At 39.7% G+C, this 71658-nt stretch overlaps 7 protein-coding genes across 7 annotated transcripts; 2 read left to right on the top strand and 5 right to left on the bottom strand.

Moving 5' to 3' along the window:
• Positions 1 to 7093: 7093 nt before the first annotated feature.
• LOC108046001 lies at positions 7094 to 8360 on the bottom strand. Its single transcript, XM_017125533.2, has one exon. The coding sequence runs from the start codon at positions 8291 to 8293 to the stop codon at positions 7238 to 7240; it is 1056 nt and encodes a 351-aa protein (XP_016981022.2). The 5' UTR covers positions 8294 to 8360; the 3' UTR covers positions 7094 to 7237.
• Positions 8361 to 20920: 12560 nt separating this feature from the next.
• Positions 20921 to 22850, bottom strand: LOC108045998 (neprilysin-1-like). Its single transcript, XM_017125530.2, has 2 exons — positions 21858 to 22850; positions 20921 to 21796 (listed from the first exon to the last, which is right to left on the bottom strand). Exons 1-2 carry the CDS (start codon positions 22848 to 22850, stop codon positions 20921 to 20923), a joined length of 1869 nt encoding a protein of 622 aa, XP_016981019.2.
• Positions 22851 to 34381: 11531 nt separating this feature from the next.
• Positions 34382 to 36543, top strand: LOC108044061 (heterogeneous nuclear ribonucleoprotein 87F). The gene is given in 4 exon segments (XM_044458538.1): positions 34382 to 34588; positions 34648 to 35360; positions 35363 to 35478; positions 35694 to 36543. Coding segments are annotated over 4 exon segments (1440 nt in total). The 5' UTR covers positions 34382 to 34530; the 3' UTR covers positions 36247 to 36543.
• Positions 36544 to 38020: 1477 nt separating this feature from the next.
• Positions 38021 to 39415, bottom strand: LOC108044060 (serine protease grass-like). The gene is made up of 4 exons (XM_017122914.2): positions 39226 to 39415; positions 39123 to 39168; positions 38778 to 38917; positions 38021 to 38421 (listed from the first exon to the last, which is right to left on the bottom strand). Exons 1-4 carry the CDS (start codon positions 39395 to 39397, stop codon positions 38021 to 38023), a joined length of 759 nt encoding a protein of 252 aa, XP_016978403.2. The 5' UTR covers positions 39398 to 39415.
• Positions 39416 to 54887: 15472 nt separating this feature from the next.
• Positions 54888 to 55967, top strand: LOC108045605 (adenylate kinase 8). Its single transcript, XM_017124974.2, has one exon. The coding sequence runs from the start codon at positions 54932 to 54934 to the stop codon at positions 55802 to 55804; it is 873 nt and encodes a 290-aa protein (XP_016980463.2). The 5' UTR covers positions 54888 to 54931; the 3' UTR covers positions 55805 to 55967.
• Positions 55968 to 56912: 945 nt separating this feature from the next.
• On the bottom strand, positions 56913 to 57523 carry LOC108045602 (MD-2-related lipid-recognition protein-like). Its single transcript, XM_017124970.2, has one exon. It carries the CDS (start codon positions 57500 to 57502, stop codon positions 57026 to 57028), a length of 477 nt encoding a protein of 158 aa, XP_016980459.2. The 5' UTR covers positions 57503 to 57523; the 3' UTR covers positions 56913 to 57025.
• Positions 57524 to 58230: 707 nt separating this feature from the next.
• LOC108045606 (MD-2-related lipid-recognition protein-like) lies at positions 58231 to 58815 on the bottom strand. Its single transcript, XM_044458598.1, has one exon. It carries the CDS (start codon positions 58792 to 58794, stop codon positions 58321 to 58323), a length of 474 nt encoding a protein of 157 aa, XP_044314533.1. The 5' UTR covers positions 58795 to 58815; the 3' UTR covers positions 58231 to 58320.
• Positions 58816 to 71658: the final 12843 nt, after the last annotated feature.

Here is a 71658-nt window from a genome sequence, read left to right as displayed (position 1 = left end):
TTGCCGGGGGTAAATTCATAAATCAGCCACGAACTATTGACACAACCCGTTGGCCATAAATCAGTGGGGATCCGCGGACATCAGGTTCACACACACGGCCAGCCAGCCAGCCATATAGCCATATTCTAAACAAATTGCCCCCAAATCGGCCGAGACTATATCGATATAGGAACGTATCCGTGAATTTTCCGGAATGCCAACTGCGCGGACAAATGATGGCAACAAAAGCGCGGAATAAAACAATTGCCACAGTTTTAACATTTTGCCATTTGCCATAAATAAACATGAACCGGTTTTGGGTATTTGGTTATGGGTTCTGGTTGTGATCCTGGTCCCAGGACCTCTTCCTCTTCCGCCGGCGAGTGCAAAATGCTCAACATTTTATTGAAATTCAATTAAAGTCGTATTTCAATAATTGGTCACGCATGGTGCGCATTTCCGTGCCAGTCCGCTCCTAAATGCCGCTCCACAATTTATGACTTTTCAATTCGATTTTTTTCTATATTCGGGGGGCAATTGAAATGCTGCCACTTGGCCAGTATCCTTTGTCCTTTGGTCCTGGTCCTGGTCCTGAGTTTCCCCGAATGGAAATCGGAAATTGTTGCAAAATTCTGTTGTTGAGGAGGAGTCCCTGCATTAGGCTGCAAGTTCTTATCAGTTTCTGGGCTCACCCTTGTCACCCTAAAACCCCATCCCTTCCTTATATTTTTTCCTACCAATTCACCCTCACGTTAAGTGTGCAGCATTTTTGCGTGATTTGTGCGAATTTCTCTGTCTCGTTGAGGCTGATAAAATTTGGCAAAAACGGAGGATGGGGAAAATGGGAAATGCGATACGGGGTGGTTAGTTTGTGCTACTGCCTTTGTTGATGTTGTTTAGTGCCATAAATTCTTTTTTACTTGTCATATCTGACTTCGGTCTCTCTCCATTTAGGCACAGATCATTAAGTTTTGCACTGCGTCTATCTGATTTAAAGACTTGGGAGAACATGTGTAGCGATATATTCCCCATCCCCTGGATTTATCAAAATGTCAATTGCCCCGCAGACTGTCACGGCTGTTTAGTTTTAGCTCCACTCGACAGGCGGGCATCCTCTAATTAACGAGGCGTTGATGCTGCGTTTCGGGGGAATTATTTAGCAAAAAATCAATTGGATTCGAGGCATCCCATCTCCACGCAGGCTGTTGCTCAATTTGGTAAACTCAGTGCAGACCAAATGAAATCTATCAAAACATCAACACTGTCAACGAAGAGCAGACAAAGCGTTTGATTTGCATATGCTGCCGAGTTTATATGGGGAGATGTCGAAGTATCAACACTTTGTATAGTTGTCAAACATTTAATTGAATGCTTTTTTGTATATAAGCATAGCATTTTCAGTAATTAAAATGATTTAAACGCGGTGCAGATTTTTCTTTATTATTTTAATATTTTAATTAAAACTTGAAGAGCGAAATAAGCATTCTTTCTTGTTATTAAATGATGTTTATAAATATTTTAATGCACATTTTAATAAGAGAAAACCCAGTCTCCATCCCCTCGCACTCAATTATCACATGATTTTACTACGCATGAACATCATTAGAGGTGCATTTGCAATGTAGAATGCTGTGCAAATAATCAACCTTAGGCATGATCAAAGTGCTGTTGACAACGACATCTTCTGGGTGTGTCCCATTCGCAAATCCCTATCCCTGCTCTTTCCTTTTGGCATCTCGAAAGAAAACTTTGGCCATATTCTGTGCATCTTTATGATCGCCTTAGATCTCCGCTGGCTGCCAACATATTTTTACACGCCAAACATTTTATTTTGACAGGCATGCGATTTGCACGCTTAATTGAGACAGGTGCATTCCGTAGAAGGGGGTGAAAATGGTGGAGTTTTGGGGGTAAACACGAGTACAGTGGGGGGGAAAAGCACGGGAAGTGCGGCCAAGCTGCGACATGTGTTTGCTTATGGTGTCGCACAAATGCGGAGATTTATCATCGTGCCACATGGCACGTGTGTTTTCCATTTCGTCGCCTCCGCTCCGCTGCAATTTTCACGGGAAAAGCCAGCGACGCCCGCCAAATGCAAAATTAACAACCTAATTAATAGTTGGCCCGGCCAGGACAGGTCTTCTTCCGTGCCAACCCATCTAATTCTTTCCGTAGTTCCCTGCTCCCTGCTCCCAACCACCCACTCGGATCGCATTCTGTTTCAGGCAGCTGCTCCTAAAATGCTGGGCATTTTTCGCTCAGTGCATCGGTGCCAAGAGGCGGTCACGCCCACCCAACTTGTTGGCAATTGCAACTGGCCCGATTGCTTTTAATGGCTTTTATTCGGGGTATGATGAGGCAGAGAGAAGCATGGTTTAAAGATAGTATCATTGTCATCACCTAGACTTAATCTTACAAACAAAAATTCAGTGTTTCAACAAATATTACTAAAAATAAATCAAGTATTGATAATATAAATAAACCGTATTAAATAACATATAAGTAAATATCTCTAAATAAAAACTCTTTCCAATGACTGCAAAAAGGTATCCTTTATTTCTAAAATTTCTTTTATGTATTTAGGTTTGTTAACAACATCTTTGCTTTGTTAACTATTAAAAGTTTAAAGCTCTTAATGCAGTTTATGAAACAGCTTAGGTGTCTTTTAGTCGGATAACACGTCTTAAAATTTTCATCATGTCTCTTCCTGTTTTTTAATTGGACCCATCTCGGATCCCGCCAATATTTCGAGCAGCGGAACCGCAAACTAGGAGTAACTAACGGACAGCGGGCGGCGCTGTCAAAGTCAGCTGCTTCTATATCCTATATCCCATATCCCATATCCTATATCCCAACTTCCACATCCCACATTCCCTATTCCCGCTCTTTGTGGAAACGTCTAAAACGTTGAAAAATTCCAAATTGACTGCCGGACCCCTGGATGTCCGAGACTCGGCTATTGAAGGCGTTTGCGGTTGGACTTCTCGTTTCGAGCCGGACGTTTATTGAACATTTTTACTTGCGGTCGGGACCCCGGGTAAAATGGTATATGGCGGGGAAAAACCAGAAGGCACTTTTATTAATTTTTGTGTGAGCTCGTCTCGATTTCACGGACAGCCTTAAATGCAAATCGCTGCAAATGGGATTTGTTGAAAAGGAGGTTTACGGGCTGAAAGCTGAGAGCCGAGAGCCAAACGAAATTGGCCAAAAAAATGCGTTAAATGCAAATTGGATAAGATGTCGTGTCAGAGGAGAACACCAGTGCATGTGGCTGCCAAAAGCGGATATCCTTCGCCTATCACATGAATGGGGCTGAAACCGAGCCGAGAAATCCGAGGACTGGAAACTTTAAAGTGGATTATATCTCGAGGATGAGGATGTCCCCCCTAAAGAACGCCCAAGTGCTATCTCCTGCGCTTCGCAAACATAAATCCGTGAGTTTTTGCGAGGAAAATTTATGGCGCTCGCGACACTCGCGAAAGTTTTGGCGATGGCGGCGGCGGCGGCGTTGGCGGCATTGTTGTATTTATGACCGCGACATGACCTGCTCACACAAACGGCCGAGTCCTGAGAACACGAGTCCTGAATCCTGAGATTTGAAAGTGTTGCAGGCGGCAGCTCTGCCGTACGTGCGAGTTCTGCTCGGAAATTGGATTTGCCGGAGGATACGGAGCATCTTGAGCGAGCTAAGCTGCGCCTCTTAAATCTCCACGCCTGTCAATTTATATTTTTTGATCGAAATTTATGTCCGCTCTCCCCTAATGAGCGAAATGCAGCACAGAAATTACAAGCGCCCCAGGAATATATTCAGGAAACAAGGAGAACAGGAGCCTGGCACTTTGCCCCAATTCCAATTGAAGTTAATTACGTGGAACATTCACAGTTCAATCCGGCGATTTACATTTGACCAACCCCCCGGAGAGGAAAAAAAATGGAAGCCAAATCCATTCAACCGGATGCAGGATGTCTGAATTCTGCTATGACTGCAAAATCTATATAGTAAGTGTGTTTGCCGAATGTCTCCAGGCTGAATGGTCAGTCCAGAACGTAGCGGCCATAATTATTGTTATGTTAATGGTGACCATCATCGGCTGGGGAACGTAAGAGCAGCTTTCGGGGTTGATTGGGTCTCTCGGCCATAAAGCCATCACCATGAGTTTGGATATCGACAAATGTTGTTTGTCCATCGGTTTCCACATTCTGTTTTGTGTTTGCCCTGCGACTTTGCATAAAAATGGATGAGTGATGTCGCTGGATGGGGGAAATACTTATGAAGCCTTTGTCAGAAGTCGAAGTTTGCTATTTCTTCGGTTTCATGTTTTGAAAATATCCCAGCTCACTTTGATATAAAATATTTGTAGGTATTTGTTTGACCAAGTAATTAAAGCATGCTAAGTTTGTGCTTTTTAAATTAAAACGAGGACGGAAGCTAACTTCGGCAAGCCGAAGTTTTAATACCCTTGCAGACTTTGCCGAAATTGCTAAAACTGAAAAAGTAGCGAAAGGAATAAGGTATACATAAATAAACTAGATTTGCATCGTTTAATGTCAATTGCTTTTATACTGCAAAAATGTCATATAAAAATAGAAAAAAAGGGATACTTTCGCAGCCTTTAACTACTTTTCCTACGGAAGCTATAAGAAATAGACGTCCGATCGGCAAGCGCTTTTACCCTGATCAAGGTATGCATAAAAAAATAAGATTTGGAAAAATTTATGTCAGTAGCTTACACACTACGCGAAAAATTTAGAAAATCGTCAAATTTGGACCGATTTCACCCTGTTGTTCCTATGGGAGCTGTAGGATATAGACGTCCGATCGTCACGTGCTTTTACCCTAATCAAGGTATGCATAAAAAAATACGATTTGGAAAGATTCATGTCAATTGCTTATATACTGTGCGAAATATCCTAAAAATCATTAAATTTTAACCGATTTCACCCTATTGTTCCTATGGGAGCTATAGGATATAGACGTCCGATCGCCAAGCGCTTTTACCCTGATTAAGGTATGCATAAAAAAATAAGATTTGGAAAGATTTATGTTAATAGCTTTTACACTGCGCGAAATATCTTCCATTCTTGAAAGTTATATCCGATTGTTCCTATGGAAGCTATAGGATATAGACGTCCGATCAGCACGCGCTTTTACCTTGATAAAGGAATGCATAAAAAAATACGATTTGAAAAAATTTATAGCAATAGCTTTTACACAGAGCGAAATATTCTGAAAAACATAAAATTTGGACCGATTTTACCCTATTGTTCCTATGGGAGCTATAGGATATAGACGTCCGATCGCCACGCGCTTTTTCCCTGATCAAGGTATGCATAAAAAAATACGATTTGGAAAGATTCATGTCAATAGCTTTTACACTGCGCGAAATATCATCAATTCTTGCTAGATATATCCGATTGTTCCTATGGGAGCTATAGGATATAGACGTCCGATCGGGGCGATTTTCAAACTTGATCTGCGTACACATGTTTTAGGACGATTGTGAAAGTTTCAGATCGCTAGCTTTTAAACTGAGCTCGCAAACGGTATTGAAACAGACGGACAGACGGACAGACGGACAGACGGACAGACGGACATGGCTATATCGACTCCCCTATTGATCCTGATCAAGAATATATATACTTTATGGGGTCGGAAACGTCTCCTTCACTGCGTTACAAACTTCTGACCAAAATTATAATACCCTCTGCAAGGGTATAATTATCACTACATTTTGTTAATATTTTAAAAGTTAGTAAATATATTTTTCACTCTGTAAACATAAATTGCACCCCCTTTATCCCATCGATAATTACCCAAGGCAATCTTTTTAATGAAACCGATACCTTACAAATTTCTCAAGTTTATCATCTGATAATGAGAGCCGTGGCAAATGTCCTTAACTTATTTTCCAGTTAAGTGCCACAAAGTGTGCCACTGTATTCTGGTTCAGCCATTAAGTTCACTCCCACTTTTCCTGAAGATAAGGGGCGTGGCATTCGCACTCCTTTTTTTAACGATTCGCCATAGCTTTTAGAAGGCGGCAAAGGGGCGATCTGCATCTGATCCAGGCGTCAGCGGTCCTGATAGGTGTGACATGTCCCGTGATTGATGAAATGTTTGCCCATAAACCCAACCGAAAAGAGGAAGAGCCCGAGGAACTTGGACCGCCAACTAATTTCCACATTTTTCACATTTACGAAGACAAATTGAGGTGCGAACTTGGGTCGAGGCAATAAAAGTGCCGAATATCAAAACAACCAAATCTGTTGCCATAAAAAAGAGGTAAGGGTGTGGGCAAAGGGGGCGTATTTTCCAGGGGAGAAAGGGTTGTTGGACTGACGGTGGCAGGCATGCGAAATTCCCGAATGCCAATTGTTTCTCGATTCTCAAGGAGACGGGCATCCGCCAAAATCCCTGAGAGCTGAACTGAAGGCGCATTATGAGCCCGGGAATAAAAAAGGGAAAGGGATATAAATCGGAATCGGACCACTATAAAAGTCAATATCTGGAACAATAAATTTCTACTCCTTCGATACAGTTACTCTCTGCTTTTGAGTTAGAGTTCGTGGCGAATCGTTCGCCATTTGAGTTTTCCTATTTCGGTTTAGTTTTCCATTTCATTTCGTTTTATATGCCCGGCTCGCCAAAAGTTGTCAACGGCCATAAACGTCGGCCCACCAACCACCCACTTTCCTTTGACTTTTCAATAAAACCCAACACCAGCCGCAGACTTTTCCCCCCCAAGGTTTCCATTAGCATAATGCCTGATTCGCCGATCTGATGCGGACTTTGATTTCCCTGGCTCTCACTTTCGATTTGCCACAATTCTATTTTATTTATTTGCCGGCCAGCGAAATTACATTTTAAAAAGTTTGCTTCTCGTTTGTTTTATTTGTTTCTGTTTTGGGAGTACAACAAATTTTTATTGCTAATGTATGCGCATTGGAAATTGATTCGGCCCCCAGTCCAGATTTTCACAAGAGAGGTGGGTATATTTTTCCGAGAGTTATCTCTGCGCGACCTTGAATGCTGCTGCGTTAATTGTTAATCGAGTGCCAATGCCATGTCAGCGGCGACCTTGGCCAGAAGTAGGGGATCCATTATTCTCGACAAATCTGGTTCAAGAGCAGAAGTTGAGGGATCCGAAAAGGGGAAAAAAAGAGCTGCAAATTTCGAGGCTCAGCACCAAAATAGATTGGCCACACAACATCTGGTTCGTATAAATCGAAATGGAAATGGAAAATGCTTCTTTTCCCTTCATCTCAACTTGTGAAAAAGTTCACGAACAGCACAGTGATCTTCGGGATCGATGGCTCCGATGGTCACTTGGTACAGTAGAGACTGCAGTATGAAGGGCATCCGCTGGCAGCGCTCCAGGTTGCTCCAGGCGGTCCTCCTCTCAGTTTTCACCGTGCGACCTGTGGCCCATGGATTAGTTTTGCGAAAATTCCGGTTGAAAGTGTCTCGAAAGTTGTCATAAGGACATTCCTTCAGCTCATCTCCTGTGAAAGCTTTCCACTGAAAGCGCAGCTTTTCCGCTGGCTTTAAAGATTCCCAGGACGTACCAAATGGACCAATTTGGTTTTCGTATATAGCTCTAGCACGATCTTCATTGTCTCTGACCTCCTCTTCTTTTGGTGAATTTCCTTCAAGACTTGTCTCGCTGGATTCCTCTTTTCCCGCATTTAACCTACAAATTCTTTTGGGAAAGAGATTCCTTACAAGATACATAAGCTCAGCATTGGATTTCTCTGTGATCCTATCCTCTGAATTTTCTTTAAGGCAGCAGTCTTCTATGGATTGACTTGTTTGACAACCTTTTTCCTGATTCTCTGGAAAACTCTGCGACTCTTTCTGGCATATAAATTCACAGGGACTTGGTTCTTTCTTACATGCATTTATTACCTCAGAGCACGGTTTATACTGCTCCCCACAATTTTCATTTGGATCATGATCTTCTTCACATAATTCAATACATTCCTCGTTGTCATCGTCCTCATCCTTACAATCCCTCAAAATTTCTTCCACTTTGCTGCAGCTCAAGTCTGAAAAGCGAATAAGACGCGGCTCACATCGCTCCTCACCATCGTAGGTGATTAAAGGACCTGGATAATGGTGCCTTATTGTATAACTAGGACGTGTCACTAAGCGGGATTTATTAGTATGTCTCCTATCTTCAACATTCATCTGCACGTTCTTAATGGCGAAATCTTCATCTCTATCAGAAGTGGAAGATCCAAAGCCTATACTACTGAAAATGTTTTTCAGCAAACAAGACAAGTCGCTACTCAAAAATTTACAAAGTACATCCATTGTATATACAATTTTTGAAATGTATAAAATAAATATAAAACTAATATTTCAATTTGGTTTAGCTAGATATAAATTTGGTTATGTTTGTGTGGTTAAAAAAATCCTATTGTCTATTGAGTAAATTTTTTGTCTCATAACCCAGAGCTTACTAAATATATACTAGTATACGCTTTCCAAAATAATTTGGTAAGAGTTTTCTCAATTCTTCCCGTGATTGCGTTGTCAAAGGAATCCCAATTTCGCCCGGCTTAATTTAGTGTTCATGAAAATATATGGCCCCGCATTATAAATGCGAAAAACACTCGTTCACATAAAAATCAGACGGGGGGCGAGACCGAATATGACAGCGATTTTTGCTATATTAAAAATGCTGCTGTAGCTGCAAAAAAAAAGATGGAAAAAATATCAGAATAGAAATGAAATAAAAAGAAGAACGGAAAGGAAAACATTTGGATTTCCACATTTATTCGCTTCTCTCCTCGTTTATTTATGTTTTCTGCTTATTATCTGGGGCGGGGTGGAATCGCAATTGGAACGTTCATATTCATTCTTCCGATTAAGCAGTTTTCATGGTCATCGCCAAACGTTCGCGCACACTCGCCTCATCGCGAATCATGGCCAAAATAAAATAAAATAAGTGGCCTAAATAAAAGCCAGCGAAGGCGATGGGAAAATCAACCTCTCGGAGAGTATTGCCCACCGATCCGAGCCCCGAATAGCTGCAATTATTGAAATTAATTTCATTTATTATATCATGAAAATATTTCCCAGCCAGCGAGCAAAATATTTTCGCCACACGCTGTCCTTTGCAATTAAGGATTGGACATTGACTTGTCTGCCCCGTAATTTCAGTGCTTTTGTGTGCGTAATTTGAAGTTAATAACGTTGAAATAAAATCCCCATTCGATTTGTATCGCACCCATTTAGCAGACCAACATTTAGCAATTGTCCGAGCTAAAAACATAACCAACCACTGACAGAAAGGATTTTGCCTTATAACTTTTTATACAAATTTAAACAATAGCCTTTCTCTATAAAAAATTTAAGTTTAAATTAAAAGATTTTAAAAGAGGACAATAACACAATTAAAATATTAATAATTTCGACGAAAAAAGCCACAGAACATGAAAACTAAAAAAATATGTATGTATATATTAATAATAATATAATAAATATTAAGTTGTGCATTTTAATTAATATATTAGAATTTTTTTTTAATTTTAATAAATTTATATAATTTAAGGACCACTTTTCTCTGTGTTTTATTTTTCACTGTACAATTATGAGGAATCAGGAGCATTGTGGCGTACCACCTATAAAGTGCGCACTTAATTGCTATGAATACGAGTATTTGTTCGATATGTCATCATATTTTTCGTGAAATTTACGAGAAGCATATGGGATATATAGGGGAAAGAATACGATTTAATAATTTTACGTATGTGAATATCCTATAACGAAGTTCTGCAATCTCTTGAGAGGTTACCCACTCCCAAAGAAAATTCTGCATTATCAACTGGGATTTCCCTCGGCGAAGATGAGCTATTCCTTCGCATTTTCTCGTTTCCTGCGATTTACGATGGCTAGGTGAGCTGGAGTGCCGTGTTGCGAGCTAATGGCGATGCGTCGGCCACAGCTCCCAGAACAATAAAATTCCCATTTAGAAGTCGCGTGAAGCTTTCGCACTCCCTTGCCCCGATTTCCCCAAGAAAAACCGCCGGAAAAGTGTGGCAGCAGCAGTTTTCCTCGGGTGTGTGTGTGTGTGTGTATGCTGCGTGTTTACGTGGAAACAATTTTTATGGCATGTCAAAAACCTATTTTAATGCTTTTAATGAAAGCGAATTTTATTGCATTACTTTTCGATTTTACTGCCCCGCACCGCCGAAAATCGTCAGGGGGCGTAAAAATGCACTCAACTCAAAATGTTGACAAGATCGTAAAAAGTTTCGTGCGGTGGGGAAAACAAGAAAAACAGGTGACAAAGCAAAAACAGAAGCCACCGCAAAAATGGAAAACTTACTCATAACAAAGGCCACTTAAACTGCCAATTGCGGTTGCTTCTCGCCGAGTTTTCCATTCCGAAGAAAAAACATTTTTGCATAAATTCGAATTTCGTTGGCGACGGCTCCCAAAAGTATGCTTTGAATTTTTCGAGCTGGCTGCTACCTTTGCCAAATTCATTTGACCAGAAACTTAAGTTATATTTTGGCGAGCAGCCAGTAGTAAAAGGACAGGGAAGGGGGGGCCCAAAAAGGAGACATGTTTAGTGGCACGGCAGCAGCGACAAAAGCTTTCAGCCATAAAGGATGCAGGATGCAGGATGAAGGATTCGGGGGCAGGGGCCAAAGGGAACTCCACACACGTCGCCTGTCGGAGCACTCAATGTCAGCAGCTGGGGCAAATGCAGTTCCAGTCCAGCGAAACAATGACATGAGTTTTGGACGCACTTTTGCTCCCCGAACTCCTTGTTCCCCACTCCGAAAATGAAAAAAAAAGCCCTGCTTCAATCCATATTGCATGCATTAAATATCTCATACATATGTGGTGGGGCAACCAAATGGATTCGGGGTCGCCAATATTGACAGGGTCAGTCATGCATTGTTGGCCGGCCAAAAAAGCGGTCGGGATGTCAATTGCAGGACAGCTCACAACTTTTGGCCCGGCCCATTGATTCGAGGAGAGAGAAAATGCGACGATTGAGCCCTAAAACAAAAGAGATTCCTGCTTAAATTCGGCACACTCGAAAATGAAATTATACTTATTTCAATAGACACTGAGAGGATGGTCTGAAATTTTAAAAAAATGAGGTCCTTATCTGCAAAAGTAATATCCAGTAGTAATTTTATTAAGGTTGTCCTCAACTTGTGTTAAGATTAACAACAAAAAAAATTAACTTCTAGGTTTAATGGATAAAATATCACAAAATTAAAGCACACAATTTAAAAGTTTTTTTAGGGTATACAAAATCCTCAATTTAAAAGTAAGGCGAATCGATTGATTAAAGCGTTAATCTTTAATTCTTTTTGAGGCCCAGTTTTTTTTTTTTTTTGAGTGCACTGCAACTGATTTGCGAACTTCTCGGGGTGACTGAAAATGGGAACCCAATCGCAGCAAGATACTCGTATCTATGGCCTTCTCAGCTGTGTGACGAATCCTCCTCTCATTCCGAAGCAAGTGTCATTAGCCGGGAATTGTTCGTAAAAAGCAATGGCAAATGGCAGCCGCAAGTGACAAAGTTAGAGCACCGAATTCGTTTCATTGGCCTATAAAAAATAGCGAAAACAAAATGCAAATGAGTTTCGAGGCCCGCGAAAAAAAGGTGGAACACTTTTGCAAGTAATTCTCGCCGCCGGAGACCCTTGACATTAGAGGTCTCCCCTTCCCCCTTTCCTTTCACTTCTCCGTCGCATATAATTACAGTTATTTGTGTAGCTAATTAATTGCTAATCAATCATAGGACGAAAGCGAGACAGACCCACAGACCCACAATAAAAAAGGACGCGCCGTTGTTTGCCTGTCAGCCAGACCCCAGACCCAAAGGACATCTCAATCCCGGGACTTCTAAGTATTCCCCCCCTATCATCATCGTCGACCCAACTTTTGTCCAGAGACAAAAGCCCGGCGAAAACAAAAGCTTAGCAAAAGATTGATCACAGCAAACTGGCGAGCTGCACCTGTTTGGTTACTCACGGTTATTAGCCAGGACACGCAGGATCTGCGAATCGAAGTGGGCATTGGGAGGTGGCGGCATGCAAATGGCCAACGGCAAAAATGCTTTGTACAAAATGTTAATTTCGTAATATAATATATAAATATACTTTCAATGGACCCACTTACTTAAACCTATGCCAAAATATGATTCTAACATTTGACATCAACCTTAATTTTACTTTTGTCAATGATGGACTAAATAAGATTTAGATGATAAATATATAAATATTTTTGTACAATAAAATCATTATATCATTTAATGTAGATGGCTTTGGTCTGTTATTATATTTCTGGATTTGTAACACACATGAAATGATTTACCAAAATAATTTTGCAACTAAAAATTTTGTAAAAAATCAAATCATTTTTCCTTCAATCAAATGAGTTTTAACATTTGATTTTCTGTTAGTACATTATCATGAGAATCTAAGAATAGGAAGTTGCTTTTTTTAGTGTATTCCGAAAAGTGTCAATCTTAGCTCGCTTTTTTGCACCTTGCCAGGATTGCCGAGTGCCCAAGCGAATCCTTCGACCCACTCCCTTCCCGATGTCCTGCTCTTGTCACTGTCACTCAGAGCTGACGTCAGCCCTCGAAAACCCCCGCCGTTATCCCTTTGGCCTGGCTTTTCCTTTTGCCTTTTTTTGCGCTCATTTTATTTTACATAATTTGAACATTTAAGACGTGCCTGGGCATAGACAAGCGGCTTTAGTCTTAGTTTATGCAGGCCAGTCGAGTCGTGGGTCCTGCTCCTGTCCATCTCGAGTAGAGCTGGTTTCACCCAATCGTGGGCGCAGTTTGCTTCTCATTTTATTATTAAAAGGCATTCGCATCCTTTACGCCCCAATGAGTTTTATGAGGACCTCTCGCACTTACCCCGCCGGCTACTCCTTGGCCTGTCAATCCGGGATGTCTTCATCTTTTATATAGAAAATCAGGATGAGGGCTGAGCGCGTTTAGTGTTCGCAATTCACATTTGTATTTGTCAAAACTTGCACGTTTGCCGTTTGCCGTTTGCTGTTTCCTGTTTGCTCTTTCGGCCTGCAAAAATTTTACAGTTAACCCAAATTGTCGGCAATTTGGCCAAGATGCTGTTCAAACGGCTCCTCTAACCAGGATTCGCCATTTGATGATCCTTTCAATTCAATTGTTTGGCGGTGGAAGGGGTTTGCGTAAGTGATAGTAAAGAGCATCCATAACGCGTTTGATGGCTTCATATGGATTTGGATGATAACATGGGGTGAAGGGGGAGGCACTGAAAAAAATATCATTGAATATTACTCTCTTGATATGAACGATATTCAGATTTTATTGGGGTAAACCCACTTTATAGGTTTATTTGAATACAATTATTTAATTCTAATGACAATTAAATAGAAAAATTCCCCGTCTTTCACTACTTTTATTTACAACAACTATTTAGAGAGTTTGAAAACTTATACAAATCAGTCAATATATATGAAAATGGCAATATCTAGTTGCCAAACAGGTTCAAAGGTGATGTCACAACTTGCAATCGAAGTTTGGCAGGGATGGTTGGTTATTTGAGTGGGGGATGCGTTTTGACCCTCTGCCAGGACACTATTGTCCTGGCTGATTGGTAATTCGATACAGTTGTTCGATGGCTGTTCGCTTTGTTTGTGCGAATCTTCGGAATCATTTGAAGCGCATCGCCAATTGAGGAAAACTTCTCCGCTTTCCCACTCGAGCATCCCCCGTGCGATTTCCCTCGTCGATTTTCCATTCACCCCGCTTTTTTTTTCCTGGCTCGTGTCTCTTGTCTCCGGTTGGCACTAATTTTCCTGCTTGTCGCGCCGTGCGAAACGTATAAATAATTTTATTTTATTTTTGTTTTCATTCCATATCAATACTATTTATGGACTAATGGATTTATGGCCGCCACGCACTCCTGCCCTTCTGATCCCGCTTCGATTGTGTATCAATCGTTGTCATCGTCCGCGGCACGTGTGTTGTCCTCGTTTCCAGATCCTTTTCTGCAGGGATGCACATCCTTGATGTCCATGCAATTATGAATATTTCGTGTGGGAACCGCCTCCAGGATTTTCACTCTTAGTCCTCAAGAGAGTTTTCTTGGCGGCTTCTTATTATTCTTTCATTTTGGCAAATTGTTTTCGTTTTATTAAATTTCTTTTCACTTGATAGTCCCTTTTCGCTTTTTCGCTTTTTCGGTTATTATTATTATTCCTACGATTGGCCAAGAGAGAAAGGTTTTGCGTTTCCCTTTGGGCCAACAGCAACTCCTTTCGGCTTTTAATAAATGTCCAGCCAGCAGCTGAAGCCGCTCGTATTTCGTCTGCCAGCAGCTCAAGAAATATGCACAAATTAATTTTCTTTTATTCTAGCAAAGGCAAAATTTAAATCAACCAAGTCGGGGGGGGGCGGTAGAGTCCAAGGAATACGTCATGTCCACTGGAGGGAAAACAAGAAAAGGGTTCTCCCTCCTTGGGCCATGGCTGTTGTTTTTTGGGTCCAGGACACAACTGCTGGCCAAAGTCGGGGAATATCCCCACAAAGGCAGCTGCCCCCGAACTACCTCCCCTCCACTCCAGTCTGTTATGAATGCAAATTAAAAGTATACAAATCTAATAAGTTCCATTTAAGTTGCTTTAATTTCACTCGTTTGCCTTCTCTGCATTTGCATTCGAAAATTGTTGCTAATTGTTGAGCTTTTAGACAGCGAATTTTTAATGCAAAGTCCATTCCCTTTCTGAGACTTTTATTAAAATCTCGGAAATAAAGCATTTTGCATTTCGCATTTGAGTTTGCTGAATGCAGTTTTTTTCTAGCAAATTGGAAATTAATCAGGGGTGCTTTCAACTCATTAGTTTATTTTGAGAACTGTCGATTGGGAGAGACTTTATATTCAAAGCGAATTTTTAGAATGCTTCTCTGTAATCAAAAGATTCGAATTGAAACTCATGGTTGGTTTTAATTAATTATAAAAACTCTATAAATTTGTCTGCTCCTTATAGTCGAATTTATATAGTTACATTTATTATTATATGCTTTTTACAAATTTCACACTTATGATTTGATTAGCCCTGTAAAAATTGTTCATAATTATTATGAACTGGTAAAAAACCATCAAAGAACCCAAGTTCTTTAATTTCCACTAAAGTAATCGGGAGACTGCAGTCTAATTTTTATTTTGCACTTTTCGGGCGGCAAATGAGATGCGCCCCCAAAGTATCCTTTGATTGACTAATAAAACGATACGTGAGCTGATTCCAGAAGGTTGCCAAAAATTGGCCACTCGGCTGAGGTAATTCTCGCCTCTCGTTTTTCTGCACCAAAGGTAATTTCCCGCCAGAGAAAAAGAAAGGAGGCTGGACGTATGTGACGCACATATTTAAGCAACTCCTGGACACCCTGGGGCATCCTGGGCAGAATCAAGAACACCGAGAATCCACCATCCAGATGTCACCCGAGAATTGTGCGGACTGATGATGATGATGATTCTGATGGCTGTTGATGATGCCAAGGCGAAATAAACTTTGTAAAATGTTGCGACTGGCATAAACAAAGTGGTTGTGCCCTTGGGTGGTGCGGTGTGTGGGTGGTAGGGTGTGTGGGTGGGTGATTGGGTGGTATCCCACCCCCGTACCTTTCGCCCCCACTTCCGACCATATGCTGCCAGTTCGCCCAGGGGCTGTCGTAGGTGTAACTGCGTGCGCCATAAACTTCGGTAATAGACTCTGGGCATCCCAAAAAGGGACACGATACCAATACTATGGCTGGGTACGGTGGCCACACCTTAAAGGAGCTGGCCATCACCTCAGGCCCTCGATTCTGCTGAAATGTGCACAAATTTTCATTGTCGACCGACAACCCAAAAAACCAAATCTCCGTAGATGTCCGCACATTGTCCTGATCCCTCTCCTTTTGTTGTGCACGCAGAAAAAAAAGAACAAAAGACGTTACATTGTATCTTAGCTAAGGACTTTTTAGCTTCAATTTTGTATCCTTTCAAAGCTATTATTTGATCACAGACATATCTCTATGTAACATAGCTAAAGCAACGTATTTAATCATATTGTATTTAGAGTAACCATACAAGCAATAAATGACTGAAAATTTGATACACAAAAGTTCAAATTCAAAGTGTTGAGTATATAATAAATATAAATTATTTACACATTTAGTTTTTCATAATATTTAAAATTATTTACTGAGCCAAGCATTTTAAAGCTAATATAGCGAACATATATTTGTTATTTTTTCAGTGTGCAAGTGTGTGTATGTTCTTTATAGTTTTGTTCATTTCATAAATATGCGTTTTGTCCTTTTTTTTTGGGGGACGGAGGCAGCCTGCGGCTTTCATAAGTTGAAGGAGCTGGGCTCACCTTTTAGCCGTCCCTTGTCCTTGTTTTGCCCATAAGCAGATTCATAATTTGATCCTGGGGTAAATACATTTTATTATGCTTTTATGTGTGAGCCATCTTGGAGTGGAGTGTCCAACCTTGGGACAGGTTGGCCATGTCCTTTAAGTGCAAACTTATGAATTGGTCAGGGGACATGTGTGGCAGTATGTGTGCGGGGTGGTTCAGTTCAGTTCGGTTCGGTTCGGTACGGTTCGGTGTTTGCCTTTAATATTTTTGCCTATAAACATATTTTTATTTATTTAGGTCGGGCAGAAAAACGTACTAAAATACGGCCTTACCTACCACAGCTGCACTTGATGGCCCATACATATCTGCTATATATAGTTTATATGGCCTACCTCCCCCCGTAACATATCCTCTTGTACTTGGAAGGTATTGCCTGGCAGCAGTCAAGCAAATCACTTAACACTTTCACTTCAACGCTAAATTAATTAAAATTTATACTACCGCAGTGGCGGAGAGCGCAAAAACAAATAAATTAAATAGGCGTTAAAATAGTTCATATTTCATCTGGCCTAGCGCGCTTTTTTTCCCCCGGTTTCTATGGAAAAGTCCAATCCAATCTTGTCGACGTGGCAGGAGAGCAGGCGAGAACAATTGGCCAAGTGCTGACAGGCGGATACGAATGGCCCGAAACAGTCACACAATGTAGTCACAAAGTCAAACTTTGGTCACGCCCCGATTGCGGCAGTGTCTTCTAGGGAAACTGCATCTGGGCACTTGATTAATTTCCTGCAGACAGCGACAATGGACCAAATGAGGTAGACGAAAGAGCGGGTCCACCAATTAGCCAGAACAGGCCGTCTAATTGGCCAGTGAAATAGAGAGCCAAGAGCCCTCAGGCCCCAAGAAATAGAAATCCAATGCGAGGAGATGGCATCACGTAGCCGCATCGCCGTATGATTTTGCACTTTCGGTTTTTATTTCACTCCGGGGAGCTTGTTAGCCAGCAAAACGTGAGCTAAGACGCTACGGAATGATGTGTGTTTGCATTTTAGATGGCCGCTCGTGTTGCGTAAGTCGATAAAAATTTCATATTTATTGACCATTAACACCTAGGGCCCAGCTGAGTTATCTCATCCACTGGGGCTCCACTGGGGATCCGCATCCACATCCACATCCTCATCCTCATCTCTACGTCGAACGTTGAATGTCGACGAATGCGAACAATTCGCGTCGACATCTTGTCTGCATAATTGCAACACATACTCGCCGGTGTGCTCTGGGAATAGCTATAGCTGCCAGACGACGATGGTCTATATGGTCGGTAGTCTGGGACTTTGAAAGACTGACACTGACGCCAGCATGTCGGCCCGCCCCCTGCCACTCCCACCACCACCGCCTCCCCGCTTTCCCGCCTTCCCGCATTTCCCACCCTTTCAAGCACCTCGCGCGTCAAACTCCTCCCAAGAAAGTGGCACCTTTGGGCCGCCACATACTTAGGTGGCGTCAACCTACTTCGCCAGACAGTAAAGGTTCCTTATAAGAACCGAAGGTATTCTTAAGAGAAAGGGTCCGTAAAATATCATCATAAGATTTAAGAATGGACTTTTCATTAACTAGGGACCCCCATTCGTATTGAGGCCTGGAAAACTAACTATTTCTTAATACAATCTTAATGATTTAATCATATTATTAACATATATCTTACTAAGGCTTTAAAACCTAACCGAAATATTTTTAGAGATTTAATGATTTCTTAAATTTGTTTGCATTGTCAAACTTTTATAATGCTCGGCTGTACTTATACAAATTTGTATTCTAATTGGTTTAACTAATAATTAAAGATTGCAGTCTAAGAAAACATAGTCTTTTAACTTCTAAGAATTAAGGAACTTTTTTATAACCAATTTATTGTGTATTCCCATATTTTCCTATATTTCCTTATAGCCCAAAGACTACTATAGCTATCCCATTCCTTGGTCGAAAATAGTTGCCAACACGGCCCACAAATTATTGTCATTGTCACTATGCGGGTCTTGTCGGCATTGTCGCACCTTTCGGATTGTGGCGCTTTCGACATTCGAGTGGCGCTGCGATAATGCCGATGTGATGTTGACAGTTGCAGCAACAATTGCAGCGAGTGCAGCGGCAACTGCAACAATGCACCTTGCCGCGGAAAGGTGCAACCACTTAATGCCGCATTATTTGGTACATTTCAACGGGCCGAAAAATCGGGGCGATTTTCTAGGTGCGAACTTCCCCAAGCGAGCGACAATTTTCCCCGGCATTTTCCCCATTTGCCGCTAGGGGCGGGGCCCACAGTCTTGTTGGCGTCACAGCGTCGGCGAATAAATGAAAAATCATTTCATTTCAATTCATTTTCACTTAAAAATACGCCGTACACTTTTCACGTACACAAATCGAGCGGGATTGGGCATCGTATAGTATATCGCATCGACTTGGAAGAGACGGGGCCAGGCAATAAATTAAATTTTCTCTCGGCTAGCGAAAAAGCAAAACGCTGAAAACCGTGGAAATGCAGCCCTAATCGAAGGCGATGTGAGTTTTCCCCGATTTTCCCCCCCGCCTTTCACCGTTTCCCGAGTGGCTGGCACAAATGAAGCGCGCCGTGTGCCACACTTTTTCCACCGAAAGTCGAAATGCGTTTCCAGTTTATTTTCAAAATGTTCAATTTCAATAATTTTTTAATGGCCCCAATGCACGCACGCACGTCCAGGGCAACTCTATAAAGCACTGCTCCCTATAAACCCCACCCACATAACCGATCCGTTCCGTTCCGTTCCGTTCCGATCCGAACTAAACCGTTTGGCCAATTAGTCGAGATGTTTGCACAAATGCCAGAAGATTGCAGACGAGTGCCGGCGGCATATAAAATTTCAAGCTCATCGCGACCGATGGGCGCCATTGTGCAGATCATGATCCTAATGGAGTTAATCTGTCCAAGACACCGGAAAAAATGTGAAAAGAATGCTAAGCAAAGAGTGCATATTAAATAGAGATCACCTATCAAATCAGACTTAAATCATAACCTATAGATACCATGGATTTTGATATAGCTTTTATTACTTTACCCCTACTTTTGTTTTAATTATTTACCAGTATCAACGACTCAATTGTGTTGACTTACATTATATAATTGAAAAGCCTTTTCTCAAATGTTATTTTAACTGGATTTAATAATTGTATATCATTCCTTGAATTAAAAGTAATAAAACGATTTCTAAATATATTCCCGTAACTTAGCCCAAAAATGGGGTGATCAATTTGGCAGCAATTTACTGTACAGTGCAGATTTGTAGCTGCGATCGGAATGCGCCTCGATTATTTGTTTGTACACGGTCTTCAAAGGAGAGCCCCAGTTTAATATCGGTGTTTGATGCTGTTTTCCGCTTTTGCTTTGACATCTCAAAGGAACACAAACTGCAGAATCGGGCAGAGAAAACACCTTTGTGCCGCGTCACCTATAAAAATGTCCGATCTTTACGATCTTTTGGCCCCACCACGGCAAATGACAGACCGAGTTTATATGGTCGGGCGACTTCCACGAATTCCGCGCCGGAAATTATGACCGCGCGAACGGAGGTCGGCCTTTTGAGGCGACAACAATGTTGCCAAACATTAAAATATGAAAATTCACTTAAGAACGTAAACAACACAGAATTTCGTTCCGTCTCTGTTTTTCTCCATTCTCCGCGCTCCCCATTTCGTCATAAAATCAGCCAGGGACTGGAAATTGAAAACTGAAAAACAGAAATACAAAAATACAGAAAAACAGAAAAACATCGGAGAGAAAAAATCCGAGTGTCCAAGGCGGCAAACGCTTTACGATCGATCGTTAAATAAATTGGCAAATAAATGTAAATGAGGCATGGGCAAAACTAAACAACTCCCCTTTCCCACGAATGCATCCATCAATGGCGGGTCCGGCTTTTTTTTTTGGCGGAACAATCCGCCGGACAGTCGGGCAGGTCAGCCAACCAAATGGCTCCTCGAACGATGCTGGGGAAATGTAAATTATAACTGAATTTGCATATCGTGTACGTGTGGGCACTCGCATAAATCACAGCTCTCAATGGTTTTCTTTGAAGAATTTGGCTAGTCAGAAAGAGCTGATAGATAAATGGATCCCAGATGGGGCCAAGGATCGATTTGATAGTGACTGTAGATTGGCTAAATATTCTTGCAAGGTAACTTGTAAAATCATAATAATTAGATATCAGTTCTAATTCTAGTTTCGATAACAATGATAGCAATAGAAAATTATACTTTGCTAAAGTTATACTAATTTACTATTTACTTGGTATTAAAATATTTCAAACAGCTTTAATCATTTAATTTGTGACTGTAGATAAGCGGCATAGAAACAAACAAATTAATCTTTAGAGCACGACAACAAAAAATTGTTGAGTCTTATTCTGGTAATCAGGGAAAATAGCTCAAAATTTATTTGTGGCACTAACAACAAAATTTCAAAGTTCGGAACCTAATTCCATTAGTTTTAAAAATCATTAGCTTTATAAATGAAAATTGAATACAATTTTTTTACAGTAATTACCACAATTGGCAATGTTCGGACGTAGGACGCATGCCACTTCCTACGGGGCAGTTAAAGGCCTGGAAAAAGTCCTCGCTGTTTGATAAGGCACCAAGAACCCGGAATTTCTCAAAGCTGTGCGGATCGTTGGAATTCGTGTAATTCTCTTCTTTGTTATCGGAGCAAAGGTACTGAGCAAAACCCAGAAAGAAGAGCTGATCAGGCAACAGGTCGAGTCCTGGCATCTGCTCGCTGGGGATATCCTGTCCAGGATCCACCTGGCTGCGAAAGGCTTCAAATGCAATTCTCAATCCACCATTGTCGGCCATATTCTCGTCCTGTGTCTGAACGCCATCGATATGGTATTTACTATATTGACTCACAAAGCACTCGGCATGATCTTTATAATACTTCGTAATTTCAAAACTGTGGGTTAGCTCGTGGCCCACGATGGAACCCAAGCTCCCGTACTTTAGGGAGCGGGGCATTGAGCGGTGATATACGGGTGGATGCAAAGTGCCGGCAAAGATTTCAATAGAATTGAAAGCAAAAGAGTATGTGCCTCCCACATTCATCCCGAGCAGAAAATCCTGTGGCTTGGAATCCTTTGGCAAATGTTCGGCATGTCTGATGCTGAAGCTTTCGATATTGACAGTAAGTCGTTTCAGATTGATGTTAGTCTCCGCGTAGCTGCCTTCGTCGATTTTCAGGCTACCGATCTCCCGGATTAGACGATCTGTTCGATCGTCATCTTTGACGCTTCCAACGTATGACAGAAGACCGGATTCCTTGCCCAGAAGCTCCGGTTGAGTTCTAAGCAACTTTCGTAGGCTCTTACGCAGAGCCCCCACAATTTCAGTTACTTCAAATTTCTTTTCCTCAGTAAAGTGCTCCTGTAAAATAATGTTTGTAAGTCTTTGTAGGAGGAAACCTTTTTTTATTTTAGGTACTCACCGCCATATAGAGTTTGTCAAAGAGGAACGGCATGGATTCCATCAGTGTCAGCGCGCAATAATCCCTTTGGTACTTGGTCGCAGGAAGTTTGGCGTCAAATGCGAAGAGAAGCTTCATGGCCAGATAGTTGGCCACGGCCTCTTTATGCCGGGAGCAAACCATGGAAATCATATCCTTGAACTCAATAAGAGTTTTCGACCTCCTCACTAACGCCTCATGCCAGAATGCGAAAACCCCCTCGATCACTTCTGCAATTTTGGCCTCAGGGAGGTTATAGGATTGTAGATAGCCTCGCATTCGCTCCGCGTTGAATTGGTAGGAGCGGGAAGTGTTATTATCGATATTGTGCTTGTCAACGAATTCTTCAAAACCAAAAACCGGCACATTTAAAATCCGGTCAAAGGGATGCCTTGATCTTAACGTTTCAATAACTAGACCTTTTGCCCCATAATTGATTAGCTCGACGCTCATGTTGTACCAATCAAAGTTGGAGGCATTCCAAGCGGCACCATCGACGGCGGGAAAGCCTCCGATCGACCGAATCAGTCTTAAGTAAGCGGGATCGGCTGCGGGAAAGGGATAGAGCTCAGCGCCCAGACAGGCATTGTAGAATCGTTGGGCCACCATCAGCTCGCTGGACACATTTAAAGCCTCTGCCAGATCCGTCCTGCCCACCAATTGACTCGTAATGTCAGCCAGTGTGTAGTAAATGTCTAACATGGAGACTCTCCTGAATTCGGAGTGCCGGTCCGGTCGTGCAAATTTATAGTTTCCGCAGGCGTACTCGTAAAAGTCGTCACAAGGTTCCACACTGAAGTTCATGTAAGACTTCATGAAATCCGAATGGGATTGGCGAAAATCCATAGAAGACTTATCAATTTGGGTCACGGTCCTGGCGTCTCCGTTCCAAGAAAATTCTATTAGAAGAAAGTAGATTACAGCTCCACATAATCCAGCGGAGAAAAGGCCAATCGAACACAAGATCTTGTTCATTATGACGCACACGCTTATCACCGATTATGCTGCGGTAAATTGGTTTTATTTAATTAAAATCCACAGAACGCGGAACCAATTGAAGCTGGACTGCTTGACTCGAAGTTTGGTTGTAAACTGTAATCTGACAAAAAACTAAATTATTATTTCATGAGCAGAATAAATAAGCTCTCACACTCTCACTTTCGTGTGAAGCAAAAACACAATCTAAATTCAAGAACAAAACTTATTTAAGAATGTTTTTGTCTTGAACTGTGTCTATTGAAATTAGTCTAATTCTTCCAAATATAAGATATTTTCTTGGTTTTAAGTTATTTTTTGTGATGAAAAATCAGGACCCTGTTTTTTAATGAGACCTATTGCCATAGGTGTGTGCGGCTCCCCTCTGAAAAAGTGGGTTTATTTTTCTTCTTATTACATGTGTATTGTCATACAGTTTGAAAAAAATGTTGTTTAAATTAAATAATTGTAGCTATTTTTAAAATAACTGTAACGACTTAAAAATATTAATCAAATTTATATAGTTATATAAAGAGTATTTATTCTCCATAGCGTTGTATAATTCCCAGCCCCAATCTGAGAAGAGATAATGGCTTTTTCCCTGCGTAAGCGATGTGCCAGCTGACATCCGCTCATCGAACTTTATCGGCGGCCGTAAATGGGAGGAGCCACTAAACGCATATAGTTGAATATTAATGAACATGATTTTTACTGGGCACTTGGCCACTTTTATCGCCCGCAAGGAGGACACGGCTAAATCCACGGAACTCGTCAAATGACTGGAATCACTGCAGCAATTAAAGTGGATTTATGAATCCTCCAATGACAGATACGAAGAAGGAAGCGATATCTCAAAGCGGAGCCCGCCAATATTGTATTAAAATTTTGCCATCATAAAGATTATTATTTTATGACGGGAATCCTCTCTGCACCCTCGATACATATATGCTCTATATCTCGAAATATGGCCACGCGTCAAAGGCAGATTCAAATAAATTTTTAATGCACTCGTTCCGTTTTTGGTCCTGGCGTCGCACTTTTATTATTGATATTTACAACTCACATATCGACTGCCATGATGCATTATTCATTCAAGAGGCGCTGACGTCAAGACAAGGATTGTAGTATAGCACCCTCATCAACCCACCGGCTGGGCTGCCTTGCAGTGTTTGGTAATTAATGAAGCCATAAAAACTAAACCCAATTAATTAAAAATGCACACACACACACTTGAGTTTTTCCATTCGAGGGGGGAGGAAAATCGAACATCGGCCATCGAATCGGGCCATGGAAATCGAGCGGTGCCAACTGTAAAATGTCTTTTACGACGCGATCTGCACTTGATGGCCATTACCCATTACCCCCGCCTCTCCATCGTCTGATGTTGAGTATTTCCCAAGTAAAATGGCGTCGGCCATTGTTAAAGTTTTTATTACAAACTCGTAAATGTCAAATGTAATTTAAGCAAACATGTGTGCGAGTCCTCGAATTAATAGTAACTTGATTGAGCCCTGACCACATTGCCCATTGACTCTATTTTTCTTGGCCAAATGCAACATGTCCCAAGGCGTTTCCAGCGGGCAAAACAACTCACTCGAGCTAATCAAAATATTTGCAAAGAGACAAAACTAGTCTGAAAGGTGCCAGCGTCGCTTCCATCGCACATGAAACAGTTGCCAGCTGTCAAAGTCGGAGAAAATGCGGAAAATTTTAACTCAAGTGCAGCAGGGAAAAACAAGCAGAAGGGGGAGAAAAGTCAGGTTGTGCTCAGAAATAAAACATTTTCTACTTGAAAACACCTAACAACGAATGTATTCTTTTTCTTATAGAGTTTTTATAGTTAAATTATCTTATGAGTACATACATTCTTATGCAATTTTTAATTTTAAAATGTATATTTTTTAAAAATTATTTAGTAGAGTTTATTTAAATATTTTGATTTGTCTATACCAAATCTTTTTTGATAGCTAATCAAAAATAATTCTTTAAGATACAATGCAACTGAAAACTCTCACAATACAGGATTCTCACGCTCCCTCCCCACTCGAAAACATCGGGTCGTAAGCCTGCATATTTAAACATTAATTAAATTAAACTACTAACAACAAAATCGTGTAAACAGTGCGCCCTGGGGACACAAACACACTCAAACACTCTCCAAAATACCCGGCAGATTCGGACACCTTATAAACTGATGGACTCGAACACGAGGATGCGGACAAGGACACGTGGCGCCCACTGAGGGATCGGTCCAAATTAAGCATCTCTGCGACTCCGGGTCTCTTTTTCTCCGGCGAACAGCCGCGTGTTGATGAGCAAAGCAAACCGTAAATCGTCACATCCCCCAACCCTTAGGGAAATGTGATGAAAAAGAAGGGAGAGTGATCGAATTTTAAATACCTCTTTTTAAATACACACATGAAACACGAATGTTTTCAATGTCATTTGTGCCTAATCTCATTTCACGTGTGTTTTAGCATCTTAGCAATAATGAGTCATGTGATCAAAAAAATTGTAACCTATTTATCAGTTACGTATACGCCAGTAAGGAACATATGAATATATTTTTAACATTTTCGTATAGTTATAAACAATTTAATATTTTTTGATGTTAAGTAATGATAAATAAATTGACAAAAATATACAAAGAATTGGTTTGACTATAAACAAAATTGTTTATACTAACACAATATATACAGAATAAATACAATTATACTATTTTCTGATCTGTATAAAAACGATATTCTAACATATCAGTTAAATAATCACATTATTCTGTAATAACAGCTGGTCTAAAATACCCTTTGTAATGTTACCTTAAGCATTAGCAAGAAACACGGCATGGATTTCAAGAAACGTGTGACACTTGGCATGTGACCTGACCCACCCATTTTCCATTTCCCAGCATGACTTCTCTCCAGAGAACAGTTGATTACTCAGCTCGATGACAACTATCAGGAGTTAGAGGCCGCACCTGCCGCAGACTGGGAATATGAATTGGATAAACCCAAAAAACGGGAGAGATGAACCCGCATTTATCAGTGGGTTATTGCAATTCCAAACCAAAGAAACCCCAGAAAATGTGAAAATAATTTGAATAATTTCCCGAATATTTTCGCACGTGCGTTTGGCTGGCTGGGCCACCCCTTTTGTGGATGATAATGAGGCGCCCCTGGAAAGTAACCACTTTCTGGCCTCGAATGGCCAACTGTCGTCGCTATGACGGATATGCATTGACATAGCAAATTAATATTAATTTCTGACACACGCGCCAGTGACACTTTTCCAAGTTTCTGGGCATTGCTGCAGAAAAAATAACACGAAATTATTCTCAAAACATTTATTTTGTCTGCGATTCCAGGGGCAATGATGAGGCTGTCTGGGTCTGGATGTTGGAGATCGGGGATGGGAAATGAGGACGGTCCTAACTGGCATCCTGTGACAGGACAGGATATCAAGTGAAATGATGCGCGCGTCCGACGGAGCGGCTTGAGTAATTAGTTTGGATTTTGTGGCATTATAAAATCTCCTTTTTCGGGGCGGCTGGCGCACAAATATTTATTCAAGTGTTAAAGTGTCTGCCGCGCAAAAAGTGTTTTCTTTTTGAGCACTCACTCTGCGCGCTTCCCTTGCTCTTTTTTTTATTTGTTCGTTCGTTTTATATTTAAAAATTTCATTGGCCCCGGCGACAAAGGCCGTCAATCTTTGCTTTCTGTCTGTGATGTCCCCTCGAATACCCCTCGCAAGTCCCATGAAAAATTAGACACCTTATGCATCTTTGCATCGAAAAGTTTTCCCAGCGAGGGAAAACATCATTTTCATACACAATCAATCCTTGTAATTGGCCGTTACGCGCTTTCCTCTGGCTCGCGCTTTTTTCTAGTTTTTCCCATGAAAAACGTAGCGCTAAATGAAACTGCAGGACGGAAAAAGAAATAAGAGAAATGAAAAGCTCCGCCATTTTTTCCGCGGCCAAAAATCAAAGCGTAGATGAGAAAAGCAAAACTCACGCACAGCAAAAGGGAAATGCCAGAGAAAAGTTTAATTTCACTAATCACAGCAGAGTAATTACGTGGAAAATGAATTTTTTTCCTTTCGCCGCCAAGGAAGTTCCGGAGTTTCGAAATGGAAAGGTACCGGAACTTCGGGGCAAACAAATAACTGGCAATTTGTACGATTTAATTTTTGTGTGCATTTTGGAAAAAATGTCAATTTTACTTTGCTTATTAATCAAACGGAAAAGCTGCCAGAAGTCAAAAGGTTTTTTTACGGAAAAAAATTAAAAGGTCAGAGAACTTTGAACTATTGATTTTCTGGGAGTTTTGGGGGATAAAAAAATATTCTCTGTGTGTAAAAGACATTATGTTCTAAAACACTATATATTTGTTTTTGGTCAAAATATGATTTTTAACACCATTGTTGAAAATCGTTGAGAAAATTCCCTTGCAGTACCAACAATATAAGAACTTGGAAAATATATTTTTATCTAATGATCCTCATAGATCATTATTGTCTTGTCTTTCTTTTATTTATTTATTAGAACCAAATTTTCCTCTATAGGGGGTTTCAGATTTTATTTTTAAAAAGTATAATTACCAGTTGTTCTTTTAGAAAACTCTTTTATAAAACCTTAAGCTAGAAGTTAAAGGCTTGCAACCATTTATAAATGCTGCTTGTTAATCAACGAAGCTGTCAGAAGCACAAAGGTTTCTCAAGAGGAAAAGACAAGATGGATAGATGGGGGGTCAGACAAGTTTGAGCTGCGGATTGTTAGACACTTTCGAGTGATCCAAAACGGAGGTGGAGCGGGGTGGGAAGACACTTGTTAGTGCCACGTCTGCGGCACACATGGCTCTCCGATGAGTTTCCCACATTTTCGTCACCCGCTCGGGACGGGGTGCACATAAATCGCTCGGAAAACTAAACACGCAATTCGAGAGTCTAATAAAGTTGCGCAAACAAATGATGCGGTGGCCCCTGGAACACCGAAGTGGAGCACCCCATCCCCGATTTCAGCCCCCTAATGCACAAAACAGGGACAAAGATACGGATGCTGCTGCATAGATACAGATACATTCCGCCACTTCCCCTTCAATAAGTAGACTTCTTTTTTAATTGCAACGAGAGGCAAAGTGTTAAAGAGTTTATGTGCAACATTTAAAGGGGGGGTGGGACTCAAGTGGGCGGAGGGGTAGGGGCCTTCGCTTCCCAGACACACTCACACAATTATAAATGCAATAAAATACTTTTCGAGCGAAACTCATAAATTTCCAAAAGCAAACGAACCTCGCTGGCGACACACAGAAGGCTTTGAATCTCCGTATCTGAGTTTTGAGGAGAATGCCATTACCTCTTGGTACCCCTCAGCCCTTCCCCGGATCTGTGAGAAATTCCGGGGGACAGGAGCACCCCTTTCGGAGCTTAGAGTCAGGAGTTAATCAAACCAGATGTTAATGGGTTTATGGAGACGTTTGCTATATGCTGTAGTATATCTTAAACTAGATGACATCATCATCATTTAAACACCAAAAGAAAAAAAGGAAAGCTTACATGTGGATTTTAGCAAATTAAAATTGTAGATAAAAATATCAACATTAAAAATTGATTTAAAAATATTAAAAAATATATATTTATAAGTTTCTATTAAAACACTTGAAACTTGAGTTATATAAAATATATTGAATATTAATTGAAACCATATCATTACTAATCATAAACAATAAATAATATCGTTGTTCAGGGAATTAAGTATGAAGATAGTTGTAAGCATTCTCTTGAAGTATTCAAGTTTCCGTGTAAGTTTATACCATTAATTTTTTATTAAAATAAATTTTGTGGTGTACCAAATAAGCTAATATGGCTTGTCTCACTTTATTTTCTTATTTATTCGTTTGAAGAGCTGTTGAATGATTTGCGAGGGACAAAAACACACAAAATGGCAGTTTCATTTTGGTTGTGTTCTGTATCTGTATCTGCATCTGTGGCAGCCGTGATCTGTGATGATAATTATCCATTGAATCGCAACTAATCTCTCGGGGAAGCCGCTCAGTCTGAGTGTAAGTAGTGCAATCAATTACTGGCCACAATTGCCGGCGATGCACATGCCACAAATACGAATATACGAGTGCCCACCGAGTGGTTCCAAAAATAAAACCCAGCAGCTGAGAGCGGAACCACTCCTCAGTCCAGTTCGATGGGGCCTTTCGCCTTTCCCTTCCTTTTTTTTTCTCTGCGCACATGGGAAATAAATTGCCAAACAAATATCAACATGACAAATTGATAAATTCATGTTATTATTCCACTGATGGTGCTCGAATGTGTCTCGGAAAAAGCGGCAAAGAATAATGCGGCCGAGGCGTATTTAGTTTTTAGTTCTAGTCACACATTAACCAAATGAAAATTCGGTGTTGACGCATTTGTTTTTCTCACTCTCCGCAGGAAAAGGCGACAAATGAGCCAGGCGGTCGGCAGCTGACAAGAAAAACAGGGACAACAAGTACACCATTGAAAATAAATGTGGAAATGGAAATGGAGACATTGAGCACGTTGCGGCATTTGTCAACGATTTCCATATGGCGAAGTCCACACCGACCAACGATCCATCGTAGTCCATATCTTCTATTGGAATTTTAATGATGCGCGAAATGTTAATTTTTCATCTTGATCGCTCGGCGTTTGCTCCGAGTTCCATCAGCCTCCATTCCCATTTCCCAGCCACTTAATGAGCCGCTGGCTGAGTCATCCTCGCTGGCTTTCAATTAGCGTTGATCACCTCAATTGAGGCACGTCGCCGCCCAAGGCACTAAACAAAAATTTGGGTACCTTAAATATGTTTAATATAGACTGTTAATAAAAATACAGAGCTTGGATCGGTTAATTTGACTCATCAATTTCATAATTTGAGAATCAATTGATTTATATTTTCTGATACCTAAAAATGGGATGATTTTGCCAGAAATTCAGACTGAATCTAGACAAAACCCCGGTTTTTAATCTCAAAAAAGAACTTATAACCATTAATCATTAAAAATCATACCACGTACAAATGACTCGATTGGACCTCAATGATGACGTAAATGTTCAGACGACTCCTTATCACCGAAATATGTATGAACGCTTTCTTTCCGTTGTCTTTCCCATGGAAAGGTTAAATAGGTTACATACTTGATAATTGCCGACTTCCTATTTTTGCAAAGCAGACAACGAAATATTAATACAATTTTTTTATTACTCATTTCATTCATATATATATAAATAATATATTTTTTATTTTAAGTAAGCAACACAGTGCAAATAGTGTTCATAAATTTATCACAAATTCTTTGTAATATTTTTAATGAAGGTTTCCCTCAGTGTTCGATTGTCCCCTTTATATCGGCCAATTAAGGAATATGGCTGCTCTACCTCCTCCAACATCAGCAGCAGCAGTTGGCCCGAGATGTGGGCACATTCCTGTGCAGGGTGCATTGCGACCCGACTTGGCCATATAATTCCTGCTAATTGAACCGAATGGCTAGAGCAGATATTAAGTTACACCCGAGAGGCGGTGAGGTGAAGAAGAACCTTATGACCGCCCACCCCCTGCCACAAAACCAGCAGATCTCGAGGGTCGCGTGTTTAATAATAATTTCTTTGGAATATGTTTATGGTAAGCCGTGGTCTAATTAAAATCAATTGCCTTAATTGAAAGTACAACAAAGCCAAGGAACTCTGTTCGGCTCCCGCGCTCTTGTACTTTCCGAACAATCGACAAATCGACTCATGAAGGTAGCAATTTGATCGCCGGCATTATTTATGGCCCCGCCAAAAGTTCTTTGGAGCGTGTAGGAGAACTCGAGTCCAAATGCCCATAAATCAGCATCACTAGGAGTATCAAATTGGCATAAATCTATGGCACTGGCCGATACAAAGAACTATATATGGCTTGCATGTTAATTTTTCAAAATGCCGCGACAGTTTCTGCTGGTAATTGCGAACTTGGCAAGTGCCATATATTATATTATTTGGCCAAAACACTTGATATATGGCCGAGCCAATGATAAATCTCTGACGATAGTTGCTCTTTATTCTAGACCCACACTTTGTGTGGGCCTTTGTTCTTGGACCATGGTGTCGCCAACTTGGAGTTTTCGCGAATATTCCTCTTTTCCTTATCTTGGCCCGAACAATTCATACAAATATCCCTGCCATTTCATATGCAATTCTGTTTATTGGCCTGCAAGCTTTTTTCCTCGATTTTCTCAGCTTCCTCTGCCAATTGTCTTGCATCGTAAATTATGTAAATTGTTTTGAGAATACACTCCGTTGGCAGTTTAATTAGCTGGGGGATTGGGATAAATGAAGTGGGTAGTATTTGTCATTTCATAAATTACTATTTGAAATAACTCACAAAAAATTCTGGCAAAAATCATTCGCCAAAAAATGAAAACCAAGGATACTTCAGTATATATTAGTTTACAGTTTATAATAAATTCATCGAATTAAATTCGATTTACCTAAAAATTACATACTTTCTACTAAGAGGTTATCATTTTAACCCTTTTAAATAATTAATTTTAAGACGGAGTAAACAAACCAATTGTACCTACATTTTAACTAACACATAAAACTTCAAAAAAAAATTGTTTGCTCATCCTACACTTAATATTTCATTGCGAACTTCAACCTCAATTATGAAAATGAAAGGGATGCGCGACTGAGCTCGTATCCCTTGCCTCACCCACCCCAAAAAAAATGCGAAAACCCCAAAGGCAAACCACTCCAACCCGTAGGCAATATTTCGTGGACAAAAACCAGTCGAACATACCTCAACTCGGGAATTTTAAAATGGTTCAACGCACTTACGGGTATGAACAAACGAGAATGTGCACATAACATTAAATGGGTTCACTTACGGATACGGGTTTACGGGGATAGTGAACATCATATGTGGAAAATGTACGACAGCGGGGGCAAAAAGAAAACAAATTTCAATTTAGCTTAAAGATTTTGCACATAAAATTTGTAACACTCAATTAGTTTAAACGACAACGAAAAATGTTGCCAGACCGAGTCATAACAAAAGCTACCCCTCTTTATTTTTTCGGGCTCTTGGATATTTTCAGAGGTCCTGGGCAAATCGCATAAATGCGGCGACGTATGAATTTCGCTTAATATGATTAGTGAGCGGTCCCTGCCACACCCCCTTTTTATCCTTAATATGTGAGGTACTACAAGTGCACTAATGGAGTGAAGAAGGGGGAGGTAAATGTGTATAACGTTCACATATTGGCCCATAAAGATATTTTCGCTGCATACTTGCGGGAGTTGTGGCATAAATCAAGCCAAGGACATCATTATGATGAGCTTGGAATAGAGAGTGGAACAAGTAAGGATGGAATGGTGGGTGGTTCCAAAACAGCCTCGAAATCAATTTAATTTCGTTAATGTTGTGTAATACTAAAATCGTTTACGCTTCTGTGCCAATCAAGTGGGATTCCCCGATTAGAAACAAATGCTCTATATGAAAAGGGGGTTGCCATCCCCGTTCTCCCCGCCGAAAATCCCAGCTGGTCGAGGTGGGTCAGTCAGTCAATCACCAAGGACCAAATCTTTATTAATTCTGATCGATGAGCTTCGCTCGAGTCCTTTTGCAGTTGCAACAATCAAATGATTGAGCGCTTACAACAAAAGCTCTGGGATCTCGGCAAAATGGAGAATGGCCACTTTTAGCTCATACAAATTCGACAGCTGAAAGCGTTTCCGTTTCCGTTTGCTTGTCTCTGTTTGTCCATACATCTCCCTTCGGCCCTTTGTTTTGCCTTTGCCCCCACATCTAACCTCTCTTACCCCCAGATATTCCACCTCTATAGTATAGCTACTGTCCATCGATGGTGCAATGAAGCGCGTTTATTTGCTGCTCGTAATTTATTTACTGCCCAACTCCGTGCACTTCGATTCCATTCGGATAGAACCATTCAAACGTCTCCTCTGTGTGTCCACTCGCTCACTGCAACTTGTTAGTTAAATATTGCCAGAAGCTGCAACTCTTCTTGTCGATGGACTCGGAAAAACTAGAGTAAATAAAGGTAAAATAAAAATTAAAATGCTCAAAATATAATTGTAGTAGGAGAAATAAAGCTATTTAAACTATAAAAAATATAAAAAAATTGTAATATTATTTTCTGCGAAAAAAAGAATTAAACAGACAAAGCAATTAAAAGCAATTATAACTTTTTATACTTAATAATTTATTAAAAAGTTTATTATGTCTTCAATAATATTTCTTAAGAAAATACCACATTAAATCTCAAGATAAGCCTGTAGAAACAATTTCAGATGCCGAAGCTTGTTTTTATAGAACTTTTGATACTTAAAAATTTATTAAGAAGTCTTTTATGTCTTTAATTAATTTTCTTAAGAAAATGCTACATTAAATCTCAAGATAAGCCTGTAGAAACAATTTCAGGTGCCTATGCTTGTTTTTTTTTTGAGTGCACTGCCTGCAAGTGATAAATTAATCGCTGCATCAGTTTTTAATTCCGTGTTGCTGGCGATTTATCTTGGCCTCCATGCGATGAGTCGCTTGAAACACTGGGGCAAGGTTTTTCCTGAATAGAGACGGAGATAGCTCGGAAAAATAGAAGGAGTAAGAGCTTTGAATGAAAGCCAGGCCGTGGCTAAAATACAGTGATCCCTCACTCCTCGCAACCTTTACTCCCTCACCAAGCTGCCCTGTTTTAAATGATGTATGGCACAAATTTTGACAAATGTACAAAAATGAGTCATGAGTTCGCGGGGCAAGCTGGAATCCTGATGTTGCTGCTGTGCACCATGTTGCTGTTGCTGTTGCTGTTGCTGCTGCTTGGCTGCACTATTTACTGTTGACTTTTTCATGTACTGGCTGTTGCTGCTTTTGCTGGCGCTATCCATAAAACAAACACAAACTGGCGGAGAAGATGGAGCTGCTGCTTACACATGTTTTTGCAAAAAGGGAATGGGTCTGGAGCCTGGCGCCGTAATTAATCATTTATGGTTTACCTTAGCTCAGAGCTCTGTTTTCTGCATGCAGCAGATATCATTTAGGCTTCGTTGTAAACATTCTGCTTAGTTTTAAACAAGTTGTGTAATTACAAACAAAATAAACCGTTTAAACATGATATTAATTACCTACAAATCTTGATACGCCTTTAAAAAGCTAAACCATACACTATTATAAAAATATAAATATAAAATTATAAAAATGTCACTCCCTTTACAATGCTCCACTAGTACTTACATAAAGTTTAGTACTCAAAATAAGTTTCAGTTGTATAAAAGTTTGAGATCTTAAGGCTTAGATGGAGTAGATAAATATTAAATTATTTATACTTCAAATTCAACTTTTAAATCACTTAAAAAGTATTAAGGATTGAATTCTTATTTTCTAAGTGTCTTCTTATTTCAAATAGGCTTTTTTACCCAACGTTTTATATATTCATATAGATTGCCTTATCCAGTGGTATTGAAACTAGTGTCAGTATAGAAACGTCTAGAAATCTCGTTACTCCGATTCCAGTCCCTCGCGTCGCGTAGACTTATTAACAGCGTCTGGGATATCGAGCTCCGGACTTTTCGTCAAGTGTTTGGTTATCCGTGCGTCCGTGGTACGAGTGGCTACTTGTAGGTACATATATTTTTGTAGGTTAAGGATAAGGGCTCGATGACCATGGCCAATCGTTCCAGCCAGCGCGATCGCGAGTTCAACCGTGATAACGATAATACTAACGGTAACAATCGCGGTAATCGGGATGGCGGCAGTCGAGACAATAATCGGGACAATCGGACAATCGGGATAATCGCGATAATCGTGACAATCGCGATAATCGGGACAATCGCGATAACAGGGAAAATCGTGGTAATTTCCGTGACTTTCGCAATCGTGACAGGGATCGTGATCGTCAACGTCAAGTGCCCACGGAACCACCTTTTATCGCCTACGTGGGCAACTTGCCCAAGGGTCTCGTTCAGGGCGATGTGATGAAAATATTCTCGGACTTTGAGGTGAAGAACGTGCGGTTGATCAAGGATCGTGAAACGGACGAGTTCAAGGGCTATGGCTATGTGGAATTTGAGAGCTTGGCCCAACTGAAGAGGGCTCTCTCCTGCAATGGTCGCATCAAATTGGACAATTTTTCGGCCCCATTGCGTATCGATATAGCCGATCATCGGCGACAGGCCCCGGGTTCAAGCATTGGAGGAGTCGGAGGACCTGGTGGCTCCCAAAGTCTGGGCGGTCAAGAGAGAGGTGGCGGAAGAGGGGGAGCCAGCGTGGGGGGTGGCCATCCCTACTACCAGAGGCGCAACTATCGGCGAGACGACAGCGTGGGATCCCATCAATATAGACGAAGGGAAACGCGCAGCAGCAGCAACCACCAAATGTCCAACAGCAGCCCCACCCAAAGCACCATGTCCATTAACTGCAACCGCACCACGAGAGGTGGCTACAACCATCGTGGTGGTGCAGGAGGGGATCGGGGGGTGGCAATGGCAACGGCAGTGGGAACCGTTACCAGGGAGGATTTCCGCGATCCAGTTTCGATGACCGGGAAAGTCAGCAGTCGTCCAGTAATGGAGGATTCCAGCGCAACCGTAACTTCAACTTTAATCGGTAAGAAAAATATACCCCATTAGATGAACAGAGCAAAATAATTTTTAGAATCAGAATTTATTTATTTACTTACATGTGAGTCTAATTGACTGTAAAGTTAGCTCAAATTCTTTAACTTTAATCGATTCTTATTTTACGATTGCCTAAGAAACATTTATTGAGTAATATTGTTGATTTTTTTAATGATTAATGTCAAATAAATCTTGAACCACTAGCACCTTCAACAACAGCACTGGTGGCGGAGGTGGTGCCGGAAGAGGAGGCAACATGCAGCGGAACTTCAACAACGGGAACGATGTGGGTGGCTTTGGGAACGGAAATCTAAATGGAAACGGCAACTATACCAACTTTGTGCAGAACCGCAATCGCGATCGCCGAGGTCACTACAATCCAAACAACGCTGGCAATTCCGGTAGCTACAATGCCAACGGAAACGGCAACTTTGCCCGGGACAGCAAGAGTCCTGGACCTGTGGTGCTGGAATCAGGATCATCGGGAACGCGACCATGTTCGAGTAATCAATTCGCGGCACTCGACGATGATGATCGGCCAAAATTGGTCCTAAAACCGCGGACAGTGACGGCCCCCATTAACTCTCTAGCTGAAACCAAACAGGCGGCTCTGATTTTTGGAAAGGCCAAGCCTCGAGATGACAATGCCACGCCCCCCTCCTCGCCGCACCAGGATATAGGTGTAGATGCTTCATGTCCTTTCGCAGGATCTGCAGGTGCCACAGATGATCCAGATCCCGGTGTAAGCAGCGACTAAATTGCGATGTCCACCTTTAGCTGTGAAACTTTCAAAACTTTCCACTTCCAAATCGAAATGGAGAGTTCTTTCATTAATCTTTTCACAGGCAGTTTATATTTTTATTAGATTTGTATCCAGCGAAGTTAGGTCGTACAGTTTGCCTTCTAAATCAGGACTATAGTCGCAACCCCTTCCATTTCAAATGCATTCAAAATTATTATTTCCGCTTTATTTATGCTCTTGTGTTAAGGCGTACATACAAAATGTCATTAAATAAAAATGTGTGGGTCCAATGGAGTTCGGAATAAGTAGAAATATAAGTATAATAAATTATATAGATAACGTAAAAAGTTATATAAATTTGCAGCATTAAGAATAAAATGCTACTTAAACAACTAAAATAAAAATTCGACGTTTAAGTACCAATCAAATAAATTGCCTAAGAAACACATTGTAACATTGATTGTTTTTAAATCAGAGCTTTGGTATAAAGTTTCTCTATTTTTAGTTTAAAAAATAATGATTCAAATCCTTTTTAATTTTAATAATTTAAAGTATGGGTTATAGCCAATCATTGAACATTCTCTATTTTACGATTTACGAACCAGGAAAGGTTACTTACCTAATTAGACGCCGATCAGCCTACAATAACCATAACCATCACAACCCAAACCACTCCACTTAGATTACCCATAAATTGGAAAAGTTAATGCTCGGTGACAAAGTCGCGGCAGGAAGATAACTTACCTCCGATGGACAAAAAGGACATTCGCGGACACTTTGTGCGGCATTAACTAGTCAACTCGAACTAATTGAATTGAGCGAGATTAAAGAATTTTACGCCGAAATAAAGACGTTGTTGGCAGTGAGGCGAAAAAGAAACGACCTGGAATAGAGCAGAAGGCCCTGGTATTTATGGGCCAAGATTTACGAGCCACAACAAGTCGTGGCCACTTTTTTAGCTACGGCTCCTGAAATTGAGCCGCACATCCTGGCTTGTAAAGGCAAATTGGCTTAATTTCTTTTTAATTTGCTGCCGGGTTTTCCTTGCTTTTCCACTTTCCACTTTCCCTTTCCTTTATGCCTTCTCAGGAGCTCTCGAAGCGAAATTCAATTTGAAAAAGTGGAAGAAATAAAAGTACGGATGTGAGGTGACCTAGCCACGCCTGTTTCCATTTAAATTTCTGGCCGATATGGAGAGCATCCCCAGTCCAAAAGCCAATTTACGCACGAACATTTTTTCAATTTCGCGGCAGAAACCGCAGTGACCCCCCGTCTAATTTTCTCAACCTCCCACCCCGCTGCACTTTATAGAAATCCCGCGGAAAATTCACGGCATTAAAGGACTTTTCTTTTCTTTGCGTTCCATTTTTGTGCCTTTTCTTTATTTCTTTTGAAGTTCGCCCACTGGCCATGAGTTTTATTTGCCTTTTTTTCCTGGCTATCCAGGCTTTCCCGCTTTTCACGCCGGACTTTTCCCGTTAATGTGTCACACGCACTTTATAAGCAATTGTTGTTGGCTGAGTTGTGGGTGTGGGGTGTGAAGGCGTCTGGAAAAGTTGACGACACTGTCGACGCCCATGGCGCAATTATTATGATTATTAGGTACAGCTGCACTTGCCCAGCGGCTGCCACTTACAAAAAATTGTAATTTACCTTAGCGTTGAACCACACTTGGAAAAATTATTCTTTGGTATGGCAAGAGTTTAAAAAAAATGCAAGTCTTAATATTGGCGTTTCGTTTATTTAAGATTAGTCTCCCATCTACAATAAAAATGACATAAGCTTATACTTATTTTTCATGAAGTAAAATTATATCAAGGGCATGATGTATAAACAATAAGGAGTTGTAGCTCATAATATCCGTGTAGATGCCAATATTATCGCAATTAGGGGAGCCTGAACTGACGATCCCAAACTGTGCATATATACTTTTTCCTTTGTAAATGATCTTGGCGGCCAGCGGTCCGCCTGAGTCACCATTACAGGTGTCCCCGTTCCAGGACCAAGCACAGATCAATCCATTGGGGTCCTGTCCAGCAGGACACTGAACACGGTTAAGACTGACGGTCTTCAGAACTTGGCTGGTAAGTCCAGTCTCTGTTCTCCCCCATCCATAGGCCTCGAATCTCTGGGTAGGCAACCACGTTATTGGCTCCTGTTCGATAATAATGCATATTGGGCGGATTTGTGCTACAGATAAAAAATAAGGGTTTTTCAAAAATCGGTAAAAACAAACTTACTTCAGGTCTTTTTACTTAATAAATAGTTCCGGGAACTACAAAATTTACCGAAAAAAAACTGACAAATAAACTTTTAATGTGGAGCTTTGGATAATTAATAAATAAATTTACATAGGTGTATTTTGATCCAACTGACTCAATACCACTACAAATTTTCCGAATATATAATTTATTCTAATCGAACTATTGTGGTATATTTTTAATTAGTCGCCTTCCACACACTCTCTAGACTGACCAATATGAAATTCCGAATTATGAGATATTAATGGGAAATAAAAAGCCATTTAATATGTATATTTAGCTTACCATTGTAGACCACTTTTCTGTCCAGTTTAATAAGTGCAATGTCGCCAGAAAAAGGAACAAATTTGAACGGTCTATATAGTTCCACTCCTGAGAAAATCCAAAAAGGGCACCATCTGTCGTAGACACCTAATAACACGGTCCTGTGAGAAGACAATTGGCACATTAATTTGATCTGCATAAAAGCATTTTTAAACATGCTCCTTTATCAAAAGTATTAACCAATTACAAAAAAAAAACTTTAAATGTTATACCTTTCCAATCAAAATACAAAAAATTAATACTTTAGGTGACAAGTTGGAAGATATAATCGCATTTATATCTTATTGTTGCCAGAAAAGTACTTACGTTATGTTTCTTTTTTCGATACAGTGCTTGGCGGTCAAGACATTTCCTGAAAATTCCAAATTAGTAAAAAACTTTTTTTTTTATTAAAATAGTTCATATTTACGTTCGGTAATAAGTGTTCCACCACAAACAAATCCAGTATAATCATGTAAGGCTGCCATCCATGGCGTCGTGTTCGGTTTTGCAACGTTGCCATTGATTATTCTATCTTCGAATTGTGGAGGGGAGGCACAATTATCATCTAGGAGAAACGCCAACCCCACATGAAAGATCATTAAACAGAAGAAAACTGATAAAATCACCGAACACTTCATTTTTCAACAAGAGCTCAAAACCAACTGACTTCAAGGTGCGGGATTCGCTTAGACGAAAGCTCGAGCGTAGTAAAAGTAATACTAGATAAGGCAGTATTTGGGTTTTTCAGTACTTGGGTTTTTCGGTACGTTTTGATTTATTTTGATTTGTTTTGCTACAAGCATAGCAACAGTGATTAATCACAGCGTGCATATGTACATATATTTTCTTTAAGAAAAGCAACAATATTAATTAGGCTGTACAGCATAATATTCCTTGGAATAAAAGCTGGTTAAATAAGTATTGTTTCGAAATAAATCCGTCAAATGGCGTTGGAATCGGAGGCCAAAAGTATTCGAAAACTGTGTGCCAAGTTCGATTGTACTTAATATAAATCTAACATTTTCTCTCTCTGCAGTAAAAACTTTGGGAACAACGTTGTTTTTGTTGTTGATTGGGGTGGACCTGAACCTTTATCCGCTTAGGTCCGCTCTGGATGCTGTGCATCGCCTTGGGGGTCACGCGTTAATAATCGCGCTGAATGACTTCATAATGAAAATATTAAAGGTGTTTGTTGTCGTTATTGTTGTTGTTGCTGTATGGTTCTTAGTCGCCAGCCAGGATCAGGATACGTATACACATATACAAGGAACGCCCGCAGGACTCGCTCACACAAAAGGCGCAAAGTTTATGTTTATGTCATGCGCTCAAATGAGGTCGAAGAGAAGTGGAGGGGTATTTCTCTGGGTATAATTTAATAATAATGCTCCCTTTTTTCATTAAATGTAAGTGAACCGGGAGCAGAAGCTGCGTTAAGTGGCAGGTTGAAATGACCTAAGTGGGTGCAGGAAAAAAGGTTGGAAGTAAGAACTGGACCCGTAAGAACTTATTCAAAAGGTGTAAGAATACTTTTTTAATAACAAGAATTAATTTTTAAAGAACTTATATATGTAAGTTACGGTTATAGACCTTACAAGTTTTAAGTTCTCTTAATTGTTTTAGAAAGTTATTTTTATAAATCTCTATAGAAATGTATTTATCAAGATTAGGTTATAAAAGAAGATTTTAATGAATGTTAATGTTTATTTGCTTCGTACAGGTGGTCACCTCACAGTTAAATTTCGAATATTTGACCAACTTAAGTAACATTTTTAATGCCAATATATTGATAATGAATATTTTTATCCTTGCCCATATATCATTTTAAATTGTAAGTGAAAACGTACAATCATACTTGTTCTCTTAGGCATTCACGTTCTATTGTCAATATTTGGGAAATCAGCAATCAGATAGTGTTTGCACTTTCAACACACGACCCCAAAGAAACACTTAAGGCTGAAACAGGAGGAAGGGATAACAGGACCACAGAATCGGAGGTCCACAAGTAATATTTTAAATGTAGTTTCGGGCTAATTGTCATGCCATCGACGGCGTCTTATCGGACAGCAGCAAAACAATTTGGGCAAATTTATGCAACACAAACGAGCTGAGAATGCCCCAAAGGTCCAGAGGACACACACAGGACATTCAGGATGCCCAGATACACCGATAAGCCGGGACATATTAAGTCAAAAATGCTGCTATTAAAATGCTAGCATTTGCAAGTCTATCTATGAGACAGTGAGTGGTATCGACAGAGTTTCGCAAAAGTTACAATAGGAGGTGAGTGAAAATCTAGACGTGGCCATTAATGAACATGGATGAAGTGTCCCCGTACAGTGGAGTCCATTAAAAAGGACTAAATGGCAATTAAGCATTGGAGTCAAAAGGCAGAGGCTGAGGCAATTAAGCCTCCCTTTTTCGTTGCAAGGACACTGGGCAATTAAGCCGGACCAAAGTTGGCCAATCCCTAGACTCGACTCGACTCGACCTTATCCTTTTCACCTATCTCTCTGGCCGAGGAAAACTTAAATGAGTTTTCCGAGTGGGGAGCGTCCCACTGCGAGCATTTAAATGACTGCAACTTTGATTGGCTGGCCGCTTGAGTGGGCAGGAGATTTATCTCCGTGCCCCCTGATTGCACATAAATCCCTGCGACGACGATACCTACACCCGGACCTAGCCATAAAAATATTTGGAATACCAGGCAGCACATGTTAGAGGGACATTTTAGAGGAGCGACACATCTTCGATATGCTCGTTTAAAATAATTTATTGCACTTACTTGACACCCATTGAACGTCTGCCACCGGTTTCTAAGTAATTCCACGACACACAAGATGAATTGCGCAAATAGAAAAATGTTCTAATTAAAATTATGCACAAATATTTTGGATTTCTTTTCGCTGTCATCCATCGATGGGGTGCCAATTAAAATTGATTGGAAATTCCGGGCTGGCATTCCTAACATTTCGTTGGCACGTGGGCGTTTCTCTATGTCGAGTAGCAGCTGCCTGTATCCTGTATCCCGTATCCTTTCGCTTGGGATTTGCATGCCGGAGCCCGCTTTTGAACTCGGATCCTCGAGACAATCTATCTATCTATCCTGACCATTCCGCTCGACTGCTCTTTCTGTCTGCAAAGCCAATAAAAAAGAAGTCTCAATTATCACTTTTGTACTGGCAAAATGCAGGCAGATGGCTAAATGCATGCATTTAAGTCACCACCCCAGCCTCCGCTAATGTAGCAAATAAAACGGTCACCTTAATGGATTTCTGTTACGCGGTCTAGCTTCGATTTGGACAGAAGGTGACGAGGAGGAACCGGCTCCGGGTTGCGGACTCCCAGAGTCGTGCTGTTCCATTGATTGTCCTTGAATCGCCGCCGTTCGCCACTTAATCCAATAGCGCACATGTTGAGTCCTAACAATGGACTCCTGCCTCGTCCTCGTCCTTCAACCCACCCCACCTCCACCACCTTAAGCGGCTTTCACCTTGCCACCACCAACAAGGGCAACACGAAACAACACCACCAGAAATAGCCGCGGATTCGGCATACGGCAACCTTTGGCCTCGGCTTGATTTTCGCACTAGCTTACACTCAAATTCATTTTATTTTTAAAATTATCAAATTTGTATTCAGCTATGTGATTAATAATGATGATGAATAAAACTTTTTCTTAGTAATAGATCCTTAAGTTAGATCAAATATAAATTGTTAAATAATCACAAATTTAGCAATTACCTGTTAACATTTGTATCACAAAAAATTTAAAATTATTTATATAGGAATAAGAAAAATAGGCATTCCTCCTGAGTTAATAAAAGTAAGTATGATTTTCCTTAATATAAAAATATTTCTGTTTTTTATTTAAAATGTATTATTAAGAAACTTAAAATCAGTTTTTGTTTTTTAGTTTTTTTATGGCTCTGAAAAATATTTGTTAATACCACAGCTAAAGCTTGCAGATCTTTTTTTAAAGTGTAATTATCGCACCGGCATATGAAGAAATCAAGGCGAAAATGGGGGAAGTCCTGAGGGTTGTGCATTACCAACTGTTGTGAAAATTAGAACGTGTAGTTCGGCGCTTTCCAGGACTTATCACACACACGCACGACCGCACCACTGTAACACTGAGCCACTGCACCACCTTCGTGGGCTTTCTGTGATGACTTACGATGATGTATTAGTAGTGGAATTAAAATTAAAAGCACCACAGCCCAGAGAATTTGACAAGCCCGATCAGGTTGCCGTTGCCCCTTTTAATGAAGTCTTTGTTGGGAGTGTAGTCGCATAGAGCCCATACCTAATTAATCCCACAGAAACGGCAGCAACCCGAGGAGAACTTGGGCAACATCTGGGCGATGTGACTGACATTAACTAAAGACCGCCGCCACTTGAGGCACTAATTCGGCCGAATTTCGAATTGGGGCTGACAAGCGCGAACGGAGAATACGAAAAACACATTTGGGCACCCCGAATGAAAGATCATTCAGCTGTCAGAATCATTAAGAAATGTGAAATCGTTTAAATGTGGTCTGCAAGAAGTTCCATAATTTTTCTTCGCTAAACCGAGCTTTTTTTTTTGGTGAAGGAAATAGGTTGAAGGTGGATGGGGTTGGCGCCAATTGAAACACATGGAGACTCAGCTTGGAAAGTAAGTCTGAAAACGGAAAAGTGGACTGGTAAAATATTTTGGGTGAAATGGTTTCCTAGTTTAGTAGTAAAAAAAAGCATTTAGACCGATAACACAAGGATTCTTCTAGAGTGATTATGTAAGGTTTGGGACTAAAATGTACTTTATTTAAATTATTTATACAAATAATTAATAAGTTCATTTTAACAAAAAATACTTCCATATTACGAAGTGTTCTTATTAATATACCAGATCTATATTACTCATCCAATTTCGTAAACACTTGTGAAATGAGTTCAACTTGTTTCCCCCAAATCGCTGGCACTTCCTTCCCCGCGCCATTCGCTCCCTTTTGGGAGGTAAATAAAAATTTTCAAAAATTAATGCCTGTCTTTCATTTGCGAAGCCTTCTTTTTTTGCGTCTTCCGCTCGGAACCATTCCGTTTTAATTTCGCTCCCCAAAATCCTCACTTCTGGCCACACGTTTGGCAGTGCGAAACATTTTTATTACGAATTCGTGAGTTTCGCTGCAAATAGCAGCTCGCCATAGAGAAATATATAGCCGGTCGGGAGATATATGTCTAGTTTTACACTATTATGCACGGAATCGCGAGCGCGGGGTATGGGCAATAAAAATATTCAAGCATATCAGGAACGAAGTCGAGGATGGGGAATACGAGGATGCTGCCGATATTCTAGGCAGGCAGCTGCCTTCGGCATCGTGTGCCATTCGACACGCCCACAATTTTCGATTGTCTTACGCTCACACAGATACAAACACCCACACACATGTCTTTCACTACACCCAAAGAAATTCTTTTAAAAATAAAAAAACATTTAAGTTAAATAACAAAGGAATTTCCTCACAAAGAACCCAAATAAAATATATATATTTCAAATATTCTTAACTGTAATAAATTGATATTACAAAAAATATTTGTTTAGGTATATAAAATAATAATTAATACCATGTATTATTTAAAATAAAACAATTTCAGAATTTATTTTTATTTAAGAGAGACTTTTTTTATGTTAAAAAAAAACAAATAAAATACAGAAACACAATTAATATTGTCGAGTTCTGAAATCTCCTTCTTTGTTTTCAGTGTAGAGGAGCATTTAAATTTCGGTGCGTTCATTGAAATATGAACGATGAGCTGGCGATAAAAGTGGACGATACAGCGGGGTTAGGAAATTTTCATATAAAGTACCTTTTGTTGGCATTTTAATGGTGCGCTTTATGGAAGGATTAAGCACATAAACTTGTCAATAACTCGAGTGCCGCACACTCTCATATACTCATATTGCCAGGGACTGTCTTCCAATAATAATGTCACCGCACTTTGACTAAGAAACCCAAATGAAGTGGAGTCGCCGAGGGGACAAGCGATTTTATTTATGAGCTCAACGTTAAATTGTTGCCGCATATGTCGAGCGGTCCCTAAGAACAGGGGAAAATGCGGGGCAAAGGGCAGCGACTTATTAAAAACAATCGTGGGCCAAACACCAGAAACTTCACCGAGCCCTTGGAGCACATTATTGATAAACACACAAGTCTGAGGCTGGAGAAATATCGGATAATGGATTGATGGGGTGCAGGAAAAATTCTCATAATATTAAGTGAGCCGATAACGAAGACTCTTACTTTTATAGGTATACGTTAAGCTAGATGAGGAGGAATTATAAGGATTATCCTAGGGTTTAACTCAGAGCCAATAAGAGAGACAATGAAAATAAATCATAGGAAAATTGTCAGTTAAATAAGCATGTGCGTTTATTAATTTAATAAATACATTTGTTAATCAAAAAGGAAAATTTCGTAATATACATGACTTATTTTATGAGCGAAAAATGCATTTTTAATTTGATATAAAAAGATGCCCAGTTAAAATAGATTTAACACACCTTTTTTTTTTAAATACACCTTTACTTAATAAACAATGAGCAAACAATCGATGAAAATCTCTTAATAGACTTGCTTATTCCATAAACTTCGGTATTGCCAAGAATGCCAAACATCCATAAATATGTCCCTTGGTAAGCCAGCGTTTAGGAAACCTTTTAGCTGCTGCAAAAAAAAAATCAGGAAAGAATGGTAAGCCAAATTTGGGCGAAATGAAAATTGCAAGCCACCCAAACCCAGAAGATTACAAACCCCTGCGGCAATTATTTTACGATGCACAAAGGTATTGTTAAATCGAAGGAAGGAAGGAAGGAAAAGCGAGGAGCAAACAAGCCGGCAGCCAAAGTAAAGCCAAATATGTTGAAATGCGGCCAGGACCAGGATGGAAATACGAAGCCAGGACCGAGGGAGAAGTCCTGGATGCGAACGATGCCGCAGTTCAATATGCAGCGGCAGGCAATATTAAAATATCTTAAGGATATTATGTTATTACGCACACATTACACAGCAGACTGCGGGCAGGATGGATAGCAGAGCATCAGGGCAAACTCCACTCAAATGAGATAATTCCCTGTAAAATAATAATAAAATAAGCAACCTTCAGACAATTTTCCACACCCCCCACCGCCCAAGGTTTTTATGATTTTCATATTTTCGCAACCCCCGCCGTTTAAGTGCTTTTCAATATGAGTAAAATGCATTAAAGGTATATCTTTCGAATTTTCCCTTTGGCCGCCGGCTAGGCAATCTGAAATGGGAGGCGGGGGGCGTGGCAGATTGGCCACTCACACTACCCCCTGTCCACAAATCAGGGGGATTTTCGTATTAAAACAAAACACACACCCACAATCAGGCTTCGGGGCCCAGTGGTAAAAGTAAGGACCGACCAAACTGCGATTTGCCAAATCAGCAGAAAAGGAAAAAGCCCGTACAAATGAGCCACATTCGAAGTAGAAGAAGGCAAATGGGAGACAATTTTTAGTTTTGATCTAAATGCGTCAATAAATTTTAACACTTTCAGTCGCTCGGGCGACAGAAACAAAAGTCATTTCGGGGTTTACAATAAAAAAAGAAGCCGGCAAACGAGCGGCTTAATATACCGTGGAATACAATTGGAAAAAGTATTGATTACATTGCAGTCATATCTGCAGAAAGAGAATCAATTTAAGATTTACAAATAAATACACAAGGAAATACAAAATTTCAAAATCTAAGCTACTTTAAAAAATAAGTTTTCTCAGTTTTCAAAATTTTTCTTATTTTTTTTTAAAGAGTCATTAAGAAGTAGTATTGACTAAAAATCTTTTAAACTGATCTAACTGCTTAATAATAAATCCAACACAAATTTATTGTTGAGATTCGAGCATTTATATAGTGGGTATCATTTAGTCGACACTGTGATAATTCCACACACGCTCCACATGCTTTTTGGCCACCTCAGCATTTTCTTTAACTTCTCTGCCAGCTTGGTCTTATCAATGGGCTCATTTTAAAATCAACGCCTAGTCCTAAGACTCCTGCGAGTCCTGCTTTATTTACGAGAGATGTCAATGACTGGGCTTGCGATTTTCTTAGCCCGAGTTTTCCAAGTTTTTCATTCCATTTATGGCTGGGAATTGGGGCGGGCTAACTTATCGGCCCATGTGCATCTTCAGTGGCACTTTCAAAGGGCTTCTGCGGAGGAGGTGGTCCCAGTCATTCCCTCAGTCAGTCAGTCAGTCAGTCAGTCAGTCAGTCAGTCAGTCAGTTAAGGATTGTTGTCCTGTGGACCAGAAGTAAAGCATCCGCAAAGAGTTCGCACAGAGTTTAAGCCCTAATCCAGCAAAGAGCCCATGGCACATGGACAAACATTGCTGCCCTGGCAAATTTATCGCCGCTGATAAGCGTTAATAAATTAATTAGAATTATTGAAATGCGTGGTCTGTCGAGGTCCTGCCACCGCATATCCTCCTGCTCCTGTTTCTGCAGCTAAATGCAAACACAGCCATGGACATGGGCATGAATATGGAAGTGGATTGGGCATTGGGCTTTGGGCTTTGGGCATCGTGGATATGTAAGTGGACATGGGATGGCAGCCATTATGCGCTGATTTGTGTTGCGTACTTTTGCGGCACAGGGCAAAAACAGGACGAGAACAGTGCCACATCCGAAATCCACAGGACACGCACTTTTGAATTAGTTTGTTTGAACTCTCGGGCCTTATCTCAAGTTGTAGATTTTCAACATTTTGTAGTCATTTCCAGCCGCACTTTGCATTTGCATTTTGTGCGGTCCGCTTTTATCAATTCAATTTACGCACTTGCATAAAGAGGCTCTGGCAAAAATGTCACGAGAATTATATGGAAACAAGATGAACACTTTAATTTAAGATCACTGTCTAAATTTCGACTACAATTTGTATTTATTACAATTAAAGTTATGATTGTACGATTTATAAAGTTATAGAAAATAGTTTTAGTCAAAAATCGTAATAAAAAAAATTTTAACTTCTTTTTAAAGTATCTTCCTATAAAATAAGTCCAACTGACGCCCTTTTTTCCTGTGTAGTCTGGTTGGCTATTTTTTCCCGCTTACCTTTTGGGCGGTGGAAAAGTTTCCACGTCTTGTAGCGTCATTTTTTCGTTCTTTAATGGCATTAAAAAGTTTGTCCGCCGCTGGCCAAAGTTCTCAGCACTAAGGTGCCTTTTTTATTGGCGCCTGGACGTGTTTGCCCCGCAGGAATTCACTTCCCGTTTCCAACTCCCAAGTCCTTGATCTCAAGGTGCAGACCAAAAAAAAACGGAAGCGAAAAAATTAAATAAAACTTTTTTAGCTCACAAATGTTTTGCTGCTAATTGAAAATATCTGTTGGGTTCAATTAGACGTCGCTGCACCGTGCGGCGGCTTAAGCGGCTGACTGGCCACGCCCCCAAACGCCCCTTGCCCCAAGTGAGATAAAACCCAGAAAAAAAACTCGCTGATTTAAGCAATTTTTTGTGCGCAACTTTTCGCTTGTGTGGCGAGACTTTTCAGCTTTTCACAGCACAACTTGCAGCTGATGGATCAAATTAACTGGGAAAAGGAGGAAGGGAGTTTGATTTCACACAATTCTTAATGTTGAGGACAAGTTTTTCCACAGTTTAGTGGCATACAAATGAGGACAAGCTTCACCTGCAGCTGGAATATTTTTTCCAATAGAAAACTGTTCAAACAAAATGGAAAAGTTTAAAAGAGATGGTTGGCCAATGTTTAATAAAAAGTTCTTCGATTTCTTTTGAACTTTAATTGCTATCTATATATTTTTCGTCATTTTTATGTGAACACCTTTTCTAGTTTTCGAAAAATGGCTTTGCTTAAAAGGGACCTGCACTTTTAAGCCCATAACTTTTCCAACAGACATCCGATTTCAAAGTGGCATAACTCAAAATGAGTGTGCTTTAATTCTCTAAAAATCTGTGTTCTTACTTTAGTTTTTATTTTTGGGCCGTTTTTTCGTCATTTTCATTGCTTTTCCAAATTTTTGAAAAATGGGTTTGCAGAAAAGTGTCAAAAAACTGCACTTCTAAGCTCAATGCATTACTTACAGACATCCGTTTGCACAGTGGCATACCTATACATGATTGTGGTTTAATTCTCTAAATAACTGTGTTTTTACTTTAGTTTTTATTTTTGGGTCGATTTTTCATCATTTTTACAATGTAACCCCTTTCCAAAATTTCGAAAAATGGGCTTGCAGAAAAGTGACCCAAAATCTGCACTTCTAACTCCATAACTTTTCGTATAGACATCCGATTTCAAAGTGACATACTTCTAAATGATCGTGGTTTAATTCCCTAAAAAAGTGCGTTTTCACTTTATTTTTTATTTTTGGGTGGATTTTTTATCATTTTTACAATGTAAGCCCTTTTCAAATTTTCAAATATTGGCTTTGCAGAAAAGTGACCAAAACCCTGCACTTCTAAATCCATAACTTTTCGTACAGACATCCGATTTCAAAGTGGCATACTTCTAAATTATCGTGGTTTAATTCTCTAAAAAACTGTGTTTTCACTTTATTTTTTATTTTTGGGTCGATTTTGCATCATTTTTACACTTAACCCCTTTCCAAATTTTCGAAAAATAGCTTTGCAGAAAAGTGTCCAAATACTGCACGTCTACGCCCATAACTTTTCTTACAGAAATCGGATTTTAAAATGGCATATCTCAAAATTATCCTGGTTTAATTCTCAAAAAATCTGTGTACTTAACTTTTTTTTTATCTTTGGATCGATTTTTAATCATTTTTCCAATGTAACCCCTTTCCAAATTTTCGAATATTGGCTTTGCAGAAAAGTGACCAAAAACCTGCACTTCTAAATCCATAACTTTTCGTACAGACATCCGATTGCAAAGTGGCATATCTCAAAATGATTGTCGTTTAATTATCTAAAAATCTGTGTTTTCAGTTTAGTTTTTATTTTTGGGTCGATTTTCTCATCATTTTTCTATTTTCCTAAAATGAATGTGGCTTAATTCTCTAAAAATAAGGTGTAATAGTATTTTATTTTAATTTAAACATAAACTATATTACTTTGCCGGCAAAACTTTAATACATTACGTAAAAAATGTACATGAACTGAGTAAGTTGTGCTCGAGAGATTAATTGGGGTTTCCCATTTGTGTTCCCTATTAAATACATTTAATGAGCCGACCCACACACGCAATAAATAAACAAAATCAGCCATCAAATGGCCAAACACAAATTGTCAATTAAAAGGTATTTAAGCTTAATACCCAGGTCACACAGTCACGTCGAGCGCTTAATCCACGTAAATTAGTGCAAAAATCAAGTGGATACCTTGATACCTCGATTGACCCCACACGCATGAGCCCCCCAATTTTCGAGGAGCAGTACGAAAAATAAGGGGAATGTGGGGCAAGGGCCACAGAGCAGGGCAACCGACACCAATAAAGCCAACAAAGCGTTTTTAGGGTTAAGTCCATGTCAAAGTGTCAGTTTAGTATCGGTATCATGTCATGTTGTCTGCTCGTTCATGGTGGGGATGTTGTTGTGGGTGATTTTTTTGGGGGAAGGGGTTGTGGGTGGTGGGGGAGGTTTTAATTTCGTGTGTGCTATGTGGCAACATCAGGCCAAACAGACGTGTGCTCTGACCCTCTATCTCTGCCTGGAAATTGCGCTGAAGGTGCAACGTTTTACTAATGAATTTAACAAGGATGCTGGCTGCAAAAGTGGGTGTGAAAAATGGGTGGGTGCACTGAGAAATAATTGTAGTTGATTTTCCTAAAATGGCAAACCAAAATGGAAATATCAGAACTAAACATTTCATCAGCGTTTTTAAAGAACATATTTTAAACTACTTCGCTTCAATACTAACTTTTGAATATTATAAATTTTAGTGAGTAAAAAAATTAACAAATTAATTTTATCCAAGTTTATTTCAACAGGTTAGAAATCACTTATAAAGAATTTTTATTTCCCACAGCATCCTTCCAGAAACATTTTTAAGTGGTTTTAAAAATCATCCTTTGACATAGCTTTTGGGATATATTTTTTTCAGTGTAGAAAACGGGGTATGAGCAGCACGTTGCAGCGTTGCATGCTCATTAAAATGTCAGGGCAGCAGAAAGCAGTCTGGAGAGTCCAGTTCGTCTGGGGGCATCAGCTGCACTTTGTGGCCCTGCTGTTTATCCTGCCAACATATTTTTCAAATGTTCCGTTTGCATAAGTGAAAAGGCCAAAAAAGGAAGATAGCACACACAAACAGGGGAGGGGGTTTCCAACATTGGCGTCAACACAACAGGGGCAACAAGGGGTTAAGGAGTGGGCTAAAAATCTGCCAACAATGGCGCGTAAATTTACGACTCACCTACGCGACTAGACGGCTTTCGACCGGGCCAAAAAGCACTCATGGGGTGGCCCAAAATAAGGAAATGGGTGGTGCACATGTGTGCGGCATATTTAAATTTGTTTTTATCCACATTCAGGTTGTGCCTGTTAATCCAATAAAATTGCGTAATTAAATTTGCGCTTCATTTGGCGTTTGTCATGTTTGTCGTTGCGGTGACAAATTTAAAACCTGTTGTCTGCCTACCTAAAATAAAACCCTTTTTTCCACTCCGAGTTAAAACAAAAAAAAAACCAAAACCGAAATTGTTGTACACGTAGTAATTTTTCAATTGCTGCATAATTGAAGGCAAACCAGTGGAGAAATGCGAACCGACAAAAAAATTGGCAAAATATTGGCAGCAAATTGTCGGCATGACAAAGTGGTACAGGACCAAAAACCCCGGCTTCCATTTTCCAGCCTGTTGATGTGTGGCTTTGTTTTCCCCTTTTTTTTGTATTGTTTGCCATAGATTCGTGTCCTCTGGGGAAAATGGAAAGTTGACTAGCAATTGTGTGAACGGCAGATGAAAAATGATTTTTAATTGTTGGGCGTTGAGTGTTGAGGGTTTTGTGGTTAGGGAAAAAAGGGTGAAAATCAGTAAAACTCTTACACATTTAGCGGGCTTTTTTATGCTGGTTGTGTTGGCCGAAGATAAAGCCATGTGCAATTGTGAAATTGATAAGCACAAGTCGGCGACGACAACACACGGCACACAATACTTCCGGCCTTTTGGAGCAGGGGCCTCAAAGGAAGTCGATAAGGGTCCATAGCCCGACAAACCCGATAAGACCAGTGCATCGGTCGACGATGCAACAAAACTACGATTAATAATTCAAACGCTCCTCAGATGGCGGCCGGCAAACTTGAAAGGAACTGGCAATCTTCAGCTAGAACTGCATCCACACTGGAAAAAATGTCCACACGATTTGGTATAAATCATAAATATATGCATATTTTAAATATAACTTTTAATAACTTCCTAAAGGAATAAATAAGAAACTTTGCAGATTTTATTTACTAGTTTTTTAAATTAACCAACATACTATAGTTTCCATTTTATATATATAAATTAAATATATTACAAAGTTTTATTAATAATTTCATACACATTTTAAGATACTTTCAGTAATATTTAGCTATCTTCAGGTTTCTTCTAGGGTCTAAAACAAGATGTTATGATTTATGTATATATGATTTATTTAATACTTTCCTGAAGAAATAAATAAGTAACTTTGTAGATTTTATTTTCTAGTCTTATAAATTAACCAACATAATATACTGCCATTTAAAATATATACATTACATAGCTTAATTTATAATTTTTTGCATATTTTAAGATACTTTCAATAATATTTTGAGTACAAGTTTATCGCTACCTCCAGGTGTCTTCTAGGGTCTAAAACAAGGTGGTATGATTCATGTACCTTTTAAAAATACGTATTTTCCCAAAAATGTCAAAAAATGTGAAACATTTTGTTATCATTTTTTAGTTCCGGTGGAAGTAAGTAAGTGCACGGGTCCACGGATTTTCTCCTATTCGGTGCCAAGCACGGCTCGTCACTTTTCTTATCAACCCGCTTAAGTTTGAATTGCGCCTCGGTTTTTTAACGGTTGGCAATGGGATAATGAGGTTGGTCGGCTCCACCATACAACTTCTTTGGAACAAATCTCCGCAAGCCCCTGTTCCTCGTTTTTTTTTGCGTGTGTCCGTTTCACATTACTCACTTAATCTGCACTTTATATGTACACGCATTCACAATTTGCGCAGTTTTTAACTAAACCACAACCGGAGCTAAAGATTATTTATGTACTCTTTTAAAAATAAATTTAAAGGGAAAATGTCATTAGTTGGCGGTTCACAAATTACTTTTCACTTGCTTAGGTTTTCCCGCGATTCAAGTGCATGTATTAATCATAATGTACTTTATTAACCGTTTTGGTTTCTTAAGAACAATAATAACATTTCTTTCTATTTATAAAACAGATTGCAATAGAAGACAACTTAAGACCATATAAACAAATTGTATACAAATTAACATCACTATTTCGTTTTTACAACATATTATATAGAGCATTTTGAAATTCGGATTGGCAATTTCTATAGACGATTCTAGGGCGACATCTTGTCTCCCAGTAGCGTGACTCGATTCGCAAGTCGTCTGTGATAACTGCAAAATGCGTCAGAAGTCGGCATCGGCTTGTGCCACAATTTTGGCGATTAAAACAGAATAAAGGGGGAACGGGATCGGGGGTGTATATATAATATGAGTGTGTGGACGCTGGCCATAATGATGAAATGTAATTTGGAGCACTGAGATGAGAGGCTGTCGGGCTGTTATCGCTGTCGCTTTTGCTTTGAGTTTAATTAAAAAGTTTCGCTCTTTGTGGCAGCGGCAACAGCCGAAAGCACTCCACATTCAAATTCATATTTTGATTTTACGTATTTTTTTCTGATATAATTAAAATGCATTAAAATCCCGAATGCATTTTGAAGGCGTGTCTCTTTAGTTTTCCTCCTGGCCAGCTGTTGGAATAAGAAACCCAAGATAAACCCAAGAGCAAAGGATGCGGCGATATTAGTGTGTGCAAGATATTAACAGCATATTTGACATAACAATATGGAGAGTGTCCTGCGAAGGCAACAGCAACAGGAAGCAATTTCTCATCGTATGCTAGTTTTTATTAGCCCACTCATGCCACTCGCCCACCAAGAAAGCACTCTTCTTCTGGCAGGCAGGCATTCATGGCATCCTCATAAGGATACTGCGCTGCCACCAAGATTCTTGGCTTTGGCCAGGACATGCCGGGCAGCTCATAAGACAACATAAAGTATGACAGACATTTTGGCAACACTTTGCAGACCGTTAGCAGCCCCGGCTTTTTAAATTGTTAATGCCAGTGCGGCTTGTTGGGGGTGGGGCTTGTTTCCCGGAAAAGACAAAGGAGCTGTCATAATTCGCTGCAAAATATTGTCACCCAGCTAGCTGCACTCATATGAGCCCAATTTGCCTTGGCCTGGCACTTCTTGGCTCCGTTTCTGGCAAGGCATTAGTTGGCCATTATATGGACTCTGCTACCCCAAATCCTCTCCAGCTTTTCGGGCTGCCCGGAAGTACGCGCCATTTTCTAATATTGTAGCGGAAGCAATTAATATGATAATAACAATGCGAGAAATTCCAGCAACAGTCGTCTTAATGGTAATGCTCTCCATTAAGCTCTCGTTATGAGTAGAGTTAAATAAGAGTGGGATGAACTAAGGATATTAAGTAACCCTTCAAGAAGTGAATAATACAAAGGATAAGGGCACTTACAAAAAATAAAGTTTATATTTATATCTTGGTAATAAGTGTTTTGAGATGAGCTATGAATAATAAGCAATTTAAAATTTATAAAGCAGATTTCATAAAATATCAACAAAATGTATATGTTCAGTAAATGTATATTCAGTCAAACATAAATACACATAATATATAATTCCTTAAAATTGAAATGAGGAAGGTCATTTTTTTTAAATCAATACATATTGAATCTATTAAATAAAGTATTATTTTAGTTATAACTAAGTTTTTAACAGAACTAAAAAAAACTAAGTAAATTTATTTATAAAGAAGCTATTAAAATATTACAAATCGAGTCAGCATGCGCACATAATTCATTTGTTTGATTACTCTTGATGTAAAGTTAAAAATTGTTTTTAATTAACACAAAACCTATAAGGGAAGATAGCAACATGTCCTCGCCCACCAATTTCGATCGATCCATGCTGGTGGAGTACAGTGCTGCCTTTATGTACTACATCGAAAAGCACAAGTTAATGGAGGTGATGAGTCGAATTCTGGCGGAGATTGCCGTGGCGGATGGTGTAACCGATGTGCGTCGCTGGATGGGCGAGAATGTAAGGCGGATTGGTGTTGAGATATATACCAAATCGTTGGACGCCTTTCATCGCGGAGTTATGGGGGATTTCTACCAGTTGCCCAGAAACTTTTACCCTCGCATCGTGCTTCATGGCAAACCAGGATCGGGTCGAAGGTCCTTGGCACATGTACTAGCTCAACGTTGGAACTTGCTAATACTAGATGCCGATGTCTTGGCCTATCACAGCATAAACAGTCAGAAACAGGATGAGCACTCTCGATTGCTGCAGGAAGCCATTGAAAAGGATTGTGTTTACAAAAGGTCCCAGGCGGTGGGGAATCTCATCCAGAATAGACTTCTGAAAGATGATGCCCTGCGCAGGGGTTGGATCCTGATCAATTATCCGAATAATAAGTGTGAAGCTGAAGAACTCTTTGAGGGCTTCACTGTGCCCCCAAATAGATTTGTCTTCCTGCAAATCGATGAGCGTATGGCACGCATGCGAATTTTGCTCAATAGTTACTCGCCAGGACCTCAAGCTCACATCACCTTTTTGGATCGCCAGATGGCTCAGTTCCGGAAAAGTGAACCCGCTTTAAATTCCTATCTCAGTCAGCGAAGAGAAGTGTTCTATGTGGATGCCTCACCTTGTTTCGAGCAAGTCAAATGTGAAATCATCTCTTCTCTTACCAAAACTCCCTATGTTTTGGGTAAAAAGTACGGCGAGGCCAATGCCAAAATTTGAATTTGATATCAAGCTCTCCAAGCATTCAAATTGAGTAACAATGTGTTCTTTAAGTCCTTTCTCTGATTACTCTCGTTATTATTATTATTTGCTCAAGTGTCTGACGTTGTTTGTGTTATTATTGCCTTGCTTTTTTGGGGTCAGGCCTATCAGACTTCTGACCAATTCCCCATCCATCCCAAAAATATTGCTACGTTTTCGTTTAGGTAAACATAAAAAGGAAAAGAAACTTAAGTGGGAAGAATGTGTTTAAAAAATGTGTGGAAGGAACAATACCCTTTAAAAATATATTTTTTAGAGGGTCGTGTACAGAATAAACATTTTTTTAACACATATATTTATTCTAAAGGTTGTTATAATTTATTTTATTCTTATCAATAACTTAAAGCAGTATAATCAAAACCTCACCAAAACAATACACCCTCATCTTCTAAAAACTCTCAGTAGGAAAAGTAATTCGCTATTTGAATTTTCCACCACTGAAAAATGTGAACAGAAAAACAATAAAACTCGGAAAAAAATGAGGAGAAAAAACAAGAAAAACAAATGATTTTATGACCACAACTTAAGTGCTCAATTTTTAATTGTTTGACGACGCTGATAAGACCCACCGAGAAAAGCTGACGAAGGCGGGAGAGACTTTTTAATGGCACCCAAAAGTTCAATCAAAGTTTTATACATTTTCCCTTCGCTGCCCGCGGGACTTTGGGGTTCAAATTAGTCGCCAGCAGGTTGATTATTATTGAAGTAAATATCTTTATTCCTTAAGGCGGTCCCCAGTGAGCCGTAGTCCGGCACACAAATAATTAAAAAACGCACTTAATCGTTAACAGAAAATAAATTTATTCACCGCAATCTGGTGTTCAGTGCGAGAACAAAGAAACACTGTAATCCGATGTAGATAATATAAGAATTTTGGTTTTGTAATCTTGAGAAATTATTCTTTTTTAAAATTTTAGCTTAGCATAAATAAATGTTTTTCTTTTACCACGCAAATATAACTTTTTTTAAAACTCTGAATGCTCAAAATTAATAAATTTATATTCAATTACCAGGCATAATATTTTAAAAAAGAAGAAAAACAGCAACCACTTTAAAACACATGTTCTTTATGTAAGAAATTTAATTTTATTTTTACTGTATCAAAATTAAGAAAGAAATCAGTATAATCAGTAGATAGTAGACCAATTTTTGTCTACGATTTATTATTTCAGAGTCCTTTTACCGCACCACCTTAATGTCATGGGTGAAGCAGCATCGCTTTCCACTGACGGGATCCTTGATGCCCCAACGGATGGTGTACGGGCTCAGTGGAAACTTGGGCTCGATGGGCACATCGGTGGTGTAGGTCTGGGTCACACCGGATCTCACGGGGCAGGTGGTGTACTTGCAGGTGTCTCGATCCATCGTCAGCAGCGGCAGTTCCTCCGTATCAGATTTGGCCCATCCCAAACTGGTCTCCAATCGGTCAGCGTCGAAATGAGGAGTGAAATCGAAGCTCATCTGGGTGGTGCGCCTCCGGCGGATGTTGCAGGCTGCATGTTGCAAAGCCTCCGGACAAGGGGTAACCCTCACCTGCTGGATCGTGCAGGTGTCCACGCTGTCCGGACACGTTTGGAAGTCGATCACCTCGGCGGAGACGGATCCCAGGATCAGGACAAGGGCGAGGCCCAGCAGGAGCGATCTCAAACGCAACATTATAGATCGAAAGTCGAACACGGAATGCAGGCACCGGCTACTAGCGGGCTAATCTCCGGACCCGTTGACCCCTTGACCCCACAATCGTAAAGCGAAAGCGGCCACAAGTGTCTCTCAACTGATTAAACAGAAACTCCTTATCGGAATGTACTTAGAATGTAAGGGTATACAGAAAGAGTACTTTGAAATTCGGAACATTTTAAAAACTTAGTACTACCCGAAAATTAAAAATTGTTTATATTTTTCATTAGAAAATTTTCCAACTTTCATATGCCTTTTCAAGGTGGCTTTCGAAATTCTTTTTGCATCTAGCATAAGTTTTAATAAAGTTAACGTTTACTTTTCTGGCTTTACTGAGATCTTTAGAAACATTTGGTAACGATAATAAAATTTCCAAAACACAAGTTCATAGGAAAACAAATTTTATATTTCGAGAAATAATAGAGAAAGAAATGCACTATAAATTAAAATATTTGTGTATAGTTACTAAAACTCAGAACTGAATTCATCAAGAGAGTAATATTTTATATAATTTGTCATTTTAAAATTTCAGATGTGTTCCTTATCAGCAGCATTCCTTTGTTCTCTGTCATGAAACTGACAGCTTCAAGGTAAAACGTGTGTGCTTTAAACCGCTGTAAACTGCTAAAGTCAGCAAGAAAACTCAAGCCAAACAAAAGACTAAGAAACAATTGAAGGAACTCCCAACCAATTTAAATGATGAGCAATTATTGTAATTTGTTTTTATTTCACTGTTTTACACTATATATTGGTTGTACACTATATATTGATCAGAGTCTGAATTTCTGTGCGACCTTTTAGCGCACCACCTTAATGTCATGGGTGAAGCAGCATCGCTTTCCGCTGAGGGGATCCTTGAGGGCCCATCGGATGGTGTAAGAACTCAGCGGGAATTTGGCATCGGCGGGCATGTTGGTGGTGTAGGTCTGCATAACTCCGGATCTCACGGGGCAGGCGGTGTATTTGCAGGCCTCCCGATCCATCGACAGCAGAGGGAGCTCCACCGTCTCCGATTTGGCCCATCCCAAGCTAGCCTCCAACCGCTCGGCATCGAAGTGAGTCGTAAAGTTGAAGCTCATCGTGAATCTGCGTCTCCGGCGGATTTGGCATGCGGCATTTAACCTCGCCTCCGGACAGGGCGACACTTCCACCTGGTGGATTGTGCAGGTGTCCACGCTGTCGTCGCACATTTGGAAGTTCACTATTTCCGCGGAAACGGATGCCAAAGAACCGACAAAGGCAATAATCAGCAGCAAGCTTAAACGCAACATGGTGGATCGAAAGTCGGACGCCGAATGCACGTACTAGCTACGATTACGGAAAATTCGATTGTATTATCAATGGAAATTTCTAATCTGAGTATACACAACTGTAAATACTCTAATAAATAAAGCGTATCCCTTTTTTACAAATATTTAAAATTCACAACCTTTAGACGTTTACCAATGGAATTTTGTTAAATATTTTTTAGCAACACAAAAATAGTTTTTAAGTCAGAAGATACTTTAAATTATTTTTAAATTTTATGAGTTTAATTCACCAAAGACTTTAGATGATTTCTAAAGAAATCCACATATTTTCAAATTATTTGAATTCTTTATTTTAAAGAATACGTTAAGTTCTTTGCTATAAAAATCAAGTTTAAAAACAATTTATTTTGAATGCCGAACTTTGCAAGTATTTTTTTGATTTTATTACCTATGTTCTATTTAGTAATGTCTCAAATTTGCCAAAGAGTATAGAAGTTATAAATAGACAAATTTCAAATCATTTCTTATCAAGAGCATGCTACTAAGCGCAGTGTTATCACCAAGCAGACAGCGACTGGGAAAATCGACTATAATTAATTGTTATATTATAGGGAAAAGAGTCCATTACAAAAACTAATTAAATACCGTTGACAGGCACTAGTCAGCCAGGAATTCGAGCCGAACAGAAGAGTTGAAACGAAAGCAACTGGCAATACCAAAATCCAAGACAAATGATGTCCAGTTGAGGCTGTCAATGCCCGTGTCGCAGATCTAAGGCATCTGTCCGGGGACAGGAACCAATTGATTCCTGCACCCCGCGCCATATGCCAAATAAATCGTCACACTTTTCAGTGTCGGAACCCCGAGATGGAAACCGACAGTTGTCAGTCAGGGAAGCCGGAGATGGAAATGCAGGCGAAAGATGAAGCCAAAGTCAAGCGCACGTCGTCTGAAACTCGAGACGAATCCCGCGGGTCTAGAGTTAGGGATTCCTAGATATACGTGTATGCATTGTGACTATCGAACTGGGAGCTGTCAATAGGAGGCACCCCGACAATTGCACGGCTCATTTGCGGGAATGCATGTCAACAATCAGAGACAACAAACAACCGGCAAGGCAACTGACAACCTGACACCCCCAAGTCACCACATCCCCCAAATACACAGGGAGAAAATGGCAAGCCAAACGCAGGTGTAATAAGAAAAAATCAAATTTCTAAAAATAGTTAATAAAGAATTACATTTCATATGATATACTTATTATTACGAATACTTTTTTGCGGAAAAACCAAGATAGTTCAATAAAACTCTTTTATAATAATTGTCAGCATAATTTTGCTACTTCTTATATTGCGTCAATGTATATTAAATCAAATTACTATAAAAATAAAGAGCATTTTTCTGAGTGTTTTTCGTCACTCTATGCAGAAACTGCAATTCGATGCAGGCGCTTTTTCTTCTTTTATAGAGGAAACCCCAGGAGAACGCAATTAGCCGCTGAGGAGAGCGGCAACATTTTCCCTGTTTTTCCTCAATTTTCCATATCTCCGTTTTCATATGCAAAACATGTTTTCGCGCTCTCAAATTTATATTTTCAAAAATTGATAGAAAAGTTTTGCAGCCAGAGCATAATTAACACTCGACAAACGCGTTTCCCCTGCCGCCGGCTTCCCCTAATTTTGTTCGAATAAATTATACAAAATATTCTACCCCCTTTCCCCTGGCGCGTTTCTTCAGTTTTATCGCCAGCGACTTTTGTGCCTTTTTTTAACAAAGTCCAGTGAACGGTGAATCAACAGAACCGAAACCCAGAGCGAAACCAAAACAGAATTAATTCATTAAAGAAATATGCAAAGCATTAAAAAACAACAAAAACAGCGCCGAGAAAAATGGGAAAAGTATCAAGAACTTGATGACGGGGTGCTGGAGAACAAAAAAAATGAAATTTATGTTTTATTACTTAATGAACTTACCGCAAATTAAGCCAAGGGTGGACGAGGGCAAAGGCCAGGGAGAAAAATCGGACTAAAGGATGAGGCCTTGTCTTCAATTAATATGCAAAAAATGTCAACATCGACGGTCGTCGCTGTTTCTGCTCATCAAAGTGGAAGAGCAGCAGGAAAATCGAGAAAATCCAGTCCAGTACACTTGAGACACCAAGAAGGAAGTGTCCGGACTGCAAATTGGTTAGCAATTAATGGGCACCATTTTTTAATTGAACACACGAGCGGCACGAAGCAAAAAATCTGATGGGGGCGCTGATCTGAGGATATTTAATGGTGAGTTACAAATGGAATATGATAAATAAAGCGATTTTCAATGGAATATTAATCAGGAACTAAATTGCTTTCACAGCTCAACAACTTTTAAAACGAACCAAAGTCCATTCTTTACTTTAACATTATAATTTGTGATTAAATAAGCTATAAGTTTAGAAAAATTACAATTTATTTAGCTTAGATGTTAGTTCCATCTACAAGAGTACTATTAAATACAGTATCGGTTAAAAATACTAAATAGGTTTGGGTAATTAAAATCTTCTAAAAGATTTCTCTAAGCCTCCTTTTAATTTCGCTGTCCTTTAGCCAGAATTCGGTGGCCCGAAACTCTTTCATAAACTGCAGATGATGCCAAAGCCGGCCATCATTTGCGGGTTAAATGTAGCTTGTGATTTGCCCAGATTTCAGCTCCACTAATGTGACACCCCAACCGCTGAAACCCCTCCCTCTTTTCCCTTAAACAAACCCCTATACCCCTGAGATTTCTGTGAAATGGGGGCGGCGAACTTGAGCAAATCACCTCAAGGGGCCATAAAAAAAAGCGAGCACCAAGCCAAAGCGAATGGAAAATACAAATAAAAATAAGCGCCAAGCAAAAGCCGCCACCAAAACGAAAAAATAATGAACGCCCGGCTATATCTCTGGGTTCTCTTATATCTGTTGGACTTTTATTTCTTGGAATAATCTAGCGAGCACACGACTAATCTTCGTTTAATTTCATTTGCGCCAAGCAAACCGAAATTGAAATAGACGAAAGGCGAGGGGGTGGGGCGGGTGGCAATACCTCCATTTACTCGGCAAGGACAATGTAAGGACATTTCGTCGAGCAGTGCAACATTTCATTGGCTGACGGGGAGATCAAAAGTATGCGACACCGTGGCTTAATTCGATTTTAACAATTGCAGCCAGCCAATGGCAAATGCCAAAGGACTTCGAGGTCCCGCCATTCCATTCTCCTCTAATTGAAGCGAGGGCGAAAAATGTCCTGGAGACGCTTTTCCTTGGGGCACATAAAATTAATCCGACGTGTGGCGCCGCTTCTTTGTCAGCGTCTTCAGCGATTTGAATTTAAATGTCGCTGTTGTTTTTTCATTCGCCTTTTTATTCCCACTAAGCCAAGGAGGAAAAAAAATATAAATAAAAAGAAGTCGAGTCAAGGAACCTTCGCGAATTGAATTAAACGTGTCCTTCGCCCCCCGCCACAATTTTCCCTTTTAGGTGTGGACAAAGGGACAATAAATGAGCAGGGGGGCCTCATCATCATCATCACCATCATCTAAGTGTATTGAAAATTTTATTGCCTGGAATAATTAGGCGAATTAAGCACACAAATTAATTGCCACTCGCAGCATATGTGAGAGAAAAATACAAGAGAAAAATAATAAGAGGAGCGCAGTTCGAGTTCAAACTGATTTACTTTTATAGGCATAAAGCCCTGGCTCTGAAATTTACGATTGCCTTGTTCTTTTTCCAGCTGATAAAAGTGAACTAATCACACTCGCAGACAATTGAGGAAATACAGAGCAAACGAGCCGAGTGAGCTCACTGTATTCTGATGTCTAATTGATCTCACTCATGGTGAACCTTGGGAATATTCTGTATGTTTTTCTTCGCTGACTAATCGGATTCCAGTTCAATGTATTTTTTGGGGACATTTGGTGACTAGTGAGTCAAATACTTAAGTGCAAGCTTGATAAGAAATTAACCAAAATAAACATTATGATTCAATCCAGAAAGATTGTTTTAAAAACTTCGTTTTGCGCAGATGACGAAATTAAATTTAAACTAATTAATTAAACGAACCGAAGTACCCGATTTTTAAATAATAAATCATTAATCTTTTATTGTGCTATTCATTCAAATTCTAAGAATACAAAGCTTTCATTCATTTATAGTGAACGTGGGTTATTTTGTATCTATCGATTCAATAAATATCAATTGTTTGTTCAATTACGCACATAATTTAGGAATAATTTTGTTAGTTGTGTAAGTATTCAGCTACTTTTAATTTGTAGTACCACAACCTGGATCTTAAGTACATGTATCATCTCGTAATCCTTTCCATTAATAACTGACACTCTTTCCCTGTAATAATTCGTTACTTAGACAGCAGTGTCCAACTTTTGCCCAACTCTTGTACGTACAATGTAATACTTTTACCCCATTCTGCTCATCCATTTCCTTTTAAAACCTCCAGAATTAGTGGAAACATATGCATCATGCTTGCAGGCAAACAAAAACATTTCATGCAAAAAAGGTTTTTAATTTAAATTTCTTGACTTGACGTGTGGCATGTGCCGACGTTGTCGTCTTTGTGTCCCTTGATGTCTGAGTCTGAGTCTCAGTCGCAGACTGAGTCTGAGTCTGGAGATCTGAGTCTGCACAAATGTGGGCAAACTGTTTCGGGGGCGGAGAAAGGGCGGTGAAACTACCCACATACTCGTACGTACATTGGCCATGCACAATTGACGCTTACATTGTTCTCAAGAATTATTATGTGGTTCCCAGCATGTGTGCTCCTGGTCTCAGTTCCTGTGTTCCCCATCCCCTGCAACCTTATCACTACTTCACCTCCAGCAGCAGGCGAAATTGGTTACAATCTCACCCAAAAGAATGGTCGTTTTATCTGGGCCATCAAGTCCAACACACATGTGGCAGACCCTCAGCCTTAAATTGAATCCCTTGGCGAGATGAGGCGGAGGTGAGAGTGCTCCTTAACCCACTCAGCCACTTACCTCATCCCCTTTGAGAAAGGAACACTCTAAGCACTGAGAAAAATTCAACCCACATCAAAACTCAGCTTAAGAAGCTTAAGCACGAGAATACTTTATAATTCTAGCACTAGAATCTACAACTTCATACCTTTCAATATATTCAATATGCTTAACAATAAAGTCAAAAGGTCAGAGAATATGTTTAACATATAAAATGTTTTTGGCAAATTAAAAATACTTAATATATAAAATCTAAGCGAAGTACTATAAAAAGTTATTAAAAAGGCTTTATACGAATATATATTTTTAAATTAATAGTAATTTACTTATTTGCTAAAACAAGAAAAGTATATTTTTGAGATAGACGTTTTACAGTATTTTAAAAACTTTCAAAAAAAAATCATATAGCATACCTTTCTCTCAGTGCATTCCCGTCTCAACTTGTGGTTGGCCCAAGGCAAGACAAATTTGCCTTAAGCCTTTGAGAGGCGACCACTGCCGTGGATAAGCCGGGGCCAATTAATAAGGCTAGGAAACGGAGGCACACATTTTCCTCGGGCCGCCGCTCATGTGTGACCCATAAATTTTCATTTTATTGGCCAAGGTGCGAGCGCTTTCCCGCAAACAGCCCCAAAACTTTTAATTGTAATTAATTTCGAAACATTTCTCGGTGGCAGAGCGGGTGGTCTCGACTTTTGGGATTAGTCTGCCGATTTATATGCTGATTCGGTTTTGGATTTTTGTTTTCAAGTGCTGCCAAAGTAAACACCGTCGGACACGGCGCACTATTTTTGCCCAGCATTGAGACGCTGAAGCAGAAAATTATTGTATCTACACACAGAAAAACAGGCAAGGAATTTAGTCAACAATACAAGAATAAAAGTTGGAAAAGGTGTGAAAATGTATGGAATTTAATAAAATTCTAGTTATGTCGACTTGCTACTTTAAATCTACAAAAGATTTTTCGGCTACTCTGTATATTTTAAACTCATAACAAGATTATAGTTCAATAGAATTAAATGCTTAAAGCTAATTAATTTTATAATTGTTTAATTATTATGAGGAAACAGTCTAATATTGCTAGATTTTTTTCCTCGTGCAGTGAAATGTGAAATGCAAGGCAGCAGTTCGCGGTTTTGCCCCAGTCTTTCGGGCTGACTGACGTTTTGTTTGCGTTGCAAAAAGCCAAACGCCCTGGGTGGCCGTTGAATCGCAGAGAAAGAGATATTTTCGGGGGGAAAAGGGGTTCTCCCGGCGAATTTCAAATGGTTTGGGGCCTTACCAGGTGATGCTGGCACTTGAACTTGATGCGGAATGTGGCCACCAGATCTGACAAGGACACACATTCGGTTGACAGGCAGTCGAGGTGAATGACAGCTGGGTGAACAAATAAATATGGACAAAGTTGCAGGAAATTCCTTTGGTTTTTTTCATCACATTTTACCATCACTACCTCCTGAAATTGGGTATCATATCTCTCTATTATTTCTCGAAGCAACAAAACTTGCCAGAAACTTTCAACCCTCGTATGTAAATGTCTTGTTTCTTTATCGTGCCACAAAGTTTCACATATCCCGCAGGACATAAAGGACATTCAACAGCAAAATAACAGGATTATAAACTAAGAGCTCAAGAAATGGACAACGGACAGGACATGCGACAAGTGCGTGCCGTGTGTTTATACACTTAAAAAAGTCAGTAAACGTGTACCTACCACACAATGTTTGAAACAACATTATTGTTGATCCCCAAAAAAAATATATTTTTTATAAACATTTTATTTTTATTCTTTTGTATGTAAAGATTTATTTATCTATTTGTATCGTTATATTATTGTCGATTCACAAGATGATTTCATACTTTATTTTTCTGCTTTCGAGAAAACTTATTTATATTTAAAAATTATATATATATTTCAACTTCAAAATCAAATCTTCCCTACTCTTATATGTTTTTTCCAATGTACAGAAGGATGTCCATTTCAGCTGGGACTGTACCAAGATAAATTTCTTGGGCTCAAAGGTGTTGTCATACCCTCAACCTCTCAAGAAGCCAAACCATTTGGAGACCCTTTTACTAATTTATAAAATTTAACTGGCCGACATTCAAGCTCATTAAGGAACGAAAGCATAGTTTGTCGTTAAACTATTAAGACTAATGAGGGTTGCCCTATTCCCTCTCCAAAAAACCGAACCCTGTCATTTATAGAAACGCAAATTTATCAGCCGCATGATTCCATTGCCGCCCATTGCTAAAAGCTGCCCAGCTGAGACCCTGAACCTGAATATCTGGATATGAATCTGAATGTGAGTCTCATCTGTCCGAGTCACGTAAGAAATGTCGCATGTGGGCGCTTCGTCATCGGTCCGTTTCTCCATCTCCAGATGCCGAATATAATTCTGAATCTGAATCTGAATCAGAGTATGTGGCTGATTCTTTGCCTCCATCTCGGTATCGTCATCACAAGGTGCCGCCTTTAAAAGTCTGAGTCGAGTGTTGAGCTAGCAGATTTCAGCACGTTTCGCATTTCGGGGCTGTGTGTTTGTCTTGTGCTTTCCGCGAATCACATTTTGGGTGGCCGAAAACAATGGTTCTCCTGTACAGTCTTCTCTGCTCACAAAAAAGTGAAGTCAAAATGTTAGCGAAGCTCACAGGGGATCGTGACCTGAAGTAAATAAAATGATATAAAATATAGAGTTTCTTCAGTGAACATTAAGTTTTCTTAATATTTATTACTATAGAAACTTACTTACTAAAAATTTATGGGTTTAACTGCCTAACATTAGTACATTTTTATTTTATTTTTATTTGTTTTTTTATTCCTATGGACATTTAAAACTGAGAAACGTAGCTTATTATCAACAAAGAAACTAAATTTATTACATTTTTAATAAAACTTGATTATTTCCTATTGACTATTTAAAATTGCTTTAATATTATTTGCCATAAATTACTTGATTTACGAAATGCAGCACCCAAAAAACAGAATTTCCCACATATCTTAACGTCAGCAACTTTGACTTTTATTATTTGCCTTTCGGTGGTCGCGTCCTTGTTGGGCTATCACCTATCGAAAGCCAGTCTTAACCGCAAAGTGTTAAAGTTCCTATATGGCTTACCTTCCCCCGCACTTTCCCCCCCAAAAAAGCAATTTGCGGACGTGCATGAAAAACTTTTACTGGCAGCAAATTGAAATTAATGTGAAGTTTCAGTAAAAGTGGCTTAAATGCACACACGGGCCGCATTTGGGGAATTGCTGCAGGACAGGACTTGGGATAGAAAAGTTTCCTGCAGGAGAGTGCGGGGATTCCGAAAGATACTTATGTTATTTTGAAATACTTAGACGCTCCCACACATATTCGAGATAGTTTGGTGCCTTTGGCAGTTGCTGAGCCGCCAAAGCTGTTGATTATAAGTTTCCATTTCGGTTGGGACACCTTATACAACTTCTGGGAGCTGATATGATATGGGAGTTCTTCAGAGTCTCGTTAACCTATTATCAGTCATTTATAGTAAGTATCATAAGTAACACGAAAAAGTGAGTACATTCTATATTTAAAAAAAAAATTAAAGACTAAATATTACAACTTTGAGAACTGTACTACCTTAAAATCTAAATCCGATTGATAATGTTATGGGAATTTGGACACTAATCACTTGATCATAATCAATAACATATAAATTAAATCAGAATTTTTAAACTAAACTAACGCCTAAAGTACAAGAGATTCCCCTTAATTCATTTTTAACTACAAATCAAAACAATTGCATTCTATAAAATCGATCCTTATAAATAATAGTCTAATTTTTATATAACTTTTATTCCCTGCGAGTAAAAATGTGCAATATGTCGTATTTAATGGGTTAAGGATTTCCTTTTCGATTTCTCAAGTCGTTCGTCTGAGGTTGAGCTAACGATTTGTGAATTGCACTTCCTGTCGGTAAATAAGAGAAAACTATAAATTCCTAAAATGTTCTCCGCTCCTCGAGAGCAATTTGCATGCATGTGTGATGCTTCTTGGGGTTCCTTTCTTGGAGGTGCTTCTACACACTCGCATCGGCAGCCCCAACTGTATTTGTATCTGTATCTGCATGTGAATCTGGTTTGGTTGTGTACTTGCCCTGGCATTTGTTGGTTTAACAGCAAAAGTTTGTCTTTCAAATCGAAAACTAGAAAAACGTTGCATTTTATGCGAGGAGCGGCAATTTCGGCTTCTTCAAGGACCTTTAAGGCAATTTCCCCGAGACCAACTTTATTAATATGTATGCGCTGCCGAGGTTTCTTTTTCCGCCAAGTGTTTGCCCTTAAAGTTTGCTTTGATTACTCAGATATATCGCTTCGGAAAGGTGCCCCACACACAAGCCCCAATAAATGCCCGATATCGAGCTCACTCAACTGATCCCAATTCGTTTTTCCCTCCTTTGCATTTATATTTGCATTTAATATTTGTTTGTTTGTTTGCCTTTCTGTGCAGCGCCCAGAATCCTTTGTGCGGCGTGTTTGTTTTAAGTGAATGATGCAAATTTGATGCTCTTATATAAGCGCAAAACTTTTGCACATGAACATGAATAGAAACTGAAGCTGGGAACCGAGAACTGAAAACTGGGAACTTAAAACTGGGAGTCGGAGTTCGAGTTCGAGAACGAATGGAGCATTGAGGAGATGCAAACTTTTATTGCGGGCTAAAATGAACTTCCGCCCGGGCAATGGCAAGGAAGTTCATAATTTCAGCTGATTTGCGAAAACTTTTCGCCACATTCGCTGCTCCCCCGCTCTAAGCACATATATTGCCCTGCTCTTTGCCAGTTTAAAGGCAATTTGCCTGGCTTGGCTTAACTTGGCTTCACTTCGTTCACTTCAGTTCGGGGCTGTTGACGCTTGTTGACAAAGACATTTGCTGGGTCAATTCCATTTCTGCGCTTGTTTTTGCGCAGTCAATGCACTCAAAAAATCTTAAGAGTCAGACAACCACAAAAGAAATTATACTCGGTTAAAAAACACGAATGCTAATTCGCAGATATTCTAAATTTGATATTAATTAGAATTATTTACTTAAATGAGGATTTATGGAAATCTATTCATTGCTAAAATATAATAGATTTCCATTGACAAAATATTTAATAATAAACTTCCAATTGTTAGATTTACAAATAAATATTAATAATTTTTTTATTTATGGAAAGTGATCTCATCTTCATTACCTACTAAGGTTTCCCCAAGTGTGTCCTTGTTTCTCTTCATCGTTTGGCGCGAGACAAAACAGCAAACACGCAGAACATTTGATTTGTTTACACAAAGGATTGCAGGAGGATTGCCATGAGGGGCGAAGAGGAAGGGGGGAGGGGAAGGATCGGCAGCAGTGACCAGAAGGCGTAGGTACACACAAACTGTATCTGAATATCTCACGGATACGCAGCCCAAGCCCGACTCACGGATACATTTCTGTATGTCGACGGTGGCCATGTGTTGGCCAAATGTTTGCCACGGCATGTGAAAAATCTACCTCCCTCCGCTCGAAATTCCTCCCTCTCCTCACCGAGCATTCTCCCCGTGAGGTGTGAATCCGCATGGAGCTGAAAACCGAGGCTGTATATTCGACTTCGACCTCTCGCAAGGCAAACGGAAATCAAATGCAGACATTGCCCTCGTGTGTGGATAGTGCCATCCTCTCGGCATCCTTTTGCCGCCTTTTTATTTTAGGTACAAATTTCACACTTTGTTTATGCTCGGGCCCGCCTGCCGTGCGATCTGTTCGGTTTCAAAAACCCTCTAAACCTCTCCTTTGTCCTGCATCTCGTGCCAATTTCGCCAGGCGCACCGGCGCTTCCAACTGACAAGGCTGAATATGGGCGTAAACGCCGCTAAATCCCCTGCCTCCCACTCCTTTCCGCTCCTGAGTTATGAATTCACACATTTGCCGGCAACCGCATGAATTGCTAAAGGTCTTAAAAGGCCAATAAAGGCATTAAACACGTTTGAAGAAAATTTAATGTGGGCTTTTTTACAGAACAGTTTTTGAGTAGTATGAGAAAAACTATAGAATTTTAAACACAGGGTTTTGTTTTATATTTAAAAAGAGTCCACAAAGTTAACACCTTTGATGTTTTCCGAACTGATCTGTTTTAAATTGTCTTTATCATTTTGTAACCCTCTCATTTTAAATACTTCGAAGAAATGTGAATATATTTTAATATTTTTTGGTTATATTGCAATACTCTTCTTCTATATTGAACACTAAACAATTTGTGCAATTTAAAAGTGTGGGAAAATTCTCCGTATCTGCAGCAATCTCAACTTTCCCGATGAACTCCATCGATCAGTCAGAACTACTGAGACTGTGACCCAGTCTCCTCACCATTTGCACTTCCCGTTCATCTGAATGGCCAAAGTCCAAGTTTTGAGGCTTAGGTATTTCTCGTTAATTAGACAAGATGCACCAAATGCAACGACCGCGATCATTTGTCTTCATCAAAGATTCGTTGATAATGTCACTCGTAAGCTGCATTTTCATTTAAATTTCAGCGGGAGTAGTGTAAAAATTTGTTTAGGCGCCAGCAAATGCATTAAGTTTTTCTAACCGATCGACTGGCGCCTATTTCAAGTTAAACAATTAACATTATATGCGAAAAGTGACAAGTGGTTGTCGCATACCTCAATTAGCAGCCGAAAGAGGAGCTTCACTCCACCGCTGTTTCTATGCCGCCCCCCTCCCCTCCCAACCCCTCCCAACCCGACCTTCCCACCCCCTACCATCCTAATTACAACGGTTACAAAATATTAATGCAATTGCCAACGGCTGGCGGCTATTTTTAGACGCCAAATGACGACATGCCCAAAGTGTCAAGCGTTGCTTCGCACTTCTGCACTTAAAAAAAAAACTTTAAAATTAATAAATATGAAAAAAATGAGTTTTAAATTAAATTTAACATAAATATAAAAAAATTTAAAAAAGGGGTTATAATTGAAAATTAAAAGATGTGAATTCCAATTAAAGAGACATATAAGATATAATTAAGGTTAATTATTAAACTTTATTTCTAAGTGATAACTCAATTATTTATACATTTTATTTGTGTTACGACCTGCATATCAAATAAGGTAAATACTATAAAATAATACTTTAACTTTTAAGAAAACCTTAGCTAACAAAGTGTTCAAAACTCTATAAAATCTAATGCTGTGAGAGCAATTAATTTCCCAGTGTCTGAGTGTTTAATTAAAGCCAATCCAGTGGGTTGGACTGCAGCTTCGCCAGGACATTGACTTCTCGGCGGCGGAACAGAGAACACAGAGCCGAGGAGCATGTGAAGTGGCCGCTGTCGAATGGCGAAGTGTCGGGCGGAATGCGCCGCAGTTGGAGGAGCGACAGCGACACATTACACAACAGTCAATTAAAATTAATAACTTTCGCAGCGGCAGCACGGATAAAAAAGTGAAGAGGAAAATGTTGCAGCCATCGCCGCTTCACATGTGTCACAGCAGCCCCCCAAAAATGCATCCGACAGATACGTTCTGCATCCAGAAAAGTCCGCTCAGAGGTTTCAAAAAGCACGCACACGCGTGTTTTCGCCTTTAAAAAATGAAGTTTCTCGCTCTCGTTTTATTTTATTAATTTTGACGCGTCATTTTTATGAACTGCCGCCAGAGAAAGTTGCAGAAAATGAAGCAACAGAATTCCCCAAGCCCCCCAGTGAATATAAAACCAACATGTGGCGGCTTATTGACGTTGAGCGCTTTATTAGGCCCAAGCGGAATGGAAAAATCAAGCGATAAATCAAATGGCTGGCAAAATTATTGGAACGGTGACCATTAAATCAAAGACAACTTGAAAACTGTATAACAATCAAAAGTTTCAAAGGTAAATTTCAATAAATCTGTAGACTAAGTTTTA

The sequence above is a fragment of the Drosophila rhopaloa genome, unplaced genomic scaffold (assembly GCF_018152115.1).
Source record: "Drosophila rhopaloa isolate 14029-0021.01 unplaced genomic scaffold, ASM1815211v1 contig_167, whole genome shotgun sequence".
In the NCBI taxonomy this organism is placed as follows: domain Eukaryota; kingdom Metazoa; phylum Arthropoda; class Insecta; order Diptera; family Drosophilidae; genus Drosophila; species Drosophila rhopaloa.
Note: the sequence above shows the minus strand (reverse complement) of the source record. Positions and strands in the feature narration are given on the sequence as shown.

Excerpts from the sequence above, each read along its gene's own strand:
- LOC108046001 (XM_017125533.2), bottom strand. The coding sequence starts at position 8,293 with ATGGATGTACTTTGTAAATTTTTGAGTAGCGACTTGTCTTGTTTGCTG.
- LOC108045998 (XM_017125530.2), bottom strand. The coding sequence starts at position 22,850 with ATGAACAAGATCTTGTGTTCGATTGGCCTTTTCTCCGCTGGATTATGT. Across the intron at positions 21,797-21,857 it reads TTGACAAACTCTATATGGCG|GAGCACTTTACTGAGGAAAA; the intron begins GTGAGTACCTAA and ends ATTATTTTACAG.
- LOC108044060 (XM_017122914.2), bottom strand. The coding sequence starts at position 39,397 with ATGATCTTTCATGTGGGGTTGGCGTTTCTCCTAGATGATAATTGTGCC. Across the intron at positions 39,169-39,225 it reads TGGAACACTTATTACCGAAC|GAAATGTCTTGACCGCCAAG; the intron begins GTAAATATGAAC and ends TGGAATTTTCAG. Across the intron at positions 38,422-38,777 it reads CAGAAAAGTGGTCTACAATG|CACAAATCCGCCCAATATGC; the intron begins GTAAGCTAAATA and ends TTTTATCTGTAG.
- LOC108045605 (XM_017124974.2), top strand. The coding sequence starts at position 54,932 with ATGTCCTCGCCCACCAATTTCGATCGATCCATGCTGGTGGAGTACAGT.
- LOC108045602 (XM_017124970.2), bottom strand. The coding sequence starts at position 57,502 with ATGTTGCGTTTGAGATCGCTCCTGCTGGGCCTCGCCCTTGTCCTGATC.
- LOC108045606 (XM_044458598.1), bottom strand. The coding sequence starts at position 58,794 with ATGTTGCGTTTAAGCTTGCTGCTGATTATTGCCTTTGTCGGTTCTTTG.